This window comes from Amblyomma maculatum, chromosome 1 (genome assembly GCF_055883805.1).
Source record: "Amblyomma maculatum isolate TAMU_Amacu chromosome 1, ASM5588380v1, whole genome shotgun sequence".
In the NCBI taxonomy this organism is placed as follows: domain Eukaryota; kingdom Metazoa; phylum Arthropoda; class Arachnida; order Ixodida; family Ixodidae; genus Amblyomma; species Amblyomma maculatum.
Genome location: NC_139344.1, coordinates 45,912,525 through 45,984,613, shown reverse-complemented (window position 1 = coordinate 45,984,613; position 72,089 = coordinate 45,912,525). Strand labels below are relative to the sequence as shown.

Below are 72,089 nucleotides of genomic sequence, written 5' to 3'. Positions count from 1 at the left end.
GGCAGAGTTGTCGGGCGTCTTACCACTGCACCACACCGGCGGGGTTGTTTTTTGTCTTCACTTTGACATCTTCCGAAACTCGCTCTCTTAATTTATATTAGATGTTCGTAGCGTTGTATTATTTACAGTACTTTACCGATTATAACTTCCACTTTCTAGCCTAAATATCGTATTTACTTCACTTTTGCTTTTTCTCCTGTTCGATGTTTTTTTTTTTATTTTGAACCGCTTTTTGTTTGTTTTTAATAATATTTTAAATTCTAACTTTATATATGAATCTTACCGTCCCGCGTTCAATTGTATTTCTTTATTGTATTTTCCTGTATTTCTAGCCTTTGTTTGAGGTACCGCACACTTGGTGTACATAGAATGGTTGTTAATTTTATGTATATTTTTATATTACTATAGTCAATGACTGTTTTTTTCTTATTTCTCTGTATCTATCGTTCTTTTTTTTTGTGATGTGCTCTACAATTCATACACTGTGTCTGCAAGACATGCTACTCAGTGATTTTATTATCTCAGTGACTCTGTGTCTCAATTTTATTTCATGTGTTATTTGTTTGCTCTTGTGTGTGCCATGTGTGTGCGTAAAACGTGCGTGTCCATTTTGTTTTTGTTATTTGTGCTGCAGCACACCGGCCATATGCTTGTCTCTGAGCACATTAAATAAAGATTGGTTATTATTCTTATTATTTTATTTCTTTTTACCTTTTTATTATTTTTCATTTCTTTTATTTATTTATTTTTTCCAAGATGGCGCCCAGTACGGACGCATGTGCGCTTTGCTCTCGCCCGTTCTTTGGCAAACAGCAGTTTTTAAGATGTGCCGACTGTGCGAAACGTGTTCACACGAAGTGCGTCACTTGAGCGGATGATGAGCTGCAACATTTGAAGTCCGGCTCTTGGCCATTCGTGTGCAACTTGTGTGCGTCGTCGTCGTCTGACGGTGCTAAGCTTAGCGACGGTGGTGCGCCGGCAGCTACGTTCCTTTGTCCCTTCGCCCCGCTCCTGTTCATCCACCCGACCGGATTTCCCTCTTCAACTGCTTCAACCACGACCGGCGAACATGGCGGTAAGTTTGCCACGCTACGGGCTCTCCTACTCGACGCGTTTGAGGGAATCTCTTATCAGAGCTATGCTGTTGCCCAACTACGGGAGGAAGACCAGCGCCTTCGTGGGGAGAACCCGCGGGCCTTCGTACAACAAGCCGAGGTCATTGCCTCTCTACGTGCCGATGTTCGCGGCCAACGCCAGGAGCTTGTACGGCGCGCTGCTTCGCAGTGTCAGCGTCTTCTCGTCGAGCGTCCTCTCGTCGTTTCCCGTGGGCAATCCTACTCGTGATGAGCAGCTGTCTGTGGACTACTACGCCGCTCTTCATCGAGGGATGACTCCCGGCGATGTTACCTGTCCATCTTCTGGCTCTGCTCCTCCCCGTGCGGTTATCCCACCTTGTGCGATGAAAAAGCACCGAAGTCCAGAGATCACTGGCGCATTCAGCGCATCCTTTCTGAACGTTGGCAATTACAAAAGAAGCGTCCGAAGACTATTTTCGTCTCGAAGCTCAGTCCCGAAAAAACATCGGTAGACCTTGCCAACCATCTAAAATCAATTAATATTACCCCTATTTCCTGCCGGTAGCTGAAAACAAGGTACGACTCTTACTCGTCCTTCCATATTGAAGTTTATGAAGAATCCTACAGTAAGCTTGTCGAGCCTTCGATGTGGCCAAAAGGCTGCATTTACAAGGACTTTCGTGGGAAATTAGACATCTGTTATTAAAACGCCCGAGGTCTTCGGACTAAGGGTTCTGAATTGTTTTTTAGAGTTTTGGCCAGTTGTTACACCGCTGTTGTAGTTACCGAAACCTGACTGTCCAGCGATATCCCTTCCGTGATTTCTTAACAGTTACTTCGTTTTTAGGAGCGACCGCCCTGAAGCAGGACCCAAACAAAGAGATGGAGAAGTGCTCATTGCTATTGAGTCAGTTCTCTCCAGTGTGTTCGACGTTTCGATCTGGAAACTGTTGAAGAATGTGTGTGGCTTGAGCTCACTTTAATCGACATGAAAAGCTTTTACTTGCAGCTTTCTACATTCCTCCGAGTCTTCCTCCTCCTGCCCATGATGATGTTCTGCTCTCAATCGAACACGTTATATCTCGTCATAGCAAACACAAACTTTTCATTTTAGGCGATTTTAATACTCCAGGTATCAACTGGAACTCATTTACTTCTTCTCGCAATAATAACTATACATTAAGTAAATGTAGCATGGTACTTGATTTTGTAGCCTTCAACTCTTTGCAGCAATACAATTTCATTGAAAACTGCTGTGGTAACATTCCTGACATCTGTCTATCAAATTTTGAAGGTGTTGAAGTCTCGAGTTCAGACATACCGCTGACTCGCTGTGACAAATTTCCCTATCCATTTCTTGTGTACTTCTGTCTCTGCCTCACCCTCTACTAATTCAGATCCGACGGGGAATATGCCCTGTTTCGTGTATGCACGTGGTGACTATGTCGGTCTCTTCAATTTCTTCTCTTCTGTCGACTGGTCCCTTTTAAGTTACATTAGGGATCCCGACGGACAAGTCAGTCGCTTCACTAAAATAGTTCTTGATGGTATGCATCAGTACATACTTCTGCATACTCCTACTCGTAGGAAGTTTCCTTTCTGGTTTTCCAGAAAACTGAGAACGGCGTACAACTTGAGGAACGGGCCCATCGTAAAGCGAAACGCCCCGGGTTTGACAACTGGGCAGATGAATTTCGCCGCTTGTGTTCTCTTTGCAAACGCTTATACAAGCGGGACTACGACTCTCATCTTGAGTCTTTAGAGAGGAGTGCCACTAATCGTCCTTGTCAGTTCTGACGGTACGTTCGCAAGCGTTCCATTAAATCGCATTCGAGTATCAACTTAGTTGACTCTGAGGGGTCGGAAATTCGGGATGTTGCCGACAGTTTTGCCGAACATTTTTCCTCCGTATACAAACCTCCACACTGCAATTCTGTATGCCTCCCATCTGGTGCACCATATAATTCCTTTCTCTTTGACGAGAAGTTAATAACTGCGAGTCTTAAGCGTCCTTGTCTCCTGGACCTGATGGCATTCCAGCCGCCATAATAAAATCCTTCAGTTGTATCTTTGTACCAGTACTGACTGCACTATTTAACAACTGTTTGAAAAATGTTGCCTTTCCTCGCGTGTGGAAAATAGCACGCGTGTTTCCTGTCTTCAAGTCAGGAAACAAATCTCATGTTTCTAATTATCGTCCGATTTCTCTTCTATGTGCAGCCTCTAAGCTTTTCGAATTAGCTTTGCATAATGTACTTTCCTTCCATCTCAAAAATATCATAGTACCGCATCGACATGGCTTCATATCGGGTCGCTCTACTTCTACCAACCTAGTCACGTGTATGACATATGCCTCTGCAGCAGTCCTTCAGAGAGGTCAGGTTGACACTGTGTACTGTGATTTGAGCAAAGCTTTCGACGTTGTTACTCACCCACTACTTCTTGAAAAACTTCTACTCTCTGTTGTCGAAGCCTCAATCATAGCGCTCCTACGCAACTATCTCCTTGATCGCTCCTGCTTTGTCAGTGACAATGGACAGACATCCTTCGTTTATCCTGCAACCAGTGGAGTTCCTCAAGGTTCTGTATTAGGCCCGTTTCTCTTCTTCGTATTTATTAATGACGTTTCCTCCGACATCAAGAACGCCTCGTTTCTTTATGCTTATGATATAAAAATATTCAAGTTGATGCATTCTTTTCCAGATTGCTTGTTGTTGCAATCGGACATATCTGCTTTTTCTGATTGGTGTTCGAAGAATCCACTTGCTCTCAATTCTTCCAAAACAAGGGTTGCCTCAATTACTCATAAAACACACAGCTTTCACTACCATTATTCTGTGAATTCTGTGCTGTTGGACAGGGTTCACGAATTTATTGACCTTGGTGTACTTTTTGACGGCACCCTCAGCTTCTCTTCTCATACTAAACGCATTGCTCAGCTAAACTAAACTACTAAACGCATTGCGGACACTCGGATTCGTCTGCAGACTTTAGAGAGAATTCCGTACTCCACTTCGATTCCTAAAGCTGTACCTGTCCATATGCTTGCCGCTTTTGGAGTACGCGTCGGTTGTTTGGAGTGGTACTTGTAAATCGAACTGCAACAAGGTTGACAGAGTACAGAAAAAATTTTACGGATATTTCGATATGGCTTTCCTTGCTCAACTTCCTCCTCTCGCTCCACCAAGAGTGCCCCACTGAATCTTCCTTCTCTTAACTGCCGTAGTGTCAGTGTAGATATAATATTTCTTTACAAACTCCTTCCTCGCCTTATTATGTGCCCTCAGTTCTTAGAGTACATTCTTCTGCGCGTTACGCGAAAGAGCATGAGCGAATAAAGACCATTTCAAGTCTCTCCGTTTCTTCATTACCATCCCCTCTTGACAGAATGTAGATGTTGTTTAACTCTTTTTGTCTTCACCTTGACATCTTCCAAAACTCGCTCTCTTCATTTATATTGGACGTTCGTAGTTTTGTATTCCAAACTGTATTTATCACATATAACTTCAACTTTCTAGCTTAAGTATCGTATTTAATTTACTTCACGTTTTGCTTCTTCTCCTGTTCAGTGCTGTTTAAAGTATCTTGTACTGCTTTTTATCCGTTTCTTATTTATATTTTAACTTTAAACCTTATATTCGAATCTTACATGTCCAGCGTTCAATTCTATTTTTTTATTATATTTCCCTGTATTTCTAGCCTTTGTGTTTTAAGTACCACGCACTTGTCGTGCTTGGAATTGTTGTTTATTTTATGTATTTTTTTCATTACTATAATCAATGTCAGGTATTAGTTTTTTTTTTCTCTCTGTCTATTGTTGTTGTTTTTTTTTTAGTGATGAGCTCTACAATTCTCTGACTGTGTATATAAGATATGCTACTCATGATTTCTTTCGTTCCGTGACACATTTCGTCTCAGTTTCATTTCATGTTATTTGTTTCTTCTTTTGTATTCTATCTGTGTGTGTAAAACTTCTGTGTGCATTTTCATTTCTTTTTTGTGCTGTAGCACAAAGACCACATGGTTGTTCCTGTGCACATTAAATAATATTTATTATTATTATTATTATTATTATTATTATTATTATTATTATTATTATTATTATTATTATTATTATTATTATTATTATTATTATTATTATTATTATTATTATTATTATTATTATTATTATTATTTTTATCAGCACTAATTCCCTCATTCCTCGCAATGTTTCTAAAGTGTAAGTTTGCTAACAGGCCATCTCTTGGAAACAGGCTAAGCAAGTGAAATAAAACAATGGAAGAATTCCAAAATGCGCAAGCTGGCTGCTACGAACGCAGCTGCAGTCATTAGATCAACTCAGGGGGATGGCATAATGTTTATAGGTAATAATGCGATTAGTTAATGCTTAAACGGCTTTATATTTGCTACAATGGTAGGACCGCTGTGGGCTCGCGCGGAATAAAATTAAACTAGGGGATTTGATTGTGTTAGCCTAGTTTTTAATTTTGTAGGTCCCAGCAGATAGATCGATAAGCGTACCAGAAAGTAAGCAGCTGCCATATTCCAATATCCGTAAGGGTGGCCAGCAACCATAGCTCCGTGTTCTCACAGGAACCGGTGCTAAAACCAAAGAATAAGTGAAGATGTCTACCAAATGTCAAACGGCATTGTGATGAATGGCCAGAAGAACAGCTAAGGGACAGGCGTCGCAAGGACACTCCTTTCGTCATTGCATTTTCAGATCGTATACGTAGCCCTCACCGGGTTAAGTGACACCACGGTTAATATCAGCGCAGAAGGAACGTGTTAGTCCGCGTCATTATAAAGGGTTCCTGATGTCAAATGCTCAGTCATAAGCTATGCGTAAAAACAATTTAAAGTTGTAATAAAACAACGCCCCCCGTCGTACATTTTAACACGAAAGCCTTAAAGGTCCGCAGTAAAATCGGTGTAGCGCTCGAACGTGAACAAAAAATATCTCGTGAAACAACAAAATTCAAAAACTGCTCCAAAAACTTCGGATTGACGCCAGATCACTGGGGGAGGTCGATGTAACTAAACAACAACCATCGCTGGTTAGAGAATGATGTTAATTAAGGCAAGGGTAGAAATCTTGGCAGCTCGCACAACTACAAAACAAATATTTATTCTCTCTTTCTCTCTGCTCACAAAGCAAGGGTTTCCACCTTTATCCACTCTTATTAGGTTGGAGATGCTAGTGTTCTGAAATATTAATCTTATCGCCCCTTAACCCCATAACAACAAGTAGGGTGTGGTTTCTCAAAATATTGCAATCTAGTGTCTATTTTTATTTTTCGATGACTCTAAGGCAGTCATTCGCTCAAACTTCTTATACTCATTGTATTGATGTGTTTCGCGTAAATAATTTTTTATTCCTGTACTGATGGAATTTGCATTTCGATAATTCTTTATATATAGGTCCACGCAGCCTGTCGATTGCCATGAAGATCTCCAGGTGCACATTGCACTAAAGGGACCGGACACAGTGCATGGGTGGCGCCACCTTACGGCGGTCCCTTCTTTACGGGAATGCGCTTACTCCAGATGGCGGGCTCAAGTGCGCGGTCTTTCGTTGGTCTGTGTGTTTTATTCGATGCTCTTAATGCTTAGGTGGCATTGTGCGAGAGTATGTCGGACGAAATGAATTCCGGGCAAACATGTTGTGTTTTTTGCTGCACTAATAGCTATGCTATCTCGTCAGACGCTTCTAAGCCGATTCATTTCTTACTAGTTTCCACCCCAACGGTTTCCGCACAAACAAGAACGGCGGGCGAGTTGGCTACAGGTAGTTTCAAGAAAGAGGCAAGTATCTGCGGGCTTGATTACTGTGTGGCCGTAGAAAATATGCGGCAGTAATTAATAGCTGATGCCCCCTTAAGCTTTGTGAATTGTGCTCCCCGGCCAAGAATGAAGATGCCGCAACCTGAGAGTCGAAGCCACACACTCGCATCTGTAGTCGCCATTTTATAGGCCGTCAGAAAAATGCAATGGCCTAGTTGCAAACCCAGTGTTTTCTCCCCTGTGGTGCATGAAAATGCCGGCACCGAAAGGGAAAAGGTCGCCACCGTCGTCGTTCGAGCCGTGTTAGGATCTTCAATACGATGCACACTAACAATTCTTGCACACGTATTTATCTCGAGAATAGTTATAGCGTATTTACTTTTGTCTCTTAACAGAATATAGAGACTCTAACATTTGCGGCTCCCATGAGACCTTGCCCTTTTTCCTCTCTTCATTTATCGACCGACGCCACGTTGTGATACCGCGTGAGACTTCGGATTAAGTCAAATTTGTCTGTGACATGCTTTTCTAACGCAATAAAAACATTTACTGAAGAGTTCAGTCAATATCACATGGCCACAAAAAGTTTCTATCAGCGTCGTATAACACGCGAACGATAAAAAAACTAAATTTTATTTAATGAAAAGGAGCATTAAAGCAGTTTATTTTCCCTTCAAAGGCCCACAGACAACCGGTTGGAAAAGTTGACAGGTCCTGCACACATTTCTTCTCGACTAGAAAATATTTCTGTTTCGTATTATCGTTTCACTTGACACCGGTCTACACAATTCTCCGCAGCGCCCATTTAGACGGAACTTCCCATAGGCATTTCAGTGAATGCGAAATTTCATTATTAGAACGTAGTAACACTATGCCCTTTTATCTCTGAGAAGTAGCTATTATGTCTAATGCTGTATACAGATTTAATAGCACTCCTACACAGCTTACTACTCAACCCTCAGTGTTCGAGTGAAGTAATATAGTGAACGGTCAACTCATTTTTGATCGCCAGGGACTCTCAATGTTTTCAATACAAAACTAAATACATAGGCGCGTATTCCATCACCTATATCTCAATGCGGCTACCATTGCCAGGAATGAGAGCAGCAAACTCGGGGTGTGTTGAGAATACAGAACTTTGGCGGCCGAGCCATCATGGCGAGTCCATCAGGCACACAGGACGACCCCTTAATCATTTGGGGGCGTATATCACCCCGCATCACGCTTTTGATTGTTATTTGTTTGTATTTTTTGTATTTGAGATTATATCGGGCCACTGCCTTCAAATACAGTAAGCAAGTACTGTCAATCGCGATGTTGGGTAGTCACAGGGCCAGGTTTACTGAGCCACTTTAGCGTTAATCTGCAGAGAGTGTCGTAAAATTGATTTTTTAGGCTCACTACGAAATCATTTATTTACTTTTGCCTTCTTTGCTTTTATTTTGCATTTTATTTTGCATTTCTAGTCCTCGTTGCAAGGCGGAAGCTAGAAAGCATCCGCTATCGTTTTCATTTCCTCAAAATCAATTGCGTCCATCGCCAAAAGCGGCAGGAAACTGGAAAGAGGAATCTTCCAGTTCATCAAGCACCTGAGATCGTTGCAACCGCGACAACTGAAGCGTCGTCGCTTTGCGGCTTGGTGGCATTCGACCTCCTGGCAATTTTCGACAAAATGAAAAGAAGATCAAGGTGTAGCCCAGCCGTAGGTCGTGTAGTTGAAGCCGTGCTCATAAACGCCTTACGACGGAGTTCCCAGCACACAATACAATCGCACGAACGGCATTTCCGAGCTTATGGGAAATACCACGCACCGGAAGGGTTCCAAGACAAGCACTCCCTGCCGAGGACAACTCCCCCTTTTCAACATTGCGTCCTCGAAAACAAATCCCTGCGGTTACCTCATGGAGGAAGGAAAGCTTAGGAGAGGCCCTGACGTCATTTCTTTGAAGCCGGCGCAGCCGCGCCGCGACCGGACGCTGCAACGTCTCTTCTCCTTCTTTGCCCTTTCTCCGCGACGCTCAGGTACCTAGGGCCCTTAGCAACGCTGTTGCTAGTGGCCCGAGTTTTCATAGCAACAGCGTCGCCGTTGCTAATGGCCTGACTTGGCTAACCCTAAGTTTTGACGTCACCTCCGCCACACTTTTTTCAATGCATTATAAATGGCAAGGGCCTCTCCTAAGTTGTTTCCTTCCTCCATGGGTTACCTTAGCTTTGAATGGCACGCGGACGCCTCGCCGAACACAACCGGCTACTCCGCTCCGCCCCTCGGCATTGCGCTGCCGAGATTTTCGCCTCTAGCGGGACTCTTTCGCTGGGACGAAGGTAACGCTATACAAGTATACAACGGTCGTCCGGTCCCTATACAGGTATCATAGGCAGTAAGTTCATACAATGCTCTTACTGCCTATGATGTTCCAGGAATACTAAAGAAATCAATGGTGCCAATTAGTGGACTCAAACCACTTACTCTGGCGCACATCCGGTCAGAATATCCTAATTATATTCACGTATACACCAATGGATCTGTTTCAGCACAGGCATCTGCTGCAGCTTTGGTCATACCAGCTCAGAAAACGACTCAACATTTCCTTTTGGGACGTACTTCTACATCAACCGCTGCTGAACTTGTAGCCATTCAGGAATCTATTCAATACATTTGTGAGGAACCACCTAAACAATATATGTACATTCACGGACTCTAAGACTGCATTGCAAATTTTGGAAAACTTCTTACGCCACACTGCCTACCAGTCCCTGGCACTAAACACCAATGGAGCTCCTCACATCTGCCCAGCTGCAAGGACCCAGGATATTGTTTCAATGGATCCCTGCACACTGCGGGCTCCATGGGAATGAACAGGCCGATGTTGAAGCTAAAAGCGCACTGGTCAATGGCCTCCAAACAGCTGTGCCTTTTTCAAGAGAGGATACGAGGTGCCTTCTTACGAGTTGTATGAAGAATGCTACAGCAGCTTACTGGACCCAGCCAAACGCCCGACACATTCGTCTAAGAAGGCTCGATCGAACATTGAAATTTTATATTCCGCGTGATATTCCGCGTCATCAGGCATGCTTGCTACATAGACTTCGTTTAAACGTGGCTTTCACGCGCAAGTACGTACATTTATTGGACAGCTGGACTCGCCGGAATGTTCAACTTGTGGCGTCCCAGAGATTGTGGACCATATATTATTGGTGTACCCAGCGTATGCGTGCGAAAGAAGTGTGCTAGCCACTTCCTTGAAGCATTTGGACAAGAGGTCTTTGTCGGAGGAACTGCTGCTGGGCGCTTGGCAGGACAAGGGAAAGGGTGTCCAGGCAGGGCATGCTATTTGACGTTTTTTTTTTGTACTCCAGCGGACTTGATTCGCACTTATAAAGCAAGCTACTGTGCCTGTATATGTATTTCCTATGCCTTCTCCCTCATCACACATCATGATCTTCTTTCTTCTATCCTTCCCCTTCCTCAGTGCAGAGTAGCAGGCCAGATTTGAATTATTCCGGCTAACCTTTCTGCCTTTTCCTTTCAATAAATCCATCTATATATCTATCTTGATACATTGCTGAAGCAATGAGTACAAGAAGGACGAAGTTTGAACCTAATGAATACATTTTCCCTCCTAGGTGCTAGGGGCTTAGGAACGCTAAAACCCCAGTACGTTAGGCGATAATTACACGTGACATATTCAAACATCTCTTGGTTATCGTCTTTCATCTTCATGCCTAACACAACACCTCGCGGGAAGAATGCGTGAAAGCACGCAGAGAACACATTATCGGGAGGAGTGCGAGTTGTACACGTTTTATTTCAGTCCAAGCTTCGGAACAACTCCTTATGCGGGGTGAGGGGGTGTATGCCGCCATTCGTGTGCCAGCCAGCACTAAGCACGTCTCGAAACCTTCTCAAAATCTTCAAACAGCTCTTACAAGTTGTCGTCCTTTTCCAGCTCACAGACAGCCATCTCGGGAAGTATTCGAGTAAATCTGGTGTACTGCGATGTGGCACAGACTTTTCGAGTTCTGGAGATGATGACATCTATTCTGGCTTGTCCTTCAAGTCCGGTGCGAGCTGGCGGAGGAGTATGTCCTCTTCCTGGCGTGTCATCCACTACTACCAGGCTCTCACCTTCGAACAGGTCGTACTGGTCATAAGGACGGTCGAGGTTAGGGTGCATGGCTTCAATAGAGATGCTTCCAACTCTTTCCTCGGTGCTTTCAGTGGCTCCGTCGGGTGGGGCGGAAGCTGGTGCGATGTCCGTGGGCCGGAGCAGATTGGTAACATTGCTGATCTCTGCATCGAGAAGCTTAGCGCCATCACCCGAAATCTCCTCCCTGGGAGATTCTTGATAGTCAGCGTTGCTTCTTTCCTCACCGCGAGCACAGACAGAAGTGGCATTTGTGATGCTGCATAATGCCTGCCGTCTTGTATCGCAGAGGTCTTACTCGCCCTTTACAATTAACACATCATTCCCTGAAGGCGATGTCCTCTCCACTTGGGTGACACTACGATTGCTTGGTTGTGGCACGCTCATTCTGGCTGCAACCTTGGTAGAATCGCCGTCCATGGTGACCGATAGGACACGGCCAGAGATGCTCTGACAGGAAGAAGATGCGCGCGAATTCAAAGCGCGAGATCAAGTGCTCGGCCGAGTCTACTTTAAATGATTGATTTTAGGATTTCAGTACCTCGCGGTGCTTTTCGTGGCGTATTTAGTGCGTGTAGATAACTTTATCAAAACAAAAGTTCTTGCGTTATAGCACATCTTCATGATGCATATTTCAAAATAATTTCTAGTCAGTATTTTTCAAAGTTACGCATAGCCGTCACGCAAGTGCTGAGTCATGGCGTCAGCTCTGCGCGACGATGAAGAAGAGAGCGTGCATCCCCTGGTAAGGTGGCACCTATTCCACTGAAGAAGAAATTAACGCGGTATGAATGCATACACAGGATTCCTACACGGCGCGAAGTTGTTCAGCGCATGCCGTCCTGTGCTGGCTTTTACTTGTGTGCAGAGGATGAGATTTGGACGCATCGCGGGAACGACGACAGCCCGACGCTGCTATGCCAGAACACGAAAGAGTTGAGAAAGCATGCAAAAGCGAGGGCTTCGTCAGCTATAGGCCTTTCTGGTTACAATAAAGCAACAGTTGACAACCATCGACTATTATGTGTCAGAGCCTCGAGAAGATTGGACCAATAGTTTTTTACCTCCTGCGTAAAGACAGTGATACCCAAAAAGACAACACATTTACGATAAGCAGTCTGGTATGGCTAAAAACGAGTTGATGTCAGTTACTACAACACCAGAAGAAATAGGGATGTCCCTTAATACCGTCATATATATTTAGTGAAACGGTAAAATGATATCGAGATGATGACGCGTTTCAGAGCTCCAAACTTGAAGATTAACCGCCACAGGCGCTCTATCCAGCTCTCTCTTCGCTTTCTTTCTTTTACACGTGCACCGGACCTGCGTCATCACTGTACATTCACCCCCCTCCCCCCCCACCCTCCCTCTCAGCAGCGACGTGCAATAGCGGTGAACTTGTTGAAGTAGTTAAACGCTCAGCGTTCCCCCTTTCCTCCCATCATCATTTGTAATCGCATTCACTCCGGGCAGTCGACGGTCGCACGATACTTTATAAAATGTGCCGGCTGTATGTTATACTGCAGCTCAGTTCTTGTCAAATGTACGAAGCGAATTCGGTCAATTATTGAAGATGGATTAACCTTAGCAGTTTTTCTTTAATGAACTATTTCATTAGTACTTTGTCACTTAGAAAGAGAAATAAGACACTGTATATAGGGTAAACCTAAGAGCTTTAGGTATTCTTTTGCCAGAGGGTGGCTAACACCACATCCGTCGTTGAGAAAGAAGAGATGACAGAAATGACCTAACGAACAAAAGTATCACCAAGACTGATATCGTACGTGCAGAACACAAAGCGATAGAAAGGTGCAGTAATTATATTCTATTATTATAAGAATGTTGCCTGCAGGAGATATTTAAAGTCTTGTTTACTGCATGTCCCAAGTTACAGGCTACAAAACACGAACACAAGACAAATATACCCCAAACTTTCAAACTAATTCTCGGAAAGAGCTTTCAAATGTATCTTCTTCTCTTCGCATCTAGTATAATTTCATAATAACAATCAATGTATCCACAGGGCGTACATCGCACACTTATAGTTTCATTGCTAATTTTTTTTTTAAACACTTTGGTCTTCTATAGCGTTCTTGACTCCTCGTTGTGAGCGAGGATAAATTAAAAAAAAAATGTTGTAACGCATGGTAAGCTTAGCACCGTTACATGAATATGTTCATAAACGCACCGGGCAATAAACCACAGTTGATCCACAATTATTTCAAAATCTTGGAGGTCACTTTATCTGCACCTCAAGAATGAAAAGCGATAACGCCTTCTTCTTTGTCTGATTGTTTTCTTTTTTGACGTCAGCCAATTGCCAAATAGAAATCACCACCCCGGTTATACTGCACGGCTTACACCACCATTTACTCACATGATTTATACGCCACTGCAGTACCCGTACATGAATTGCGCTACAAGTCATGCTACGCAGATGCTAGGCCACTGCATTACTGACACACAAATTACACTACATGGCATAGTGCAACACTGCAGTAATGATACGCGTATTGCACCACACGATATACTGCGCCACTACAGCGCTCATACATGAATTATACAAGGCGGTACTACACAACTACTCTAGTCATACACATGCTACTACCATGGCGGAGAGAAAAAAGCATTCCCTATCCCCCGGAAAGGGAATGCTACGGAAAGAGGCAGATGAGGGGGGAGATGGATTAGAAGACGGAGAATTCGGTCAGCTAGAGAAAGCTGATTCGGAAGACACCAAGAAGAAGGAAAGAAGAAAGAAAACAAAAAGTGGGAGAAGAGGGAGGAAAAGAAGAAGCTGGTCAAATAGAGCAAGCAGATTAGGAGGGCGTCAAGATGAAGAAGATAGAAGAACGGAAGAAGAATGAAGACGGAAAGAAAGAGGAAAAGAAGAAGCTGGTCAAATAGAGCAAGCAGATTAGGAGGGCGTCAAGATGAAGAAGATAGAAGAACGGAAGAAGAATGAAGACGGAAAGAAAGAGGAAAAGAAGAAGCTGGTCAAATAGAGCAAGCAGATTAGGAGGGCGTCAAGATGAAGAAGATAGAAGAACGGAAGAATAATGAAGACGGAAAGAAAGAGGAAAAGAAGAAGCTGGTCAAATAGAGCAAGCAGATTAGGAGGGCGTCAAGATGAAGAAGATAGAAGAACGGAAGAAGAATGAAGACGGAAAGAAAGAGGAAAAGAAGAAGCTGGTCAAATAGAGCAAGCAGATTAGGAGGGCGTCAAGATGAAGAAGATAGAAGAACGGAAGAAGAATGAAGACGGAAAGAAAGAGGAAAAGAAGAAGCTGGTCAAATAGAGCAAGCAGATTACGAGGGCGTCAAGATGAAGAAGATAGAAAAACGGAAGAAGAATGAAGACGGAAAGAAAGAGGAAAAGAAGAAGCTGGTCAAATAGAGCAAGCAGATTAGGAGGGCGTCAAGATGAAGGAGACAGAAGAACGGAAGAAGAATGAAGACGGAAAGAAAGAGGAAAAGAAGAAGCTGGTCAAATAGAGCAAGCAGATTAGGAGGGCGTCAAGATGAAGGAGACAGAAGAACGGAAGAAGAATGAAGACGGAAAGAAAGAGGAAAAGAAGAAGCTGGTCAAATAGAGCAAGCAGATTAGGAGGGCGTCAAGATGAAGGAGACAGAAGAACGGAAGAAGAATGAAGACGTAAAGAAAGAGGAAAAGAAGAAGCTGGTCAAATAGAGCAAGCAGATTAGGAGGGCGTCAAGATGAAGAAGACAGAAGAACGGAAGAAGAATGAAGACGGAAATAAAGGGGAAAAGAAGAAGCTGGTCAAATAGAGCAAGCAGATTAGGAGGGCGTCAAGATGAAGGAGACAGAAGAACGGAAGAAGAATGAAGACGGAAAGAAAGAGGAAAAGAAGAAGCTGGTCAAATAGAGCAAGCAGATTAGGAGGGCGTCAAGATGAAGAAGACAGAAGAACGGAAGAAGAATGAAGACGGAAATAATGAGGAAAAGAAGAAGCTGGTCAAATAGAGCAAGCAGATTAGGAGGGCGTCAAGATGAAGGAGACAGAAGAACGGAAGAAGAATGAAGACGGAAAGAAAGAGGAAAAGAAGAAGCTGGTCAAATAGAGCAAGCAGATTAGGAGGGCGTCAAGATGAAGAAGACAGAAGAACGGAAGAAGAATGAAGACGGAAATAAAGAGGAAAAGAAGAAGCTGGTCAAATAGAGCAAGCAGATTAGGAGGGCGTCAAGATGAAGGAGACAGAAGAACGGAAGAAGAATGAAGACGGAAAGAAAGAGGAAAAGAAGAAGCTGGTCAAATAGAGCAAGCAGATTAGGAGGGCGTCAAGATGAAGGAGACAGAAGAACGGAAGAAGAATGAAGACGGAAATAAAGAGGAAAAGAAGAAGCTGGTCAAATAGAGCAAGCAGATTAGGAGGGCGTTAAGAAGAAGGAGACAGAAGAACGGAAGAAGAATGAAGACGGAAAGAAAGAGGAAAAGAAGAAGCTGGTCAAATAGAGCAAGCAGATTAGGAGGGCGTCAAGATGAAGGAGACAGAAGAACGGAAGAAGAATGAAGACGGAAAGAAAGAGGAAAAGAAGAAGCTGGTCAAATAGAGCAAGCAGATTACGAGGGCGTCAAGATGAAGAAGATAGAAGAACGGAAGAAGAATGAAGACGGAAAGAAAGAGGAAAAGAAGAAGCTGGTCAAATAGAGCAAGCAGATTAGGAGGGCGTCAAGATGAAGGAGACAGAAGAACGGAAGAAGAATGAAGACGGAAAGAAAGAGGAAAAGAAGAAGCTGGTCAAATAGAGCAAGCAGATTAGGAGGGCGTCAAGATGAAGGAGACAGAAGAACGGAAGAAGAATGAAGACGGAAATAAAGAGGAAAAGAAGAAGCTGGTCAAATAGAGCAAGCAGATTAGGAGGGCGTCAAGATGAAGGAGACAGAAGAACGGAAGAAGAATGAAGACGGAAATAAAGAGGAAAAGAAGAAGCTGGTCAAATAGAGCAAGCAGATTAGGAGGGCGTTAAGATGAAGGAGACAGAAGAACGGAAGAAGAATGAAGACGGAAAGAAAGAGGAAAAGAAGAAGCTGGTCAAATAGAGCAAGCAGATTAGGAGGGCGTCAAGATGAAGGAGACAGAAGAACGGAAGAAGAATGAAGACGGAAAGAAAGAGGAAAAGAAGAAGCTGGTCAAATAGAGCAAGCAGATTACGAGGGCGTCAAGATGAAGAAGATAGAAGAACGGAAGAAGAATGAAGACGGAAAGAAAGAGGAAAAGAAGAAGCTGGTCAAATAGAGCAAGCAGATTAGGAGGGCGTCAAGATGAAGGAGACAGAAGAACGGAAGAAGAATGAAGACGGAAAGAAAGAGGAAAAGAAGAAGCTGGTCAAATAGAGCAAGCAGATTAGGAGGGCGTCAAGATGAAGAAGACAGAAGAACGGAAGAAGAATGAAGACGGAAATAAAGAGGAAAAGAAGAAGCTGGTCAAATAGAGCAAGCAGATTAGGAGGGCGTCAAGATGAAGGAGACAGAAGAACGGAAGAAGAATGAAGACGGAAAGAAAGAGGAAAAGAAGAAGCTGGTCAAATAGAGCAAGCAGATTAGGAGGGCGTCAAGATGAAGGAGACAGAAGAACGGAAGAAGAATGAAGACGGAAATAAAGAGGAAAAGAAGAAGCTGGTCAAATAGAGCAAGCAGATTAGGAGGGCGTTAAGAAGAAGGAGACAGAAGAACGGAAGAAGAATGAAGACGGAAAGAAAGAGGAAAAGAAGAAGCTGGTCAAATAGAGCAAGCAGATTAGGAGGGCGTCAAGATGAAGGAGACAGAAGAACGGAAGAAGAATGAAGACGGAAAGAAAGAGGAAAAGAAGAAGCTGGTCAAATAGAGCAAGCAGATTACGAGGGCGTCAAGATGAAGAAGATAGAAGAACGGAAGAAGAATGAAGACGGAAAGAAAGAGGAAAAGAAGAAGCTGGTCAAATAGAGCAAGCAGATTAGGAGGGCGTCAAGATGAAGGAGACAGAAGAACGGAAGAAGAATGAAGACGGAAAGAAAGAGGAAAAGAAGAAGCTGGTCAAATAGAGCAAGCAGATTAGGAGGGCGTCAAGATGAAGGAGACAGAAGAACGGAAGAAGAATGAAGACGGAAATAAAGAGGAAAAGAAGAAGCTGGTCAAATAGAGCAAGCAGATTAGGAGGGCGTCAAGATGAAGGAGACAGAAGAACGGAAGAAGAATGAAGACGGAAATAAAGAGGAAAAGAAGAAGCTGGTCAAATAGAGCAAGCAGATTAGGAGGGCGTTAAGATGAAGGAGACAGAAGAACGGAAGAAGAATGAAGACGGAAAGAAAGAGGAAAAGAAGAAGCTGGTCAAATAGAGCAAGCAGATTAGGAGGGCGTCAAGATGAAGGAGACAGAAGAACGGAAGAAGAATGAAGACGGAAAGAAAGAGGAAAAGAAGAAGCTGGTCAAATAGAGCAAGCAGATTACGAGGGCGTCAAGATGAAGAAGATAGAAGAACGGAAGAAGAATGAAGACGGAAAGAAAGAGGAAAAGAAGAAGCTGGTCAAATAGAGCAAGCAGATTAGGAGGGCGTCAAGATGAAGAAGACAGAAGAACGGAAGAAGAATGAAGACGGAAATAAAGAGGAAAAGAAGAAGCTGGTCAAATAGAGCAAGCAGATTAGGAGGGCTTCAAGATGAAGGAGACAGAAGAACGGAAGAAGAATGAAGACGGAAAGAGGGAGGAAAAGAAGAAGCCGGTCAAATACAGTAAGCAAATTCGGAAGATGCCAAGAAGAGGAAAAAAGAAGCGGAGAAGAACGCAGAAGTACAGGAGGAGGAAAAGAAGAAGGAGCCGGTCAAAAAGAGTGAGCAGATTCTTAAGACGCCAAGAAGAGGAACAAAGAAGAAGGAAAAAAGTTGAAGTCGGAAAGAGGGAGAATAGAAAGGAAAACAAGGCGGTCAAATAGAGCTAACAGAGTCAAAATACGCCAAGAAGACAGGAGAAGGAAAAAAGAATGAAGACAGCAAAAGGGAGAAGAGAGAGGAGACGAAAAAGCCGATCAAATAGAGCAAGAAGATTCGGAAGACGCCATAAGACGCGCCGAAGAGTGATTTCTTTCTCTCAACGGTATGATCCTCTGAGCAGCGTAACCTGGCGACAAATATCTGAAAGATTGTTAAAACGAACAAGAGCGCAATTAAAGCCCGGCATTCCCGTCGGTTCTACGGCGCAAGCGAGAGCTCAATGCTGGTGTAACTGTGCACTGACAGGTTGCGGAATGCGACCTGGTTAAAGTGCTCGAAGTACGTCCATGCAATAAAGAAGAAAAAAAAGTTCTATGGCGGAAAGGATTAATGCCACTTATCTCACCCCTCGAAACACCTGTTCGAATCCTCTGAGAGCAATTCTTTCGAATAATTTTTTTTTTTTTTTTACAATTCACAACATTGAAATAAATCACATCTTGCTGAGGTGTGTTTCCCTTTAGCTTGCCTTTTGTGATATTGTTTATTCCTAATAGCCGCAAAACCAGCCGTGAACAGAGCCAGGAGGTGATGGTGCAGCAGCGGTTACACAACAGAATTACCTTCATCGTAATCATATCATGCATTTACTGAGCGTGTTAACTTAATTATGGTTGCGTTCAGAGGCAACTCTCAGCAACCGTCACCGTTTAAATCACTGAGAGACAACTAGTCAGGAGAAAGATGTTGCGGGATCCTACCGTTGAGAGACATAATTACGCCGCACCGTATCGCCAATCACACGAGCGGTTTGCAGCCAGTGCATCGGCGACGAGAACATTCGGGTGGGACTATGTGAGCAATCCATTTAGTAGCTTTCGCTACGCATATCCAGGGTCTACCGAGTTGAGCCGCCATGTTTTTTTTTCTGTCACAAGATAAACTTGACACAATACCAGCATAAATTGCTGACTATATCCTGAAAGTTACTTGAGGTATTCAGGACATAAGTATTGGCCTTATCAACCTGAAAGATTGTTGACGCTCGGCGAAAAAATAAAAGAGAAAAACGTTGTTTGATGAAAACGCTTGTAGAAAAAAGAGCAAAAACAAAGCTACCAGTCCTCACAGCATTATTTCAGGACATTGTCAGGCTGTTAGCGACAAATTCATTGCCATCATGGAGACAGTATTCACTCTGCCGGATTCACCGAAGCAAACATTCTTACGTATTCAAAAAGTCGGATACCAGCGCCATCCTCGACGTTGCTGACTTCCGACCGATCAAGCAGCTGTCGACAGCTTTAAGATACAAACCCAAATCCCTGCCCGCAACCTTAAGGTGGCCCTCAATATTATATGAAGTCTACAAGACCTGCGGTTTCAAAGTCCGTTCTATCATCTCAAATCTCCATAGAATGAGGACCATAATATAATCGGACTTCGAGAATAATTCGATCTCATCGACCGAATGCATCTTTACGGCCTCCACTGTCATTGGTAACGGCCTGGTATCGGCCTGGTAACGGCCCGAGATTGGTAACGATCTGATCAGTGGTACTGTGAATTAAACCCTCAGGCATATTTACCAGTCATTCTGTGTTCGTGCAAACTATTCACTATTCAATCCTTTGTAGAGCGCCTTGTCGTTTCATAAAGATAGCTAAAATGGTTTAGTCTGTGTATTGAGTTTAAAAAAGTACTTTGTCATACACAGAATGACATGTCGTCTATGACTCTCACTTTATAGGGTTCAAATATCCCGCGTTGTATTCCACTCTCTGTAGAGGATGCCTCCCATTTCTACGACACAATTGGAAAACAACCTATGTCCGACTGCCACTCGGCTTCATTTCCGCTCTATATGACATGTGGCGATTATGAATAACACGCTCGACATTGAAAATAATAGTATAGCGAAAGTGATGAAACTGACAAGACCGCAAAGACTGCTGTGAGAAGTTCACCAGTGGTGCGCACGTCTCCGGCAAAAAAAAAAAAAAAAAAAAAAAAAAAGTTAACAATGGTTTAGCTCAATTAAGCATGAATATATATGCAGAGATATGGCTGAAATTGATTCCTTAATTTGTAGATTTATTCTCTCACATACAGTGATAAGCACATAGTGGTGAGCTACACTAGACTAGACGAAGAACATGAATACGAATACATGCGAAGCGCAGCATGAAATAATGGCGCCTTAGCAGATCAAAAAACCGGCTACTGAAACCTGCATGGCCGTTCTTTGCCAGCAAAGCTGTGTGGGCAGAAATAGCTACCGAACTGGCCAATGGACGCAGAGCAGTATTCGCGTTAAAAGCTGGGAAGCGTTTAAGGTCATGTCCTTCGTATGGTTTTCCTCACACTTGCCCGACAGGGGGAAATATTGGCAAATTCGATGTTGGCGTCAAGACGCCGCGGTAGGTCAGCGCTGGTGAGTGCCACTGAGGCTATTTTCGCGCGGTCGTGGTGCCCCATTTGAGCTCCGGGCTGCAACGCCTGGTCTACAGCTGTCTTCTGACGCAATACGACTGCAGAAGCACCGCAGAAATTTCCACGTTGTATTTAAGGCCCCAAACAGTATACGGGCGAATGCCTGTCTGTGAATGCACTACCTCCTGTCAAAAGGTGTCGAGTACTGTACTGAGTACAAGAGGTGGATTGTTTTGACTTACAGCAGTTTATTGTCACTTCAAAGTTATTAGTGACACCCGTTTTCTAAGTCCTCAGTTTGCACTCATATGAACTTGTTTGACTGTACCTCGTTTAAGCTTGTCGTTGGTATGTTGCTCAATCAAAATTAAAAAAAAAAAAAAAGATATGTCTTGTAAACCTGGTGGTGTATGTTTTCGTAAATGAAGTTCCTTTGGTTACAAAAGTAAAACGAGATGGCAAAGTCGTCTAGCGCTGTGTCCAGTAACGCTGACCTCTTTGCCTTGGCTTGTGCGCGCAACCCACTGGCGGCGAGAGTTTTTTTTTTTTTTTTTTTTTCATTTTTCTTCTTTAAGGGGTTGCTCGAAGCATGCTTCAAATTCACCACGGTGAACTCTGAAAACGTGGAAAGTAAGTAATGCGCCTACATTTAAAAGCCAATAGCTGGCGTCGAACTGGAATTTAATTTACCAGGAGAATTCACGCTTCGGCTCCCATGGAACTTAAGCGTGGAAATGGCGTTAATGTGCATTACTCGCCGGTTTCAATCCGAGTGATTCCGTTCATTTTGAGATTTTCTTGCAACTATGGCTGCCACTTAGTCTTTAGATGTTTAACACGGATTGGTGATGTATGCTTGATGCCTTTAATTCAAATTTGAAGCCGATGAAGATTGAAGATGTGGGCGGAAACACACATGCCAAAATATGTTTCAAATTTTATAGAAACTGGGAGACAATAGGAGAAGAACAAAACAGAACGCGAGGTTACGTCGCGGGTTCGGAGAAAATGACGCATTATTTCATTGAGCTGAAAATGAAGTTTTACAGAAAAACAAAGTTCATTTCTTAGAGAAAAGATGCCGTTATCACTTTTATTTTACTACTAAAAGAGTCAGTGCGAAAGTTTTGCGTAGACCAAAATACCCTTAGACATCTCATGTGCGAAAATTGCTAACTAAACATGACCACATTCATGCGCATCCTCGCACCCGGCGCAGCCATATGGAGCTGTTCATATGAAGCTCTTATAGAGTCCGACAACTGAACCTTTTTTGTACACTCTCCTTGGCGTTTGGTAAGGAAAACAGCAGAATATTCAGAGTCGTAGTGACTGTTCATGGGTTACCATTTATACTGCGTCCTCCATATCCCCGGCATACTGTATCCATTGGGGCGCTCCCTCTAGGCTCAATGTAAAAAGAAAATCGCCAATCAGATAGCCTCCATTTTCAGTCGACAGATCGGAATGTTATCCGCTGTTCTGGAAAAATGACAAGGCGCACCTGCTTCTCCTCCGAAAAAAGAAGTGAACTGAGACAGCTAGATGAATCAGGGGAAAGATGCTTTTCGTTTTGTGGCTTCTATTTTTTCTTCGGGTCACTTGACTGCAGAATTCGCATTATTGAGCTGCAGACGCCCATTCTTAATATTTCTCCTAATGAAAAAATATAGAGAGCCCTATCGTATGAAGGCTCTGTTATTAACATGAGTCGCACTTATCCCTGCGCTATCGCATCGGCAAAAGAGAGAAGGTTATTAGCGCAAGGCGGCCCTTCGTGAAACTAGATGGTTTTATAACGCCAGCTTTAATTCTGCGTGTATCATCTAAATACGCCAAGTAAGCTTAATTGCGAATTTGGTTCACTTAAAGGGCAAAACCGGCGTTATTGAACATTCTCGAATTTCACTCAAACTTACAAGGTTCGTTCTTTAGTACCTGGTCATTTTTACCGAATTTCGCCGTGGCCTGACGAATTAGTTTATGCAGAAATGAACTTTGAAAATTTGCATTTCATGGCATGACTCCGGGAAATTTTTATGTGGTAACATTAGATGCGGAACGTCCGTGGATGCATGACAATCTATGATAGCTTTGCATTTTGTATAGAAACACATTTTAAATTGCCCTCGGCCCTTTCAGAGAATAACGCCAGCTCACTGTCAACCAACTTGCACAAGATGTGTAGCGTCGCATTCATGATGATATAGGCTTGGTATGTCGTGGTGTTATACAATTTGGTCAAGGCTACTGTCAGTTTCGATTTCTAGGTTTTGGTTCATTTAAAATACTTGTACTCTGTTTTTTTTTTTTCAATACCGGTTTCTTTCGTAATGGAGAGGAGGGACTTTTACAACAGGAAGGTGAGAAAAGTTGCCTTGAATCCGCTTGCCAACAGCGGATAAAAATATGTTGAATAACACAGGTGCAACCGAAAAACCTATACAAATGCCTCTTTTTTTAATATAGAAATGGCCTTCTGAAATCATAGCTGTTGATGCAAGGCAGAATTCCAACAGGGTTCCCGCGCCGTTTTTGTAGGCTATTTCTCCGCTTTCAGAAATGTAATACAGAGCACCATGAAGGATTCCCGGAATACCTGGTGGTTCATGTCGGCGCTCTCCACTCTCTTCCGCTGCACTTCCAGCTCGTGTTCGAACATGGACGCAAATACAGGATAGCGAGCGGGCGGCAAGAGTAGCTTTGTGGGCGTAGAGCTCCTGCCCATTGACACTCAGGACGACATCGCTGAACTTCTGGCTTTCATACAAGTGACAAAATAATTGACAGCCGGCACTGAGGGACCTTGACCTCTTTTACGTTCTTCTGCCCCGAAATGTACACCAAGTCCGAAACAACGCTCACTTCACAATAGAGCGTGAGCTTTTCGCCAAAGAGGAGTTCGTTCGCCTTCTATAGCAGCACATCTCTCCCAACGATCTTCTTGAAGCCCCAGTATTTATTTGCCTTGGAAAAACCAGTATGCCATTTTACTCGCCAGAACCTTGGTCTCTTCCCGCTTGGCGTTGAGGATGGATAATCTGAACTTGGCATGTATCTTACTTTTATTGCTGGACACCAGTAGCATGTACAGGGATAAGTAATCCTTGATCTTCTCGTCCAGGCCCTTGGGGTTCTTCCTTAGGCACGATTTCAGGCTGTCGTTGGCCGCGGCAGAACATGTGGAGCTTTTGATCATTTCCCCCACTTCCTCTCGGTGGAAACTGAAGTTGTTGATCTTCCACATGAAGGAAACATTGGTGACGTTCACATATGTGAAGCCCCAGTTTCTCGGCCGCGGGCGTGTTGACCTCGCTCAGCGAAGCCGAAGTGGGCAGGTAGGCAATGGCCATGCAGGATCTCACTGCGCGCAACGGCGGTGGCACCGGCTGCGGCAGCCACTACGCTGAGCAGGCAGCCTTGAAAGAGCTCTTTCTCCCAGCCGGTGCCCTGACGTAGTGCACACAGATACCCTTTCCGAAGGATGAAACTCCTTAGCGAAGACGGACGTAGTGACAGTGTAAGCTGGTCCCAAGGCGGTCCCCTGAGCCGCGAACGGAGTGACCTCGGGTATAGCAGCCGCCTAATGTGTTCTTGCCTGGACACAGCCTCATCGCCAAAACGTCTGCCTGGCCTCCTTGAGAGTACCTCGAGGCTCCCTCCTCCCGATGGCGGCCTTCGCGCAGTGCCAGCAGATACTCTTTCCTCAGTATGAAGCTCCTTGGCGAAGAATGGCGTAGTGGTGGCGTAAGCTGGCCCCACGGTGGAGCGAGCCGCGAGCCAAGCAGCATTGGGTATAGCAGCAGCCTGATGGTGGTCATGCTCTGAGAAAGCTGCATGGCTACCAAGTAGGGCAGTCTTCCTGCGGGCCCCTGCGACATTAGTCCTGTATGGTGTGCGCCAGCATTCGTGTCGGCGCATTAGTACCGCCAATATCCTTGTGGCGAGGAAAGTGGGAATCCGTAGTCCGAAGTGAATGACTAATATTTGATAACCGCCTTCTTTTTCACCTAGCGTCTCAAGTGAGTGCCGCGAGACTGCAAAAGGACATTCATTTTCTTTCTTCTCTTGTATTCGTAGCGAAGAGCAATAACGGCTATACGATAAATTCTCAACTGTGATCATCATAATCAGCGTATGCATTGGATCTGATATTTAACGTCGCGTAAACAAACTAGATCATATCTTTAAAATCTCAGAGTAATATTTCATCTGGACATTTGATATCCGCGCACCAAGTACTCCTTCGCCTAAACATACCTCATGAACATTGCCTAATACGTTCATTATCATTATCAGCCGGACAATACCCACGGCAGGGCGAAGGCCTAGCTCCCATATTCCTTCAATTAACCCGGTCCTGTGCTAACTACATCCACTTGACCCGTGCGAACGTCTTAACCTCATTTGCCCACCTAACATTCTGCCTCCCCCCTGCTACGCTTTCCTTCCCTTGGAACCCCGTTTTTTACCCTAAGTGACCGTCGGTTATCCTCTCTTTGCTCAACATGCCCTGCCCATGTCCATTTCTTCTTCTTGATTTCCGCTAGAATGTCAGTGACGAGTTATTTCTCTGACCCACTATGCCTGTTTATTATCCCTAATGTTACCCCTACGATTTTTCTTTCCATGGCCCTCTGCGTTGTTGTCAACTCAATTAGCACCCTATTTGATAGCCTCCACAATTCAGTCCCATATAGGTTAGTACAGGTATAATGCAACTGTTGTATACTTTCCTCTTGAGGGATACCGATAAGCTACTAGTCATAATCTGCGAGTTCTTGCCATATGCGCTCCATCCCAATCTTATTATCCTTGCAATTTCCGTTTCATGGTCCGGATCTGCGATTACTACCTGTCCAAAGTAGTCAAATTCGCTTAACACTTCCAGTGCTTTGCTACCTAACGTAAACTGCTGTTCCTTCCCGAGGCTGTTGAGCATTACCTTAGTCTTCTGCAATTGAATTTCAAGCCTACCTTTCTACCTTTCCTGTCTAAGTCATCAATCATTCTTTGCAGTTCATCCCCTGAGTTACTTAGCAAGGTAATGTCATCAGCAAATCGAAGATTACTGAGGTATTCTCCATCTGCCCTTGTCCCTAACTGCTCCCATTCCAAGTCTCTGAATACTTCCTCTAAGCAAGCTGTGAATGGTACTGGGAAGATCGTGCGTTCTTGCCTAACAACTTGTTTATAGAAATTTTGTTACTTTCTTTATGCAGAACAATGGTTGCTGTGCATCCCCTATATACCGGTTGTCCCTTCTAACTTGAAACAAGGGTTACAATATAATATATATTTAGGTAGGTCAGTGAAACAAGTTGCATACTACTGCCAGCCTCCTTGCGCACTACAGACAATTTTTGTTTTCCATTTATTTAATTAGGTAATTATGTTATATTTTTCTAATTTATTAAATATTCATCTTAGACCAAAAATGTGAATTGGAAAGTTATAGAGCACCTTCAGAAACCTGCCACCGTGCCCATCATCGCGAGTGTGCTCATCATCTTTGTCATGGTGACCATCGTCTTCAGTTTGATCGTCTCCCGGATGAAGCTGGCCAAGCACTCAGACACGAGCAGCGTCAATGGGATGGGAGTGACCACCTCCGATGGCATCGCCTCCGGAAAGGCGGAGACAAACGCTGGCAGAGAGGCCTCGGCCCTTGCTGCCGGAGGTGACGTGGACGGCAAGACCCTTGCCACTAGCGATGGCACTGCGAGTGCTCACATGTCTCACATGTTTTTTTCCAGGATCAAAAGAAAGCCTGCGAAATACAAATAATACCACGTGACTAGCGCTTTTGAGCGCCACGATTGTGGTGCTCTCAGTCGTGGTTTGAACGAACGAAATCAGCTGCGGCCGTGACCCGATCATCCCGTCGCAGCGGCAGGCTGAAATGTTGGCGATGGTTGCAATGAGCTCGAGTTCGCCGGTCGCCACCGCGATCTTCGCAAGGCCTGCGCACCCCAGCAGGCTACGTCACGACATGCGGATGACGATAGAGTACCGGCACATGAATGTGCGAGCAGTGCGAGCGCGAATTTCAGTCGAGTCACATGATCTCATCTCGCCCTTTTAACCAAGCCTCTACGCGTAGATTCAGTGGCTGATACTTTATCGCTCATCCGATTGTTGTGACTTTCGCTGATGGGAGAGAATGTGATACAAAGGCCTTGTTAGAATCTCGGTGGTGTCGGCTCGCCGCGCTCGCTGCTACTTGCACCGTCACGTCGGCCGGCTGTCTGACGCGGACGAAGAAGCCATCGCAGGCATATTGGCCTGCCGCTTTAAAGGGGCCGAGGAGACACGGCCGCAGCTAATTTCGTTCGCTCAAACCTCGACTGAGAGCACCACAATCGCGGCGCTCAAATGCGCTAGTCACGTGGTATTATTTGCATTTCGCGGGCTTTTTTTTTTTTTTTTTTTTGAGCCGGGAAAAAAGATACACGTGAGACTTTCTTTATTTCAATTATTGGAATGCGGATTTCTGGAGATGCTCTACAATTTTCCAATTCACATTTTTGGTCTAAGAACAATAATTAATAAAATAGAAAAATTAACATAGTTTTTTAATTGAGTAATTGCAAAACCATAAAATTGCCTGTAGTGCGCAAGGAGAGTGGCAGTTGTATGCAACTGGTTTCACTGACCTACCTCAAATATATTATTTTCTAATCCTTGGTTCAAGTTAGCTGGGACACCCGGTATATCTTCCAGCACTTTCACGTACGACTCGTCTACACCCTGATTTCGCAATGCCTGGATCCCCACCGAGACCTCTACAGAGTGAAATGCTTTTTCCTAGTCAATGAACGCTATGTTAAGGGAAGGTTGTAATCCGTGTTTATTTCTATCACCTGGTTGAAGGTATGGATATGATCGATAGTAGAGTACCGTTTCCGAAAGCCTGCTTGATCTTTTGCTTAGTTGCAGTCTAAAGTTGTCCCGAGTCTATTAGCGATTACCTTGGTAAATACGTTATACGTAACAGACAGTAGGCTGATTGGTCCGCAATTTTTCGAGTCCTGAGCGTCATCTTTTTTTATGAATTAAGATAATTTTTGCGTTCTTCTATTGTTCCGCTACCGTCGATGACACCAGGCACTGCATATACAAAGTGGCCAGTTTTTTTAGCCCCATATCCCCCCCGTCCTTCAACAAATCTATAGTTACCTGATTCTCTCCAGCAGCTTTCCCCCTTTTCATAGTTTCTAATGCTTTCTTAACTTCGTCCTTTGTCACTGGCGGAACGTCTCACTGCATTTTCCTACCGCTAATGTCATTATTGCCCTGACTTCTTTGGCTAATACAGAGATCAGTATAGAACTCCTCGACTACTTTAACTATCTTGTCCATATTCGTGATGACATTGCCCGCCTTGTCCCTTAGCGGAAACATCTGCTTTTAGCCTACGCCCAATTTCTTCTTCATTGATTTAAGGCTTCCCCCGTTCTTTACAGTATGCTCAATTTTTTCCATGTTATACTTCCTTATATCGGCCACTTTGCGCTTATTAATTAGCTTTGATATCTCTGTCAATTCTTTTCGGTCTGTTGGATTGGAAGCTTTCATACTTTGGCGTTTCTTAATCAACTCTTCCGTCTTCTTAGCTTACCGGTATCCTCTCCAACTATTCTGCCGCCTACTTCTACAGTGCTCTCAGTAATGATATCTGTGGAATTATTGTTCATTGCTTCTAGGCTAATGTCCTCCCATGATTAGTACTACACAACCCCGGCCCTCAGTCACCCCCGGCTGCGGAGCAGCTGACCACGGCGACGGTCAGACTTGCGACTTAGCGGGGGGTGCAAAGAATATCTGGCTCTGCTAGACAGGCCGCCTTTGGAAACTGAACCTGGCAACGTTTAACTCTAGAGCCCTAGCTAGTGAAGTTGGTTTAGCAGTGCTATTGGAGGAACTAGAGGGTATATGAAATGGGATGTCATAGGGCTTAGTGAGGGTAGGAGGCCAGTGGGGGGGGGGGGGGGGGAAGCATATACTGTACTGAAGGACGGGCATGTACTGTATTATCGAAGTTTAAGCGAGGACTAGGATTAGGTTTCTTTGTCAATAACTATACAGATGGTAATATAGATGAATTCTATGGCATTATGAGAGGTGGTAGGCTTCGTAATTAAGCTTGACAAGCGGTATAAACCGAAGGTTGTACAGGCCTACGCGCCTACATGTAGTCATGATGACGAGCCAGTTGAAAGCTGCATGAAGATGTAGAATTGGCAATGCGGAAAGGAAAGACGCAGTATACTGTACTAATGGGCGACTTCAATGGCAAGGTATGGACAATGCAGGCAGGAGACCAGGCAGTGGGTGACTATGGCATTGGTTGTAGGAATCGCTGGGGAGAGTTACTAGTTGAGTTTGCAGAGCGCAATAACTTACGGCTCATGAACACCTTCTTCAGCAAACGGGAGAACCGGTAGTGGACATGCAAAAGTCCGAACGGGAAGACTAAAAATGAAATTGACTACATAATGTGTTCTAATCCCTTCATTATGCAGGCTATAGAGGCAGTCGTAAAGGTGCGATGCAGTGAACACAGGATGGTAAGGACTCGAAGTCGGTTATCCTCTCTTTGTGCGACATGTCCTGGCCATGGCCATTTCGTTTTCTTGACTAATGTTACCCCTACCATTTTGCTTTCCATGGCCCTTTGCGTTGTTCTCAACTTAATTAGGACCCTATTTGATAGCCTCCAGGTTTCAGTCCCGTATAGGTAAGTAGAGGTAAGATGCAACTGTTGTATACTTTCCTCTTGAGGGATACCGGTAAGCTATTAGACATAATCTGGGAATGATTGCCAGATGCTCTCCATCCTAATCTTATTATCCTTGTTATTTCCATTTCATGGTTCAGATCTGCGATCACAACCTGTTCATCAACCTATTAGCGGTGAGGGGGAGGGCAGAAGAGTTCAGGGTCTCGCTACAGAATAGATAATTAGCTGTAACTGAGGATGACGACATTAGCCTATTACGTTAATTCGAATATAATTTGCTCTTGTTTGACACAATGTGCTTTTTTACAATGTACCCAAATCCATCATGACGATTAAAATTTCGTTAGAGACACTAAGACTGCCTACGTGGGAGAATCCAATAGGAATTTCATATTTGTGTGGCCTGAAATTACTTGGAACGGTTCTGAATTTATTAAAATGAAGTTTTATAATGTGCTTGTGTGTTTGTTCCACAGTAAGCCGCCGATATTCACTCCTTATCGCTACAAAGCGAAGAAAGTTTCCATATTTGCACAGTCCGGACGTAGTCAAAATCCATTCAAGGTTTGATCTACATTTAGTCCACGCTTTGCTTCAGTGCGCACAGATCTGTATATATCAATCTCTGCGGCGCAGAGATAGAGGAGGTAAGAACTGGCTTGCGCTATTCATTAGTGGAATTGGTTGGTAGATGGGGGGGGGGGGGGCGAGAAAAAGGGAAGTGCAGGAGGAGACTGATCACACGCGAGATCATGAAAAAGGCAGAAAGAAGCATCACAGGCCATTCAACGGAATCTATATCATATCCAAAAACTTACAATCTTGTTTTTGTTTACGGATCTTGCTGGAAGCCGTGCTAACGCGGGCACTCGCACTCTTGTAGTCCTCTAACAATTCACGCGAGATTGTTTCTTTACTCTTGCGGACATTACTGGTTTCTGAAGCTTGTGTCTTTTTTCTTTCTTCCCGCATTCCTTGTTGTGAAGTGGCCGAATGGAACCAGTTCTATCGTTCAAGTGCAAATTGTGCTCTCTGAAACCTTCACTGATACAATGTCTCGTTTGTCCAACGTACAATTTTCCGCACGTTAGTGGGTTGCTATAAACAACCCCAAAGCACATTCCACAAATGGGTCCGCATATTTGGTTTGAAACACGTTTTTAGCTTTTCCAGAATTTCTAGAACCTTGTTTCTTTTTTCTTCATCTTTCTAAGTAACTCCTTAGTGACAGCTTAAAATCGAAGGAAAGCAACCTGTTCTATATCGCCTCCGAATCTGGCCCTTAAATCTTTCCTGTAGTTTGCGACTGCACGATACAGGGAGAGGATTCTGTATCTATGTCTATATTCTATGTCTTTATCTTATAGCTGGAAGTAGGGTTCAATAGGCCGACCGTTTGCGCTCTTGGCGTGGCCTAGGACTGGTCGTCCGGGTCGGTACTGGCGAGAATAACTTCCCATTTTTCAAGCGAGGATGATTTGATCATATGTGCCGGAAGCAGATCCTCCGCGGAGTCCCAGAATGTATCGTCTGATGTGGCAGGCTCGCCGCACAATTTGCAGAACAGGGTTGCCAGGTCAGGAAAGATATTCGAGTAAGTCCAGGGGGATGGCTGCAAACGCGTTCGGGGGCACCGCCACGAGGTAGATTGTTCTCGGCTGAGCGAAACGTGAGGAGGAGGCCGGGCCTCTCTACGCTTCTTTTAATAGTTGGTAATGGCTTGGTACGTATACAATGCTTCACCAATACGACACCCGCTTCCTAGACCCCCCCCAACCGATTCTGCTGACAAAACATCGAGCATAATGGTGAAAGCATCGTTATCCAGGGCGCCGGAACGAACTGGGACTCATGTCAGATCCACGCCCGCGCTTCTGTCTTTCGGCGAGCTGTATACACATTTAGAGGTTTTGTTCCCCCCTTTTTTCCTGAGAACTTCTACTAGGGGGTAATCTGCCTTGGCTCCATATGCTGCATCGTTGTAATGTTCCAGCAAACTAGCAATGCGGTGATTAAATCATGCTTTTTCGCCACACCTAACTGATGCTTATAGTTGGCTAGTGAAACTAGTCCCCTATTCTATTTTAGTGCTATTATCAGGTTTTGACTCGGCATTTTGGATGTGCAGGTGCAGGTGTCTCTTCATTCTTACGAACCCCAGTTCTACTCCTACGTGCTGATTTGTACGCGGTTATCGTTGCACGCCGTCTTGAACCCCCAATTTCTGGCAAATTAGCTGCGTATGCTCATCGAGCCTGCCGTCCATGTACAGTCTTTGTCAAAAGTATACAGCCCAAGAGGTTGGCTTCTAAGCACTGTAACGTGGCTGCTGGGAGCAACACTGTAATATGAATGTAACCTAGAGGAGAATGACGGCGAGATACGTCATCTATGAGATTTCGAACGCTAGGGTTGCTTTACGAGCCTCGTTACTGGGCCTAGAACAAAAGTCCTATGGCTGTATACTTTTGACAAAGAACGTACCTAATTAACTGCTCCATTTTGGTCTCTGGGGTTTGATCCTGCCCTCCATAGGTTTGGCTTGATTTGGTTTATACACTGTAACGTCCCAAAGCAACTCTCGCTATGAGACACGCCGTATTGCAGGGACTAGAATAATTTCGACTACCTGTGGTTTTTTAACGTGCGCTGAATTTGCGCACTGCTCGGACGCCTTAGGCTTCGCTTCTATCGAAACGCCGCCGCCGCAGCCGGGATGGAACCTGGTTCCCCAGGCTTAGTAATCGAGCGCTCTGAGCCACTGCTGTGTTGTTAATAAAGATACATTTGGAAATAATTCTGTAACCATTTAGAGTTTTGGGCCTTTGAAGCACGGAAGTTAATTTTACTTTGCGAGATTATTCTGCGTCCTTTCCTCTCGCTGAAGCTTTTCAGTGCATTAGCACTAGGGGTCTGAGTCAGACCACGAGCGTTGTTTGTGCGTCCGTCTGAAAACAGCTAGACTTGCCAAAAGGAATAAAAAAATGGCTACACACACTTAAGGCAACTTACGCGCGCATGAATCCGAAAGCATTATATTCTCGCGGGTGAAAATATTTTTTGATGTGAAGTTTGCGACATACATTAAAGTTCATTTCTGCTGGTATGGTATTCGCTTTGCGAGTTCGTTGTTTCGGCGTAGGCTACAATGCATCAAACGCCGTAATCGCAGATACATTGGCTTCAAAGCGTACAATCGGTGGGACAATCTTTCCGAAAACCATACAACCCAGGTAGTAGACTCCGAAGCCATGTAACAAGGCTCGTGGCGGCACTCCTGGAATACCTATGGTGAAGAAGCGTGAGGAAGAGTTTACTCATCAGTAGCAAGTTTCGGAACGCTGGAGATGCCCACGGGCCATGTTAATAAGCTTAGAAGCAAGCCCCTTGTGCTGTATTTGTTTTGTTTTGTGCTTTTGACAAACACTGTACGTGTACCGTCAGTTGAAATTACTGTCCCCACCTAGAAAATTGTAAGACACTCCCCGGAGCAATTTATTACGATAGGTTAAATCCCGGTATTACGTTTGGGTCGCGCGCCTGAGTATCGCACCGCTGCCACCAGTTATCACATGCGGATCGCGGCCCCTCAGTAGCGTTGGCCTGGCGGCTCCGTGGCTCGGCGGACGGCACCAACGGTCCCAGCAAAGACGAGATGTCTTCTACCGAAACAACCATTACTACAACATAATGAGGGAACGGGCAGAGAAGCTCACCCGGAGAGAATACAGACACTCTCAGACAGCTGGTGCCTAGCGCCATCTGTACGGCGCGTCAAACTAGTCTCTGTCTCGGCGAAGTCTGCTTCTGCTTTTTATAGGCTTGAAAGTTCAGAGGGAAAGGGGGAGCCCTACAAGTTCGGACAAGACGAGATGACTCAGTCGCAAGTGGCGCGACCGCATCTCCTCCACCTTCTGCAGACGGGCGAGGGCGACGCATTTTAACTCGAGCGCCGGGCTTGGCCAGCGTTTGCACACACACGCACGCACACACATTTGGCTCGTGGCACGAACACGCCGAGACTTGCCCGCGGGAGGAAGCGTTGGGCGGCCGACTGGACGGCGACGAAATGGCCGAACCGCTCGCTGTTCTCCCTGTTGCTATGCGGTGGCCGCGTCAGCTGTCACACTTGTAGGTGGCGAAACGTAACTGTCAACTAGTGGTAAGTATATACCGAGTGTTTGAGCGAACACTTCAGAAAGTTTATAAAAATAAGAGGTTCAATAAGAGCAAAATAAATGCAGGAACGAGCTCTCAGCCTCGCCGTACACAGTTTTCTGCAAAACTATTTTATTTATACAACAGAATATACTAGTATCTAACTCTTTCATTAACGCACTTCGATAGCATCATTTGAAAATTGTTTGAAACTATGGAGAAGATGATGCCACTTTAGTTTTTGAAACGACAAAGAAAAACAAAAAACAAAGAATGAAAACAGATTTCTAAAGCACCGCAGCGCTATGAAATGCAGCGTGTTTTCTTCCGCACGAAAGCGAAACAGCGCACAGGACTCGCACGATGCTAGAGGCAAACTTGACGGCCGCTGTTGACGTGTTGCATGACAATAGCGCCAAATTTGAACTTCTCCATCTGCCGTGCCGTGTCATGCACTTCATTACGTGTTGTCCCTGTCAAAAATAACGACCACACATTGACGGTGTTTCTTTTTTTTTTTTTTGGAGCATGGGGCCAAGCTTAATGCTATACTTGAGGCGGCACAATACCAATTGCAGCACGAACTTGGCGCTATAGTCCCTGCCTCGCGACGCCAACCGAGGTCGCATTGCAGGGCTTCAGAAAGTTTTTTATTGAAATGTGGGAACCAATATGGCGCGCTGTTTCGGGCCCATGCAAATGGACCGCAAAAACCGTTTTCAGAGCTAGCGCGTGTGGCTTGTATTCTGCCCAGTGCGCATGTACCCTTGCGGAAAGCATCGTCCCTTTCTCTTTCCAGCAGGTATATACGTTTCCATCGAGAGTGGAGTCAGACGCGGGCAAAGCTGAATACAGAGAACATAAAACTCCGAAGACGGCCAGCCCTAAGTGGCTAGAAAACCAAAATTTGAGCTGAGACTGGCGTAAAAATAGCACGTGATGTTTCAAATCTCTCTTCGCGCCATGTGATTGCTCGCTTTTTAAGCTCGTTGAATCGCTTTCTCACCACTAATTTCTTTAAGGCAAGGCGGAGGAAACTGGCTTTAAACAAAAACGCAGAAATTAGAGGCAATCCACTTAACTCGCACTAACAGCTGGTAGTTTATTTCCAGGAACGCAGACTATATATCTGCAGACAGGTGATAAACATGAAAGGTTCACATCATACATATATCGTAAGAATACACGCGCCGTTCGTGCAATGATCCCCAGAAACGATAACTCCTTTGCTGATTACGATACTGATGGGTTGCTTATGCAACATTCGTCCCACTTTGTAATTTCAACTGCTTCAAATATTTCTAGTGTGATTTGATTCTGAGCCCTTTCAATACACAATATTAGTGCTCGTGCGTCTGTCAATTCCACATTTTCTCCTCTGCCCATGTGTGTTGTGTGCAATTTGTCCTTTATCGGCACCAGTACCTCAGTCAGGTTGAACCAACTTTCCAAAAACACACTCTAAATGAAGACGCTATGCCAGATTTCGCGCGATGTTTTGAGAAAAGCTGCATATTTTTTGCACTTTCCTGTTGCTCGTCCGCCAGCTTGCAGGAGCGCCTCAGGATGAGCACTCCTCACAAGGTACTGCTTACTATACCTCCCGAACAATACAGCCGCCCCACAGAGCCAGGCAAGCCTTGTTGACAGCCCTTCCAAGGATGCCCGGCCTGAATACAGCATCTAGAATATATGATCTAGAGCGAACCTAAGGCTATGTTACAACATAATTCTTGCTTTTATTGAAAGTTTGAAATCACCCAGAGTTACCACAGGTTAACTTACGACGTGCCGTCTTCTTCTTTTCAAGAGTACTCGCGGTGAAAAATTTGATATTGACAGAATACTGTGAACCTCACCTACAGTAAACCGCTTCACTAGAAAAAAACTCTTCTCAAAACAAAGAAAATTCTTTTTCAGCACGACTTGATGACAGCTCATCTCTGACTACTGGTTATGCAGGTGTACAGTGTTTGAATAATGGGAGCAACGCGTGCGCTGAATGACGGCTGCGGAGCGTTGAAGCCGGCTGTCCTGTTTGCAACAACTTGTTGCCTTATATCTGAAAAAATTTCATTTAATGCTTCAGCACCGAAAACACCACCACAAATCTATAAACACGATGACCGAACGTCCTCAGACGCATTACAAAGAGGGAGAACGATACGTGATACCAAATCCATCATTACGAGCGCACGGCCACGAAATGACGCCACAATATGTCGCCACAAATACCTGCGGCGTGCGACAGTTATTTATAAGGAAACAGTCGGGGGCGTTGCCATCAATGACTCCTTCGTGGTGCATTTTATAGAAGAATAAGAGTAGGCCACATCATCATCATCAGCCTGATTATACCCACTGCAGGGCGAAGGCCTCTCCCATATTTCTCCACTTAACCCGGTTCTGTGCTAGCTGCATCCACTTGACCCCTGCGAGCTTCTTAATCTCATCCGCCTACCTAACTTTCTGCCGCCCCCTGCTACGCTTTCCTTCCCTTGGAATCCAGTTTGTTACCCTCAGCGACCATCGGTTATCCTCTCTTCGCACTACATGACCTGCCCATGTCCATTTCTTCTTCTTAATTTCCACTAGAATGTCGGTAACTTGAGTTATTTCTCTGACCCACTCTGCACGCTTTCTATCTCTTAATGTTACCCCTACCATTTTTCGTTCCATAGCCCTCTGGGTTGTCCTCAACTTAAGTAGAACTCTCTTGGTTAGCCTCCACGTTCCAGCCCCATAGGTGAGTACAGGCAAGATGCAACTGTTGTATATTTTCCTCTTGAGCGATACCGGTAAGCTGCTAGTCATAATCTGCGAGCGCTTGCCAAATGCGCTCCATCCCAATCTTATTCTTCTTGTTATTTCTTTTTCATGGTCCGGATCTGCGGTTACTACCTGCCCTAAGTAGACATATTCGCCTACTACTTCAAGTAATTCGCTACCTAAGGTAAACTGCTGTTCCTTCCCGAGGCTGTTGAACATTACCTTAGTCTTCTGCATATTGATTTTCAAGCCTACCTTTCTACTTTTTCTGTCTAGATCATCAATCATTATTTGCAGTTCATCCCCCGAGTTGCTTAGCAAGGCAATGTCATCAGCAAATCGCAGATTACTGAGGTATTCTCCATCTACCCTTATCCCTAACTGCTCCCATTCCAAGTCTCTGAATACTTCCTCTAAACAAGCTGTGAATAGTACTGGGGAGATTGTGTCTCCTTGCCTAACACCTTTCTTTATGGGAATTTTGTTGCATTCTTTATGCAGAACTATGGTTGCTGTGCAGCCACTATATATATCTTCCAGCACTTTCACGTACGGCTCGTCTACCCCCTGATTTCGCAATGCCTGCATCACCGCCGGGGTTTCAACTGAGTCAAAGGCTTTTTCGTAATCAATGAATGCTATGTATAGGGGCTGGTTATATTCCGAGCATTTTTCTATTACCTATTAGGCCACATGCTTGAAACTAAAAGCATCAGTTCTTCACTGAAAAGTCCACGGCGCATTTTCGCCATCTCTACGAGGTGGTGGTGGTGGTGGTGGTGAAAAACTGGTGGTGATTTGGGAACCTTAAGGGATTAAATGCTAATGACGGGTCGGCTCTTGGCTCCGTGTTGTGGCCGGAAGCTGGTGCTTTCCAGCGACACCCAAAGCCCAGTCCGTCAGCCGCTTTTGAACGGCCGGGTCAGAGCTGGACACCGCAGCCTCCCATCGCTCTAGGTCGGAGAGTTGCCAAGTGGCTGGAGGGGGGGAATTCCGAGAATGTGATCATAATGTGTTCAAAATCAGCTTTAGGTGCCCCACACAGGGTGCACTGCGGCGAGAACAGTCCAGTCCCGTACATTCCCATCCCCTGCTTCATTAGCTTTGATCTCTACGAGGTGCGACAGGTAGAAGGTGCCCGAGGCTGACGGGATAAGGGAAATAAACTCGCTGATGGCAGTCGTTCTATGAGGAAGCTTGTCCACATGCGCTTACTATTATTGCTTGCCGTCTCCACGCCCTGGTAATGCGCTTACAAGCCTGGAGATCGACGCTCGCGCGATATTTGTTAAAGATCTGGCCCGCAGGAGCGCACTTGGCAAGAACCACAGACATACGCTTTCAGGGCACCATCACTCCACAAATTTTACGCTCGCCACTCCTCGTCCCACTTATCCTTACCCCATTCTGTTCCTCTCGGTAAAACCACGGTTCACACGGACAGGTGCTCTTCTCGCTGTCAGTGCTTTCAGCGGTTTGAAGGTGGGGGAGACCGTGCGACACAAAGACCAGTCGAACTGGCTTTTCTTTACGGTGGAAACGCAGAGGCACGAAAGGAATCGTAGCAGAAGGGCGTGGGTCTGCCTTGGCGTTGAAAGAAGCAAGAGCAGTTTGAGACCCGGCACGATAAGCCAGACAATACGTGTTGTCCTTGTCCACGACATTTTCCCTTTTCGCAGTCGTGCAAAAGCACCCCTTGCTCCATCTTGAAATGTAACTGTCATTGCTCTGTGATTTTCTATTTTCTTTAAAAGCTTACCGATTGCAGGCGTAATTACCATGGTGACCAAGCCCTGCACTACACTGAACACACACAAAAAAAAACAAACTTCTCAAGAAGATAAAGAGCCGTTAGCTCGATCAGGATGAAACCCGGAGAGAGTTCCTCTTCAGAGCTCAGCTGCCGAGCATCCATGACAGACTTGCTCTGCCTCCAATAAACGCTCCGCTCGCCTTAAAAAATGGAACGCTGGAGCTGAGACAGTCCTCTTCACAGCCGACGTGCACTTGTACTTTAACAGTGGCCAGGAGCTGTCGGCCAGCTTCCTGCTGCAAGAGCAGTAATTAATGGAATTCAGACTACTGCATGACCCCTCATTTAAGGCAATAGTGTAGGTGCTCAGGAGCTGAAGCACCATGCATTTTGGTGGAGAGTGCAGGTTATTTGCTTATAGCAACAATAAAAAATAATAGTATTGTTATTATTATTATTCTATCGTTAAATTAATGAGAGAAGGATAAGTTTTTGTGCTGCAGCCCGATTGAGTATACAACATGCACGCACGCACGCACACACACACACAAACAGGCGCGCGCGCGCAACACACGCACGCACACAGATAGATAGAAAACAGAAGAAACAAATAACGAATGAATTGGAATTTAGATAAAATGAGTCACGGAGAAAATAAAATCAATGAGTAACATGCCTTGCAGAGCACATCACACAAAAAAAGCGATAAACCGAGATAAGAACAAAGAATATAGTCGCTGACCATAGTAATACTGAAGTATACAGAAAATAAACAACCATTCAAGTTGTAACATTATGTAGCGCATATCAAACACAAACTTGAAATACACAGAAATACAACAAAAAATACAATTGAACGCGGGTCAGTCAAACTGAAATATAACGTTTTCAAATTATGTTTATATAAGAAACGGATAAAAAACAGTTAAGGATACAAATAAAAATCAACAGGAGAAAAGCAAAAGCAAGTAAATACAATATATAAGCTAGAATGTTTAAGTAATATATGATAAAATACTGTTTCGAATAAAATGCTACGAACACTGAATGTAAACGAATGAGCGAGTGTCGGTAGATGTGAAGAAAAGGACAAAAATTTTAATATTTGCATTCCGTCCAGAGGGGAGTAGGAATGCAGATGCGGAACAACTTGAAATGATGTGAATTCCTTCATTTTCTTTGGCTGAACGCGCAGTGATATGTACTCTATGAGCTGGAGGCACAGAATGTGGCCGTGAAGTAGTTTCTACAGGAAAAGTATGTCTGCTTTGACAAGGCGGCAGCCAAAGATGCAGTGAGGTACTCTGTGTGGAGTAAGCGCGGGAATTTGCGCAATATTGTTACGATGAAATAGCAAAGGGGTGTTTATTTACAGTGATATGGCAGTGGGATAAGGTGAAGCCTACTAGCCCCAGGCACCAACGCTTCGTCTTCTTCTTCTGCCTCACCATCACAATCCCTCATCGTCGTCATTAGCGTGACATTTCCCCCCTACTCAGACGAAGCCCTCTGGGCGTGTTCGTGAGTCGTGCGAGGCTGACACGGCTTCAAGCGGGCAACATGACACAGTTCGGTTTTGGCAGACCGGCGACCCGATGCTGTCAGGCGGGCTATCCCATAAGTTAAATCACTAAGGCGTTTGATAACCACATATGGGCCGTCATAATGGGCCAAGAGTTTTTGATGTAGGCCACGGCGCCGAATTGGACGCCATAGCCAGACTAAATCACCTACAGAGTACGTGACCCGCCGGTGACTGGAATCGTATCGCACTTTGGAACGTTCTTGTGAAGCACCAGACCGTAATCGGGCGATTCTCCGAGCTTCTTCGGCGAGACAGAGGGTCTCAGCCAGGCAGGGGTCTTCACGGCTTGTGAAGGGCAGGATAGTATCCAGAGAGTAGCGTGGCGGTCTGGCGTAAAGCAGAAAAAATGGACTGTATCCAGTCGTCTCATGCGTGGCGGTATTAAACGCATACGTGATGAAGGGCAGTATGGTGTCCCAGTTCTTATGCCCTGCGTCCACATACATGGCTAGCATGTTGATAAGCGTTCTGTTGACGCGCTCAGTCAAGCCATTTGTCTGGGGATGGTATGGCGTCGAGTGTCGGAAAGTTACGGCGCATAAACGCATGAGCTCTTCAACAACATCAGCAGTGAATTGTCGGCCCCGGTCAGTGATGACAATTCGTGGCGGCCCGTGTCGTAAGATGACTGAGTGCAGCAAGAAAAGCGACACCTGATGCGCCGTAGCAGATGGAAGAGCGGCGGTTTCACAGTAACGTGTGAGATAGTCCACGCAGATTACAATCCAGCGATTTCCATCCACGGACTTCGGAAACGGACCTACGAGGTCAATGCCTACTTGATCAAACGGTGCTGTCGGGGTCTTCACAGGGTGCAGCAAGCCAGACGGAGTTGCAGTTGGACGTTTGTGGCGTTGACATTGCTTGCAACTGGCAACGTATTGTTCAACCGTCGAGCGCATTCTGGGCCAGTAAAATCTTTCTTGAGCACGGTGGAGTGTTCTAACCGATCCCAAATGCCCAGAAGTTGGATTATCATGCATAACACGCAATACGTCCGTGCACAACGTCTTGGGAACTACGAGTAGGTATCGCTGGCCGACAGGCGAATAACTCTTTTTCCATAGGAGGCCATCATGCACACAAAAACGGCTTGTAGGTACGTTGGCTTGGGCAAAGAGAGGCTGCAGACTGGTATCATGTTGCTGTTCCGTTTTGAAAACATTCGTGTCGGGGAACGCTGGCTCGAGGGTCGATATATAATTGTCGAAATCGTCGCTTTCAGGTCCAGTCGTGGCCATTGGCATCCTAGAAAGACAATCTGCGTCTGCATGACGCCTCCCGCTTTTGTAAACCACGGCAAAGTCATATTCCTGTAACCGGAGGGCCCAGCGTGCGAGGCGACCACATGGGTCTCGAAGGTTCCGCAACCAACAGAGTGAATGATGGTCAGTTACGATAGTAAACGAACGTCCGTACAAATATGAACGGAAACGCTGCACAGCGAAAACTACAGCTAGGCATTCCTGTTCGGTGACTGTGTAGTTTCGCTCCGGCTTGCTCAGGGTACGACTTGCGTACGCGATAACATGCTCTCGTTCATTGTGCCGTTGGACAAGGACTGCACCAAGACCGATTCCACTAGCGTCCGTGTGTACTTCTGTCATTGCAGTAGGATCGAAGTGACGTAAGATGGGTTTCGATATTAAAAGAAACTTCAGTTGACGGAATGACGCGTCGCAGTCTGGTGTCCAGTTAAAAGTAGAGTTTTTGTGGAGAAGGCACGTCAATGGGTAAGCAACGTCAGCAAAGCGATGTATAAAGCGTCTAAAATACGAGCACAACCCTAGAAAACTGCGCAACTCCTTCACTGTCTGCGGGGGTTTAAAAGACTCAACAGCGGCAGTTTTCTGGGGATCCGGCATTACACCATCACCATTGACAAGGTGTCCTAGCACCAGCGCTTGGCGCTCTCCAAAGCGGCACTTTTTGGAGTTCAGAATTAGGGCGGCGTTGTGCAGGCAATTCAAGACACGTACTAGACGGTCATTGTGTTCTTGGAAGGATTTCCCAAATATCACGACATCGTCCAGATAGCAAAGACAAATGTCCCATTTTAAGCCGCGCAAAACTGTGTCCATAAAGCGTTCGAATGTAGCTGGCGCATTACACAGCCCGAATGGCATAACATTAAACTCATAAAGGCCATCTGGCGTTACGAAGGTTGTTTTTTTCTTATCTGCAGGGTCCATTGGAATTTGCCAGTAGCCAGATCTGAGATCAAGACAAGAAAAATAGGACGCACCAGAGAGGCAGTCGAGGGCATCGTCTATGCGAGGAAGAGGATAGACGTCCTTTTTCGTAACAGAATTTAAACGCCGATAATCGACGCAGAATCGCCACGAACCGTCTTTCTTGCGTACAAGAATAACAGGGGCAGCCCAGGGGCTAGATGACTCCTGTATCACCTTTTTCTGTAGCATGTCCTCCACTTGCTCATGAATGACTTTGCGCTCAGATGGGGACACGCGATATGGCTTTTGACGAATGGGACGAGCCGAACCAGTGTCGATGCTATGATGGGTCCGATGTGCAGGGCGAGAGGTTGGTCCATCTGTTTCAGAAAAGTCAAACATAGGCGAAAAAGGTAGAAGAATATCCACAAGAGTTCGGCGTTGAGGTGAGCTGAGATCGGCGCTGATCATGCGGGAGATTGAAGTTTCATCAGCAGGCAAAGGTACGATGGCACTCGTAGCATCTGTGACCAAAGCAACGACGTGGGGCGCATCGGGTCCACAAGAGGCAAGCTTCAATCCCGTTGGTAAAACTGCGGGCTCGGACGATGGGTTGATGGTCCATAACGAGGCACTACCATGATGCACGGATATCATACAGTGAGGGATAATTACATTTTTCTTCAGGCATGCTGAGTGAACTGGGTGCACCATGGCCTGGAATGAAACCTTCTCAAGAAGTGGAACGGACACGGGGACGAACATGGCAGACAAGGGTGGAACTACTGTGTCTTCGGTAATACTAAAAACTGTTTCTTCATCACGGCCACTTTCAAAAAGTGTCGGCAGATGCGAGCCATCAAAATGAACCTCTTGACTTCGGCAGTCCACGGTAGCGCCACAAAACTTCAAGAAGTCCATTCCTAAAATGATGTCATGCGTAGAGTGGGGTAAGACTACGAATTCGGCTTGAAAAATTGCACCACCCACAGACACTTGCGCACTACACACACCCAGTGGCCGCAACGCCTCTCCACTCACACCACAAAACGTTGAAGCACGGTCATATTCAAACATCACTTTGCGTCCCAACAAGCGCCTAAACTGATTACTCATCACAGACACAGTCGCACCCGTATCCACCAAAGCTAATGTATACACACCATCAATAAACACACGAATTTTGTTTTTGAGCATTATAGTTGGAGGGATGTTGGCACACAGCACATTTCCAGCGGCCTCACCCCCATTGGTCGCGCTGGTTAGTTTTCCTGCTGATGATGCTGAGGCGACATGGGGCGCCGTCGTGGTGATGGAGAACGACGCGCACGGAAGGCGGGTGGTGGAGTAACACTTCTATCAGATGCAGGGGAGTGGTCGCGGATATTCTGGTTATGGATGTTGCGGTAATACCCACGCTGAGTATTTGATTGTTGAAAAACGGGATTGTATTGCCGATTGTTGGGTACTGTTGGAAGCGCCGGACGGTTATAGCGAGGTGGGAACCTACTGCGGCAGTATCTGGCGATGTGACCTTCGACGCCGCAGCGGTAGCATATCGGCGGAGAAGGTAGAAAATGCTGTTGCGAATAAGAGCAGGGAACAGCTGGGTGCGTCGTAGGTCTGTCTGAATGCTCATACTGCTCAGGAATCCTGGTAGATCGAATGGAAGATCTATGGGCACTTGAGGCGACGTCATACCTTGGGGCGTCAGGCACCGACGCATTCCGGTTGGCGAAATGCATAGGAGGATAGTCAATGGAAGCTGCAACTTCAGGAGCTTGTGGGAAAGGCTGAACGGTAATCGCTTGTGGTGGTGAAGCCGGCCGTCTAGATACCCTCTGGACAGAGACCTCAGCAGATTCGTGCAGGGGAAGTGGGTTGAGCCGCAGGAGTTCTTCCCGCACGATTTGCCGGATCGTCGACGGAAGATCTAGTTGGGCGTGGTCATCAAGGCTGGCCACGGTAGGCACGTTGGCCAGCCGCCCAAATTTTGGCACAATACGACGCGTTCTCAGAGCTTGAAAAGCGCGGATGTGTTTAATGACATCGGAGACGGTTTCAAGGCTGTCTTTGGCGATTAAAAAGTTGTATACGTCAGCCGCGATACCCTTCAAAATGTGGCCGACTCTATCTTCTTCGGGCATGTTGGAATTGACACATCTGCACAATCGGAGGATCTCTTCTGTATAAGTGGTACAAGTTTCATCCGGCAACTGAGCTCTTTGGGCAAGGGTCTGCTCAGCCCGTTTTTTGCTCGGTACAGAGTCACCAAAACGCTGTTTGATCTCGGTGGCAAACCGTTCCCAAGTTGTCAAATTGTCCTCGTTATTCTCGAACCATGTCATCGCCGTGTGAGTTAGAAAGAAGACGACATTTGTGAGCATGGTGATAGGGTCCCACCGGTTGTACCGACTAACTCGTTCATAATGAAGTAGCCACTTCTCAACGTCCTCACCTTCCTCTCCTGCAAAAGGTCGTGGTTCCCGGTAAGGCTGGCAGGGAATAGAGCTGGAGGGGGCAGGCCTGTCACCAGCCTGGCTTGCAGCGTCGCGGCCGGCGCGGTTAGAATCGCTGTGGTCCATGATGCTTGGAAGCGGTGGCAGTCCAGCAAGGCGGCGACTACGTCGAAACTCCAGTGGTTCTTGCTGCGCCGTACTTGGGGATCGAACGGAGCACCTTCCACCAAGTTGTTACGATGAAATAGCAAAGGGGTGTTTATTTACAGTGATATGGCAGTGGGATAAGGTGAAGCCTACTAGCCCCAGGCACCAACGCTTCGTCTTCTTCTTCTGCCTCACCATCACAATCCCTCATCGTCGTCATTAGCGTGACAATATAATGCGATATTATAACATCGGTAATAGTAATAATAATAATAAGAAATTTTTATTTGATGTGCGCAGGAACAACCATATGGTCTTCGTGCTGCAGCACAAATAAAAAAAATGTACAACACAAGTTTTACACACACATATAGAACACAAAAGAAGAAACAAATAACACGTGAAATTGAATTCAGACGAAGAGAGTTGCGGAGAGAAAGAAATCAGTGTGTAGTATGTCTTGTATACACGATGTGAGAATTGTAGACCACATTACGAAAAAACAGAAAAACGGTAGATAAAAATATATAATAATAATAATAATAAATAACAATGCTAAAAATAACAGTAATAATAATTATTGTAATGTACTTTTTCGTACATTCACGGCACTCACTATTGCTAATGCATAATTTAATTCTTACAATTATCTTCCTGTTCTTGCGCACAATACTTGAAATACTTTCGAGCCCCAATGCTTGTCATCGGTGCGGAAACGACATACGTTCGGAATTAAAATGTGAACAGCGGCTTTCCATATCGACATACTCGTCGCCACGACAGAACGCGTTTACCGCTGTAATGCAGAGTGACGGGGCGAGAGGCGGAAATTTATGTACAGATTTCATTTACAGGGCTTCTACTTGGGTAAAATAACCTAATGTATATGTGCAAAACGCTTCTGATCGGCCAAGGCTGTCTGTACATTATGGTTCTACTTTGAAGAAAATCTCGCATGGTGGCCCGGAAAATCTTTCTTCAGCGCTTTATGACTTTTACGTTGCCTTAAAGCAACTAAATCAAACTGTTCATTTTCGATGTGAAGCAAACAAAGCGTGTTCGGTTTTTCTTGCTGTTAGCCGCAAGTTCGCTTGTTCTACGCCTTGCTTCGATCACTGGTGGTTGCACACATCAGGAATGTTCTATGTGCTCTTCTGCTACCCTTAGCATTTAACAACGGTTAATTCTTACCAGTTATCAAGATACAGACGAAATTAAAATAACGCATACCAAATTTCCCAAGGACGAATGTTTACACGGCTACCGAAGATGCTTTACCGTATTGTTCTCCATGCAGTTTGAAGCGTTCCTGATTCAGTGCTGGCACAAAAGGTGCGCCAGGCGACCCTCAGCGAAACCACTCCTCTTACTAACACACCTCGACATGTAAGACCTAAGTATGATTGCCTCTTACGAAGTAAGGAAGGACCAGAAAACTACAAACACGATAAGTACAGTAAACGGAAACGTTGTACCCTAAGCCTTACTCGTGAGGGCTGCACTCCAGCCGCTTCACGTGGAAGCGCCGCGTCGGGGGTGTTGGCACTCGTTCAGATCCTGTACGAACGAAGGGGTACATTTCCGGTGCACTGCACGAGCGCTCAAGAGGCGCAGAGGCGGTGGAGAGGCCGATGTCAAACATCTCTGGGAGCAGCTCCGAGTCCACATCAGCAACGCCGTCAGGACACGTGCTCAAGAGCTCCTCCCAGGTGCTCCTGAGAATTGTGTATCATTGTTCAGGCTCCGTCGAGTAATCTTGTGCGCAACCAAATGCGCTCAATGCTCCTCACATGTTTATCATTTCTGCGGGAGTGCTTACGGGGCGCTGCTCACCAATATAACAGATGAAGCTTCGAAGTTATTCAGATATATATAATAAGACTTACAAACGGTATAGAACACAATAGTAAGATATTTTTGTGCGCGTAGTTTTCTGGTGGGATTCTTTTTTTCTCATTTTAGTATGCAGCTCACTGCCAGTTCTGCCAGAGGTTTTGGCAGTTTACGGACGATTCTCACCCTTGGGGCAATAAAAACGAAATCCAAAGATATGACTTCACTTGCTGCATATATATTTATTTTAAGGCTGCAAGTTTGCAGCCTTTTCGCAGTTTATCTGCCATTCTTGAGTACACCAAGTGGCGTAGCCCCGAGCAAAGTTAAGTGGGATAGACAGTTCCTAAAGCCATTTTTTTCCTTTGCTTCTTTGCACGTGCTTCGTAGCTGTGATTAGATGTTGTTGCAAAAAAAAAAAAGAAAAAAGAACAATTTATGAAACTATTGACAATTTTGATGACACCTATGCCATACTCCGGTTGCGCAGGTATCTCTCTGACGGATGACGGAGAACTCGCTCGGCAGATTCGTGCTGTAAGTGCTTTCGGATGTCGTATCCGCAGCGTTGGAAAAAAAGAAAGCTGGGAAGAACTGCTGTGTGGCCTTTTTTATTCCAAAGAGGAGAGAACGTCGAGAGGTATCACTCTATTAGCCCCGAGAAGTTTGAGTGGCGCCCTCTGGCGGTCAGCCCGACGTGACGTCACGGCAAGGACTGCCTGCGCCGATCGCTCTGGCTTCTCCGGGTTGCCGCGTAGCTTCGAGTCTGCGGCCTCAGTTGTTCTCATAACAAAGCGTTATGAACAACGCAGACAGCACCGATCGAGTGTCAGGAAAAAAAAGTATGTAATAATGATTCCTCTTGCTTTCAAAACACGAAACATGGGCTCGTCGCGGTGAGCGCAAGTCTCGCGACTGCCCGAGCGCTCGCCGCGACGGGCGCAGCTGGTGCCATTGCCGCGGCAGAAGCCTTTCGTGCGTCGTCCCTTGAAACTGATGATGTGCGTGGAGTCACTATCTTCATGATTGTATTACGAATGTAATACGACCATGAAGATAGGTCTATATGTCTGCGACGCGATAAATTTGTACCGTTTTGCTGTGGGCGTTGCTTAGAGCACGCATTATGGACTGCGCGCTGTGAAATTTGTGCACGGATATTTATTTAAAAGAGGCTGCTGATTAAAACTTTATTAGAATCATCTTACTTGTCGAGCATTTTTGAGAAGCAACTACGCATGATTTGCCAAGAGCAACGTGCATTTTGATAACATTTCCGTCATTCCGTTCACCTCTGCCTATTGCGCCGCAGCCGTGCGCGCATGGGATGTCTTGGGGGCACTGCTAATTTGCAAATTTCTTTCCAGTCTCCCTTTCACTGAGGAGCATAAATTCCCATGTGGACAAAGCGTGCGAAACAAGTCGCTGCCTTAGTGAAGCAGAAAAATACTTTCATCGATGATTTTTGCAACCGTTATTAGCTGTTTTTGCTTGAAGATGTCATTCGCGCTAAGCTGAATCCCAGCGTCCTTGAAAAGCTTCTGAACCTTCACGGTAACTCCTGAAAAGAGAAAAGCGCAAACTCTGTCAAAAAAAAAAACAGCTGCAGGTGAAACAGGCAAACAGTGTACAAAACTGTATTACATACCTTCAGAACTTCCTGTGCTTTGGTTAGCGCTGTGTGTTGGTCCTTGAGAAAAAAAAAACGACAGAATTATTATGCCATCTAAACCACTCTTTACAGATACAGAGATATCACTAAATTTCCGTCACGCATTGAAAACTTTTCGTTTTGTTAAATACTACAAACAGCTCATTGAATCCATATGTGAAGAGGATGAAAAATGGGTCTTGTTTAAAAAGAATGCCGTTGCAGCCGGTGTCGGAGCGGCAGTTGTACATTCTGCCTTAACCTCACCCACAATTCATTCAATCTTTCCATGATGACCGCCTCTGTTAAAAATGAGGTAAATGTAGTTGGTGGGCTACGCTCAAGACAAGCAAAAAGCTGTTAAACAGGCCAGTCCTTCTCTGTTCTTAGGGTAACATTATGCTTAGAGTGATAAGGTTGAAATGCAGTATTTTCCTGTACATTTGGTGACGTGGCTAGATAAAAGAAAATTCCTGGTGTATCTACGGATGACTTGTGGTTTTATTACTTCATTTTTATGTTGTAACAAGCTCTCCATTCGAATTTACAGCAGTAATATAGAGATTGTTTAAGGTATTAATTGTTTGTTTTGATCAACAGTAGTGCTGAGGAAGCAAAAGCCGAGAATTTATCACGATTCTAGCTCACTCATGTATTTCAGTTTCATGGTCAGAAGTAAAGACAATGCGGGATATATAAACGTTTTTCGTTTTCCTGAATGCTTGATAAAAATCATTCACGTCAATGTGAATCATCATAAAGGAATAGTGGCCGCATAGCGTATCCATAGGTAGACATACCGTCTCAATCTATAACTTCCACCTCCTCTTCTAGTTGTCGTTACGACCGTGCATCCGCATTTGCGCGCTCTATTGTTCGCCTGTGGGCATGGATAAGTGCTGTGGATATGTGCTGTTGGTACAAAGGCTCTAAGTGAGCCTGTTTCCATAAATCCTTTGTGTAAGCCTGTTTGGCCTTGTGAAAACCCTGCAAATGCCAAATTGACCCTGTCAAGAGAACGTCTAGAAAAATACAAAGGAATGTCGTCCTGCGGGAAATAGCCGGAAGTGCTTTCGTTCAATTGTTCACCCTTTCCGTCGAGAAGCGCTATGGTCAAGTAAGGAATGCCTACTGTACAAAAGGAGACGACAGAGTGACAAGTCCGCTGACGTGCAGGACAAGAAAGGAGCATGACGCATACGGCCATTAAATGATTTCCCGGGAATGCAGGAAAGATTTGCAATTGTCGAAAACGGACAATGCTGGGAGCGTATGCGGCGCCCACGTGCACTTGGGTTTCTGAGAAGTAAATCCACTTGCCGGAACCAGCCTATCGATTCTTGGCTGAAGAATAGAAATGTACCTCCTCGCCGTTCCCAAGCTTTTCCCGCCAACAAGTGACCAGGCTCAACGAAACAATGCCGGGCCAGTCAGTGCTTCAGACCATCAGTGCAGTGATGTGTTCGATTGGATGCCGATATCTGAGGGGCGTGCCCTGGATTTGGTTGGTCAGCATCTTCAGAGAGGGGCTGGACATAGGGGGTTTTAAGGACGCTGCAGAGCACGAAATGTCGCTCTGGGCCCTGGGTAAACGGCTCATCCAGTCGCTTCTCGCTATGAACTCTTAACGCTTGCCATTTTGCTGATGTACCCTTCTTTTTCGTGTAAATAATCATGTAAATAAGTTTTCTCAAAGTGCCATTAAACCTGCTTGTATATATTTTACCAACTTCGAAGATTCAGTCCTTCTTCAACCCCGAGTCTCTGCACGCTACCAAGTGAAGGCCGGGTCGACGTAGCCCCAGCGTCACGACATTGTGCAACATCGTCCATTGGAACGGCGCTCGAATTTTCACTACTGTCCCCATTCTTGTGTGTTGTCAAAGCCTCTGCGTGTGCGCAGAACTGGTACGACTTTGCGGGAACGCCTCTTTCACCTGGAATCGGACAGAGTGATTCAGGCTACAACCTCAAAAAACACTGAAACAAGGCCTTAACGAAGTTTGGGCATTACCTCAGAAAAGCGCAGAGCAGCTGCACATCACGTGCACTTTAAAGCCACGCTTGTTGCATAGCACACAAGTCTGAGACGTAGCTAAGGCAGGGCTTCACGGAGCCCGGGAAAAAAAAAAAATTCCTATCACAACCGTTACTGAAGTGCTGTTTTTAGGGACGCGTTGCATTGAATCTGCGCCCCATGTCTTGGAAAATTTGGAACATATCAGCATTCAAACAAAAAGACCAGCACAGCTGTGCGGACTGTGTCAAATTTCGCGGCATGAATGAACACGAGAATACCACTGCCGTGAGACACATTTTAAACAAAAACTTAAGCAGGGTCACAGTTGATTCAGCTTGGACATTCCGCTACTGAGCAAAATGTCTGAGCACTCACTGACACAAAGATCGAGGAAACGAAAGTTTGAGCAATGGCTGATTTACTTACGCCGCCGCTTCGTCGATCCCGGGAGCGATCGCCTTGCATCGCTAGGACGCACGGGAAGGTTGACGGATGGAACAGCGTCTGGCAATAGTTTTGTTCTTGTACACTAATAATTAAAAAAAAAAAGACTAGTTGACAAACAGCCTGTAAAAGCGTCGCTACACGTGCGGCTCACCTAGTATCTTGTACACCGGCTACACAGTCTTCCTTTTTGAAGTGCTTACTGCACACTAGTGGTATAAGGCACTATACTAGTGGCAATGCCGACGGTTGCTTACCCATTCTTAACTTTATCAATCTAATCTCCTTCATTTTGAACAACTTTGGGTAAAGTGGAAGCTTACACCGGCTTTCTTCAGTGATTTTCACTGCGCACTGAGCAATAAGTTACCATCATGATTATTCGTGAGCGAAAACGAACGAAAGGAGCCGGCATCGGCCGGGAGGAGCAGCAGCCCGGCTGGCGGAGTCCTTGCCGTGACGTCAGACTGCGGCGATCGCAGCGGCGCCAGTGTTCGCTCTCGGGGCTAATTGCTTTCTGAGGGACAGCAGCCGGAAGAGAAAGTGGCAAGCTATAGTCAGAACATGTATCCCGCGTGTGCACGGAATTGCCAGAAAGACGGCATCATTCTTTTTTTTTTTTCTAGTAATAAAACTTAGCGCCCATTATAGAATTATCCGCTTTTTATTTTTCTTCTCTTAGTTTTCTTGTTAAGGCGACTGTAGGCGACTGTAGGCGACCAACGCAATGTCCTTTTTTTGTGTGTGCAAGGAAGGTTGTTTGGTTTCCTAGCTTATGAGGTTTGTTGTCCCAGAGGAACTAAGGCTATGACGGCCGATGATTTCGAGGACTACGTGTGTTTAAAGCGCACTAACATCGCCGAGTATACAGGCGCCATGCATTTCGCCTCCATCGAAATGAGGCCGCCGCTGCAGGAATTGAACCAGGACGCCACTACAGATAATGAACAAGGACGGGGCATGACCTTCTCTCCCAGCAGCGAACATCAAGACAGCGGATGGGCGATACGCGGTCAGAAAATGAATCTGCGCGCACGGTCTAGTGCAAAGTTGTGAGAGCACACAATGTGGCTCGATTCAACTGCCGTCGCAGTCGTTACGAATAGGCCCATTCACAGTAGTGACGTAAGCTTCTGGGTTGCGGTGGCCTTGCTATGACCAAGGGGTGACAACCAGGGTCGCTATACTAAGCAATGGAGCGCCCTGAACACTGAACCACTGTTGAGGGGATGGTATCAGAAAGTGCAGCATAACTGTAAACAAATAAGGCCGAAATGTATCTCGCTCTTGTTCGAAACGTGAGGGGTAGTCTCGCAATTTTTTTGGGGGGAAAATTTTCACTATTGGTATACCGGGATTTTTCTCCACTTTATTAATGGTGTCAAGTGTTAGCCAAATGGCCGCTTCACAAAGTGATTAGTGAGCAGCAGAAACGTTTGATCGATTTAAACACCCGCATCATTATCTGGGATATGGTGTTTCATCTACTATTACTCATTTTTCCTAACACCGAGATCCGAATGCCTTGAGTGCATTTGCGAGGAACGCAGCGTTAATCGACATACATAATTTGAATACAGGTGTTTGATTCCACATATCGGCCATCCGCGACAACTAAAAAGACACTCGCGTTATTTTGTGGGCTTCTAACGACAAAGGTATCAATCAACTCGCCGCATCCACGCGTCAAGTAATCCGTGTGACGCTCTGTGTTTTCGCGTGAAATTCACAAAGGAGGGATTTACAAACCATACGCAAAGCTTACATAAGAAGCCGGCCGTCGATGTCAAGGCTCCCCTCGTCATTTACCACGCGACCGGCCCAGTCGTCGCTCAGTTTGTCGAAGGATGACCAGTCACCCTCCTCGTCACTGCGCCAGATGTGCTCACTAAGGACGCTGAAATAAATGAGTGCCAGGAGCTGATGAAGGTGTGGTGCTTTAGGGCTACATAAGTACTGGAAGGCGAGACAGTACGTAGCTTCAGAGCAGGACGACTATGTGCTGTTCGACTGCGATGCGAAATCCTTATACCATTGCAGGAAGCGGAAGCTTGTCTGTTTCGTAGTGCAGAGACGACGCAACCTTGCGGAGATGTCTCACTTCATCAATGCCTGTAAGCACAACTTGGAGTTAAGAAAATATTCGACAACAGCAATATTTGCTGCTGTTTCTCATTGTCTGCCTAAAGGAGGGCGGAGTTCGCAGCATCCCGCTTTCGGATGTGTAACCGCAGATCAATTGTCTTTAAGTCGTAGTAGTGAGCAGTTCTAGCCTTCATGAAAGCTTCTTGATGGCAACGAATGCGTTGTGAGCGCACGTTACGGCATCAAAATCCCTAAAAACCATCTTTCAAGCATTGTAGGTTATCTAAATTTTGAGCCCATAAAATTTCTTCTCGCTTCGTCGAACTACCCACATTTCGCCGTTCCATACCAATGCACTGCCTTCTAAACTGATAACATGGTCCTTTAAAAATTTTCATGGGGCGTGCTGCTTTGGGGTGACAAATGCGCATCGGTTTACGAGAGCAGACTCGTGAGGTTTTCGACAATTGTTAATACTATTGTCCAAGGACTGCGTGGCATTTAAAACACTACGAAAGCGCGAATTCTTCCTGTCGTAATTTTGCTACTTTTCATTTCTATTTTGGTTATTATTGATTAGTATACACTGTAAATCAGCAAAATAAACGCCGACCCGATAAAGAAAGCATGTAGTCGGGCACAGTGCGCCATATTGTGACGTGGAACTCACTAATAAATTGACACGAGGAATCATATTACTTCGATATTTAAGCGATACGACTCTACGCACATGCATATCAATTAAGTTTACAGTTAACTAGACTAGCTATTTAAAGCCAAAAAACAGATTTTCAAGTGGGCCTCGATGAACCAGTATGATTTCAAACAAGAGCGGGATAATGCAAGGCACTTTACTCAAAACTACGCAGCTCAATCAGCCAGAAGTCGTAGTTTTAGTGGAATAGCTATTTATAAGGATTGGTTATTTGAAGAAATATTGGTTATGAAAATTGGTAATAATAAGAATTTGTTTGGAAGCAAGCCACACTTGCGGCAAAATGCTTCTTTTTTACGACCTGACCTGACTGTAGTAAACGTGCTTGTTAAATTTCTTTCTCAAAGGCACTATCCATGCTTCATCACTGGATAGGACATAAGGTAAGATGGAGTCCAAAGTCGGACTCCGCCCGCACCCCTAGTGTATCGCGGGGAGAGAAAGTTCCGCAACTCGAAAAATAAATGAGTAGGTCAATGAGACAAGAGTTTTTGGTTGGAAGTTATTAAATAAAAGGGGGAGGTGCTACTAAAGCGACCCACAGCCGAGGAAGCGGGCCCGGGGAGACCCCACGTATCTCCCCTGGGAAGTAGCGGAAGGGATGGGTTGAAGGGTAATGGGAAATAGGAATTAGGATAGGGTTATGGGAAGTTGGGGGGGAATGTGGGCAGCGTAGGATTTGACTGTCAGACAATTCGAGTCGAGCTCCCATATGGGCCTCTGTAGAGGGCGGGCACTCGCTCTTAGCCGAATATGCGGCCCTCGGCCCTTGGATCATTCCACCACCGCAATGCGTTTGTCGGGTCTACGGCGTCTGAGACAGGCTCCCTACATGAAGCCGCTTTTGAGGTTCCCCGTCCCCCCAGCTCGGTTCCCCCACCCCGACTCTAGTTGAAGCACTGAGAGATAGATTTTGCAACATTCATACCTACTTCAAGGTACTCCGCAAGTGGCCAGACTTTATTCTGGCGCACACTGATGGATACTCTTTCACGGTTTTCGTTGGGCAGTGCATGTTGGAAGGTACATTTCATCGGCGTCCTGGGAACCGCAGGACACGCTTTACTCCCATCCAATGCTTATGTCCGCTCTAGTGCTGGAGGTCCTTGTATCCTACAGAGGATACTTCCCACGTGAGCACTTGGCGATTTGTTCACCAGCTACTAACCGTTTCCGAGGTCGGCTTTCACACCGTTCCTGCACCCTTCAGGGTGTGTATTCAGCCTTTAGGCCTTTCCGTACTAGGTGCTTCCACCTGTGTTCTACCAGTCTTTTCCGAAGTTTCGGCCTTACTAGCTTATAGCTACTCTCCATCTCCTTTCCACTCTTTCAAGCCAAAGGTGAGTTCCCCAGAACCCGAGCTAGGTTCGCCCCAGCCGCCAGGCTTCCGTCGAGGCCCCGTTCTCTTCGACAACGAAAACCAACGCGTTTGCGGCTGGGTAATACCTTTAGGCACGAGGGGAATTTTTGGTCCAACATACAGAGTCAGCTAGCTGTGTTTCCTAACCGTACTCCACAGCTACGCCGCCGTTCCCTAGGCAGCGGGCGGGCGTTCCCTTGGCCTGCCAACCGACTCCAAACTCGACTCTTTCCGAATTACACGCGGCCGCGTATTGACAAACCATATCCCGTAGGAGCACTCGAGCAGACGACGCAAGCACGTGACACAACGTCACTTCCGCGAGTAGCAGCGACGCTGTTTCTCCCTAGCGCCTTGTGACGAGACTACTCATGGTTTCAGTTTCGTTTCATGCAGGGCTCGCATTTACGTTTTTTTCCCGCTGATGTTTGTCAAAGGTACTCATGTTTCGGCGTCGTTTTCGCGCAGCGCCCGTATTTTCGCACGGCTGTCGGCTGAAGTTCACGTAAAAATAACGCGAATTGCCGTCGGCTAAAAGTTCGGTCACGCGATCACGTTAATTTCGGTCCAGTGACCACTGCGCGGGCCTTTTGCTCTGGTGTTTTGTAAACGTCGGTCGGTTGCCGGTAACGTGTTACGTAAATTTCAGTCCAGTGGTCACTTGCGCGGCTGTTCTTGTTCTGGTATTTTCTGGAATCGTCGCTCGGCTCGGCTACACCCCGAAGTTTGCACTTCTCCCCATCCGCATAGCTCCACGCATTTCGTCCGGTGCTTCTGGGTTGTACGCACGTGCACTTGGCTCATCCGTTGCGCGCTGCGCTAACCAGGGTGATTTTGTGCTTGGCGAACTTGTGTGTCAATTGCGGATAACTAGAGATGATGGACGAGCTCCCAGAGCCGCTCGAGCTTGTAAAAGATGAGCTCGCGTCAAAAGGGCTCGGATCAGTGTATCGCGCGAACCTGACAAACCAGGCAGCCGTCAACGAATGGCTGGAAGCCTACAGCGTCGAAACCAACAAGTCTTGGATTGTGCAAAAGGTTCAAAAGGATGGAGAAAGATACGTACTTTGCCGATCAGCCAGTATTGCTCATAGCAGTATATTTCAATCATTGTCAAATAATTTATACTCGGCTAGTGCTATATGTGGGTTGAATTTCAGTCAATTTAACGAAAAGTGGAGCTACATTTCTCGCTTATACACTGGAGTCGAAAGTACACGAGCGCAATATATTAGGCGATAGTTTCCATGCAGACCAATGCAGTTAGCTGGCAAGCGCGAGAGAAGAGGCTTTTGAAGGAAGTCATCACCTCGAAGCTAAATGACTAATTGTAGAAATGATGACACAAAGTGCTAGTCACATTCCGTCAATCTGATAACTTTCCCTTGTAAACGTTCGTAAAATCAGTTTACAGAAAAAAAAAAAATCTTAGCCAAAGAACTTATACTGAGTGAACATCTAGTGAATATCTGCCGCAAATGTTAATAATATATCATTATAGTATACATTATAATGTCCACGTTGAAGAGAGTAGAGAGTGGACATGTACCGAATACCCACATATGCCCACACATCTCTTGATGGGATATTAAATGATATTCTGTAGATATGTAGCCAACATCTTTTTAGGGATCAGAGCAATTGCTGAAAAGTGCCAAAGAAGATAATTGTTTATCCAAGGTAAAAATTTCCTACTGGTTTCTTGCGGGGATCCTACTAGTTCCAGTCGTACTGGTTTATAAACACATTCCCCATAGCCACTGGAATCGGTAGCGGCTGGGTCTCCCTGCAGAAGGTCGGTTGGGTGCATTGGTTCTGGTGGGCCTGTTGACCTATGAAAATCTTGGTGCAGCAGCTGCCTAGGGCCGCACTATCAAAATGAAGACAAGGGCAAAGGTTTCATAAGTATGAATCATACTTTATTATTTTCCATGTCTACAAAAGTTCTGCAATCTGCGTGGACACTTTTGTCTTGCTGTGTGGTACTGCTGCAGGTGTTCCAGCTTCAATCAGATGTTGCAATGAAGTTAGCTGCACAGCAAGATTTTTAGAAAAACATACAGCACCACACTACTTTAGTTTGAATATCAACAATTTGGAAAGCAGCCATTCAAGAACAATGCATTTGGATTACGTTTGTGTACTTGCCTCGCCAAGGGCTTAGATTACTTCCAACCAAAGCCATCATCTCAGCTTTTAGACATTAGTTGATGGCATGGTACCCTGCCAATTTAACAGTCAAACCATTCCATATGTGACACACCACAAATTGTTAGTGCTGTGCTTCGCATGCCTATACAGCTGCTTACAGTGCGATCAATCATGTTTCTGTCTAGTTTGAGCTTATTCAGAATCAGTTCGTGGCGAGCCTGCGTATGCATTTGGACCAGAATATGAGAGTGAAAGTGTGTGCAATGACAACTGGTGCATGTGGAGAATATGCACTTCATGTGTTATATGTAGACTATGCGAGACAAGTGCAATCCACTGTGTGCGTGGTCTTCTCTATAACTCGAACCAATTCACTGCACTACAACATTGTCATCAACCATTTGTATCCTCATTCTCCTTTTATTTCCCTTTTCTCCCTTCTCTAGTGTGGAGCAGCACGCTAGGGTCATATTGCTGCTGGGTGAACTCTCCACCTTTCTTTTCGTTGAATTATTTTCATCGCTATCTTGCTTATTCACTGTGCTTTGGGCCTCCTTGCAAACACAAATGTGGCTATTTGCAATTCAAAGTAGGTTCTTTGATGGCTGCATGGCTGCCCAGTGTCATTTGTAGAACTGCAGTCACATCTGCCACTTTTTCCTGCCAAAAAGTTGAAGGCATTTGCCAGTAAAACAAACTGCTTCTGCATAAATGGTTTACAATGTATTGCTTGTCATGCATTTACTAAACAGCAAAGGCATTGTTTCACCTAAATTTAGAAGCAGTGTATTTCAGTTTTGTTTAGTATAGTGTCCCAAATTGACTTAGGCTTTGCAGGATTCTGTAGTGTAGGTCTCCGGCTCATTTTTGACCAATGATTTTTTTTTAACGTGCACTGACATCACACAGTAAATGGGTGCCTTACATTTTTCTCTATCAAAACATGGTCACTATGGCTGGGATCGAACTCAGGTCCCTCAAATTTAAATGCCTAAAACTGGTTGTTTCATACTATCTTCTAGACGACTTTCATCGGGTAGCCTTGTAGTACCTAATTTACTATAAACACACTTGTGGCACATGATGATGACATTAACAAGCGTTTCTTTGAAATGTTGGATTGCTAGCTGACCAGTGTGCAAACCATAAGGGAGTGATGTCAAAATACTCTGGTTCTCCCCTCTTCAAGTGTTGCTATAATTTGTGAGCTTAATCCTTTAATTTTGTAGCAATGATTCCCTCTTCAAAAAGATTGGTAGGCATAATGGTGCATGTACAACATGTCACCTAATTCAGAAGCTTTTGAAGCGGCTGTAAGATAGTTTGGAATTCAAGTTAGCCAAGGTCACTTTGAGATGTATACAAGGAATAAACAGTTGTTGTGAAAACCAGCACTTATTTACTTGACTCAATATTGAACTGCACCATTCTGCGTAAGCATGTTATGGGGTGCCCACAACTTCAAAAATAAACACTGTTGTTTCTTCTTGCCATGACACTTGAGCAGAATACCAATCAGATACATAAAGAGTCACAAAAAAAAAACAAATTACACAGCATGCTATGCCACTGCCTCTGCTTAACAGGTGCAGTTAAGTTAGCTATTGCGCTCAACAAATGCCTATTCAACGCAGTGCTCTCAAACAAGCGTGAGTACTTTAAGAGGGTGCAAATTCTGGCTGGTTGGTGCATGACCTGTGGCTAAAAACAGCGCTAACACGAGACGAAGCAGACGAAACGGCGTCGTGTCCCCTCTGCTTCGTCTCGTGTCAGCGCTGTTTTTAGCCACAGAAGCGTGAGTACTTGGTTATCGAGTTCACCTAATATCCCACTACTTTCAGAATCAATAGTTTGATTATGGGCTTCAGAAAAGGGCGGTTGCCGCTATGACCAGGGCGCCGTAATCATGCGTGCGAATTCACAAAACGAGAGCATGTTTTCATTTCAAGGATTATTACCGCTAATTTCAGAAAACTGGCTTCGCTGTTCCAGCATGTTGCCATATGAAACATTTCCGTATTTAAATGCCGGAAACTGGAAAAAGAAAGAAAAAAAAAACAATCCTGAGTGAAAACAGCTGCTCACAAGGTACCATAAAATGAGAGACGGCCTTTGAGATGTAATTTATTATCGATAGTAGTCTACATTTGCCCTTGGGTAGGCCAGTAGCTTTAGCATCCTTAGCGAAGACCCCCGAGCAGCGATGCAGCATCACAGCAAATGTTGCACAAATACACCACGTAACCAAGTTTTTTTTTTTATCTCTTTTTTCCCCCTTTTTTACCCCCCCCCCCCCATATTCTAGCGGTGCTTATCTAAATATTGCAGTGCTACTAACCAAGGCACTTTCAACGATTAGTGGCTCCAAGGCGAGCTCCAACGGCGCTGCGCAGCTTTCTTGGAATCGACACACTTGCACATCCAGCACCAGCACAGTCGGCATCCAACATGTTTAGGCAGCAAAAGTTCAGCAGTCGTGGCTTCACAAAATCGCTTGCTGCACAGAGTCAAACACCAGACTTCGAGATGACGGCCAAGACACTTGTTTCGAACTGCAAACATCACAGTATCCAGCATCCAAATGGCACGGCTTGGGCCACTGCATTTATAAAGCCTCAAAACTGCGGCCGCAGCACCCCTTAAGCCACAGGCACTACCACTAAGCCATGGTAGAAGGATACGCGTTTGTCTGGTTAACCAACGCCCCAACGCCAGCGTCGGCGAAGCAACGGCGCGAGCGTGTGCGCCGCAATCTCTTTTTGGCATAAAAAAAAATAAAAACAAGCAAAAAACAACTTAAAGGAAGTGACGTCGTGTCACGTGCTTGTGCGTCAGAGCGTCGTCTGCTCGAGTGCTCCTACGGGATATGGTTTGTCAATACGGCACGCGGCCCGCCCGCGTATTGCCAAACCATATCCCGCAGGCGCACTGGAGCAGAAAACGCTTTCAGCGAGTTAAACGGCGATCGCTGCTCAAAGGTCTCTCTGAACGCAACCTAAAGGTAAAATACACTCACTGTAAACGGAGATTTTTGCTGAAAGATGCCTCTGAACGCAACCTAAAGGTAAGATACACTCACTGTAAACGGAGATTTTTGCTTAAAGATGCCTCTGAACGCAACCTAAAGGTAACATACACTCACTGTAAACGGCGCTTTTTGCTTAAAGATACCTCTGAACGCAACCTAAAGGTAACATACACTCACTGTAAACGGAGATTTTTGCTTAAAGATGCCCCTGAACGCAACCTAAAGGTAACATACACTCACAGTAAACGGCGATTGTTGCTCAAAGGTTTCTCTGAACGCAACCTAAAGGTAACATACACTGACTGTAAACGGAGATTTTTGCTTAAAGATGCCTCTGAACGCAACCTAAAGGTAGCATACACTCACTGTAAACGGAGATTTTTGCTTAAAGATGCCTCTGAACGCAACCTAAAGGTAACATACACTCACTGTAAACGGCGATTGTTGCTCAAAGGTTTCTCTGAACGCAACCTAAAGGTAACATACACTCACTGTAAACGGAGATTTGTGCTCAAAGGATTCTCTGAACGCAACCTAAAGGTAACATAAACTCACTGTAAACGGAGATTTTTGCTTAAAGATGCCTCTGAACGCAACCTAAAGGTAACATACACTCACTGTAAACGGAGATTTTTGCTTAAAGATGCCCCTGAACGCAACCTAAAGGTAACATACACTCACTGTAAACGGAGATTTTTGCTTAAAGATGCCTCTGACCGCAACCTAAAGGTAACATACACTCACTGTAAACGGCGATGTTTGCTTAAAGATGCCTCTGAACGCAACCTTAAGGTAACATACGCTCACTGTAAACGGCGATTTTTGCTTAAAAATGCCTCTGAACGCAACCTAAAGGTAACATACACTCACTGTAAACGGAGATTTTTGCTTAAAGATGCCTCTGAACGCAACCTAAAGGTAACATACACTCACTGTAAACGGCGATTTTTGCTTAAAGATGCCTCTGAACGCAACCTAAAGGTAACATACACTCACTAAGGCCGGAAATGATTATGGGGAAGGCAATTGCTTAGTGTAACCGTTGTCATGCCGATTGTTACTGAAATGTGTCAGTGAAGGCAACCTAAAGGTAACATACACTCACTGAAGGCAGGATATTGTTACGGGGAAGGCAATTGCAAAAAAAAAAAAATAATCAGAAAAAAAATCACAACAGACGAGTCGAACAGATGTTTAAGTAGCATTAGTGCTGAGATGGGTGGTGTTAATCCATTGCGCCACAAAACAACGGCAACAACGGCCTTCAAATGATTTCTTATTCGTTTAGACAATATATCCACTATTTGTCGCCAGGTGGCGCTGCTCAGAGTTGGTTGAGGTAAACAGGGAGGTACATAAAGCAGGTTTTGGTAGGGCTTTTCAGCGAGATGGCATTCATTTTCATCGGATTTTCAGAACCGGGTTAAGTGGAGAAATATGGGAGAGGCCTTCGCCCTGCAGTGGGTATAATCAGGCTGATGATGATGATGATGATGATGGCATTCATTTTAACAGAAGGGTCGGAGCAGAGATCGGCTGGCGCTTGGCAGGCAGGGCTGTAGCTTTTTTAGGGGGTCCGCGAGGACTCTGTGCACAGAGGTAGTTAGAAGTGAAGCAGAAGAAAGTGTAATAATGGAGGCTGAGCCCCCAAAAATGGCAAAGAGTAGGTCGAGAAAGAAAAGTACAAAAAAGAAATTTAACACTAGGATCAGCTACATAAACATGCAAGGAGGTAGAAAAAGAGCGAAATGGCTAGAGATAGAACAGCAGTTGAAGGATGACAAAATCGGTGTGTACGCTCTTTGCGAGACTCATCTCAGGGATCTAGAAGATCCGCCGTTTATAGAAGGCTACGTCTGGGAAGGGTGCAACAGAACGAGAACGGAAAGAAAGGGTGGAGGGGTAGGTATGTTGATACACCAGGGAACAAATTGGCAAAGAATTAAATCATCTTGTAAAGAACATATCTGGGTTTCAGGAACCATTGCCGGCATAAGGACATGGCTAGGGGTAGTTTATTTAGGAACAGGACATCAATGCAGGCAAGAAAACAGGGATCGTGTTGAATGTCTCAGTGACGATATAAGCCAGTTTGGAAACGGGGCAGATATCATTCTGCTGGGGGACATGAACGGCCACATCGACGATCTGGATGGATACACGGATTGTAACGGGAAGCTAATGCTAGATTTCTGCGAGCGACACGATCTAGTTATAGTAAATAGAGAAACAAAATGTGAAGGCCAAATCACGTGGGAATTCCGCAACAAGCAGACAACCATTGACTATTGTCTAATGTCGCAGAAAATTTATAGCAAGGTCACAAAAATGGAAATAGACGAAGAAGGGGAGTGTAGTCTGGGAAGTGATCATAAACGTATTAGTCTGCAGATGGGGCCCTTGATGAAAAGAGCAATGGAACTTAGACAAAACGTAAGCGCAAAATTAAACGACGATCAAATAGCACAGATAGCAGCAGACATAGAGGAAGCAATAGAGAAAAGCCCCATGGAAGACTGGGATTATGAACAGGTAGAACTACTCATAAGGAGTAAAATTCAGGAGGTTAAAGTAGCAAACCGCTGGAATGGAAAGAGGAAGCCACGGAGCTGGTGGAATAAGGAAATCAGGGAAGCTATTAAACAACGACGGGCTGCTTCAAGGGAACACCGAATGGCAAAGAAAGCACAGGCTTCTCAGCAGGAAATCGACCAAAAATGGGAATCATATCGACAAAAGAAACTTCAAGTGCAGGCCCTCGTCCAAAGTAAAATAAGACAGTCCACCGATCGCGGGATGGCTGATATACACGATGCCTCTAGAGGCGGTGCAAAAAAATTCTGGAACCATGTAGGCTGGCTAGGGAAGAAGAATCAAAGAAAGCTAGATCGGATTCAAGATAAGAAGGGAAATTGTTTAAAGGGAGACAACGCAGTGAACTACATTACATCAGTTATAGCCGAGTCATTTAAGAACGACGATAGGGTAATCTCCGCAAATCAGGAAGCAACACAAGGTAGCAGAATACAAAGCACCTTAGAACTGACCAATCTAAACTGGAAAAAGGCAGAAAAAAATATTCCTAAAAAACATCTACAGGAATAGATGGAATTCCGATCAAACTGATTAATGAACTCGGTCCAAAAAGTAAGGAAACGTTGTTAAAAGCTTTGGAAACAGTCATGGCGAATAAGCAAATTCCGGACAGCTGGCGGCAGAGTAAAATAAATTTGATTTATAAAGGGAAAGGAGAAAGGATGCACATAAAATCCTACAGGCCGATTACCATAACATCTATAATGTACAGGTTAGCCATGCAAGCGGTGAAATTAAAGGTGCAAGCATGGGTTGAAAGTAACAAGATACTCGGAGAACTTCAGAACGGCTTTAGAAATGGTAGGCGCTTAGATGATTGCCTGTTCGTGCTTACCCAATGCATCGAAATATCTAGAGTGGAAAATAGACCTTTGTATTTGGCCTTCCTGGACATAAACTGGGCGTACGACAACGTAAGCAGGGAACTCCTGCGGAACATATTAAAAGAAGAAGGTAGCGGTTATGAGATAATAGAGTTCCTACAGGAAATATACCGGGATAACAAAGTAGAAATTACGTGGGAAGGGATAAGAAGTACGGAGGATGTCAAAGTATGTAAAGGATTAAGACAAGGCTGTCCTCTATCACCGGTGCTGTTCATGCTTTATATGATAAACCTGGAACGGAGGATACAAGACAGTAACCTAGGTTTTAACCTGTCATACAGATTAGGTGGAAAGGCGGTAGAGCAGCGCCTCCCCGGTTTTATGTATGCAGACGATATTGTGCTGCTTGCTGAGAGTCTGGAAGAATTGCAAACTCTAGTTAAGTATTGCGGAGACGAAGGGGACGCTCTAGGCTTCAGTTTCAGCGCAGTTAAGTCGGGTCTGATGATTTTCAACGGCTCAACTGATCAGGGTCTTAAAATTCAAGGCCTTGAAATACCTAGAGTAGCAGAATATAAATATTTGGGGGTATGGGTAAACGAACGATTGGCATACATTGGAAAGCATGAGCAATCACTTAAGGCCAAAGGGCGAAGGAATGCCGGGATAATGAAGCATAAGGCATTGTGGGGATACAATAGGTATGAGGTATTGAGGGGTATTTGGAAAGGAATTATGGTGCCCGGACTTACTTTCGGAAATGCGGTTTTGTGCCTAAAATCAGAGGTACAGTCGACATTAGAAACAAATCAGAGATCCGTTGGACGATTAGCACTAGGTGCCCACGGCAAAACTACAAATGAGGCGGTACAGGGAGATATGGGCTGGGCATCTTTCGAAGTACGGGAAGCTCAGAGTAAAATATTATATGAGGAATGCCTGAGGAAAGTGGACAGTAACAGATGGGCAGCTAAGGTATTTAAATACCTGTACCTAAAAAGCGTTGACTCACAGTGGAGGAAAAGAACTAGGAAACTAACTAGTAAGTATGTTAGTAACAAGGACGGAGAAATAAAGAGCATTAAGCAACAGGTGAAAAACACAGAAGGTAAAAATTGGATAAATTCGATGGAAAAAAAAACAGAGTGTGGAATTATACCGAAAGTGGAAAATGCAGATCAGGAAGGAAGATTTCTTTGATAACTCAAGAGGCAGTGCCCTACTTTTTGAAGCTAGATCAGGGTGCCTTAGAACACGCAGCTACAAAAAGAAGTTTAACAATGGAGATGACGCATGTGCTGTATGTGGAAACTCCAGTGAAACAATTGACCATATTATACTCGACTGCAATGGTATCCATCCGGAAGTTGATGCAGGCGCAATCACTGTTCCTGAAGCTCTGGGGTTTAGAGATAACAGTGGCCGGGTGAATAAACCGGCGGTGGAAACTAGCAAAAAACGGCTGGAAGATTGGTGGCTTAAAAGCAGAGAAGTGACATAATGTTAGTAATGTAGGAGCAAAATTTATTAAATAGAATGATGGTTTAGTTAACCATTTTAAATCAATAATTAAGATATATGGAGAAAAATGAGCATGATAGCTGCTGCTACCACCCCGTTTCAAAGGGGACGCTCCTATATTCCATCCATCCATCCACGAATCCATGCATCCAGCAGCCAAACGGAACAATTTTACCATCTGCCAACTGAGGCAGGACGCAGCCAGATTTCCTGCGTACCTGCCAGCGTTATGTCCCAATGGAGTTCTTATGTATAGCATTATAGAAATAACCCATAAAAATACTCAACATACCCTGCATTGGAGTCACTCCCTGGTGTAAGTACCAGGGACCCGAACTAATCGTTCTAAGAAGCGACGCAGTTTTCCGCCTCATACTTTAGCAAGATATTATTCCCACTACTGCCAAAGAAAAGCTCAAAGTCACCAAGGAGCTGAAATCACTGGAGATAACGCGAGCGTGCAGTACAGCTATTTAATTGCCACGGTGCTCCAAGTACGCGGAAAAGCGGCTGGAATACAAAGAAAAAGGAAACGCAGGCAGCTGGTCCCCTTCGTTTTTACTTCCTAGTCTTCGGGCACCGGACTGGAAAAAAAAATAATATTGATTTACTGCTCCTGAATGCAAAGGGAAGCTAGAGAAAATTGCATGACAAAAATATACAAAGAGCAGGCGCAACAGTATAAAACACCCCCTAAAATGGTACAGACAGGTAATGTGTCTGTGTTGTGTTGACACCTCTGTGTTAATTAATCTGGGCAATATTAGCAATCAATGTCTGCATTGCAGTCGCACTCCTCCCCACCGTGAGCAAATCATGTCTGATCGCGGTGCTCCAAGCTACCTTATCATTGGTATCTTTCAGCGACGATGTCAGAGATAAGCTAATGTAGAAGGTCAAGTAGTCTCACGTTTCCCAGGCATTCTTCTGCGCACACCTTCATAAGCACTGCCTTAAAAGGAAGACTCTTGGTTACGGCGAAGAGGTAGAAGTATGGGACCACATCCCATCGTTTAAGTAGAGTCCTGGTTTTGAAATCAGAGCCCTAGTCGTCCATAGCGGTTTTCAATAGCAGCGGACGCTCGAGTCCAGTTTTCTTTCTGGTTGTCGTTCTGCCGTTTTTTGTTTCTTTTCCTGTTTTTCTTCTTTTGCAGCGGTGAATGCAACCTTCCAACTAGCGCTCGCAAACGAAGTGAAAGACGTGTGCACGTCCTAGACTGAGCACGCGCTCTTCATCCCTGTACGTGTCGTTACCTATAGGGACAACAGCATTATAACTGATGTCATGAGCTGGTTGTCGACTTCGAGCCCTCTCCGTGGAGCCTCCTGTCCTCTTTTTGCGGACTCGAGATCGCCGCCACAAAGCACTCTTGAAGCAGCACCCAGCGCTTCCTCTTTGCGCTTCCGGTCCCGGTCGTTGCCTGAAGGTTCCAACTCATCGGGCACTGACGTCACAGAGCCCGAGACACCGTGACTCCGGGACACAAGCTCGAGCCCGGGCTGCGAGCCCAGAACTCCGGAACTTTTCTGGTATGGCTTCATATTCTACAGGATAGTTAAGCGGGCGACTTGGTGATACATCATCCAAAAAAAGAGCGCAAACAAACGGGGACGACAGGAAGAAACAACAGAAACAGGCGCTCATATTCTAGATTTGAGGCTGGCCATTTATTTCAACCGAGGTGATCGCTTTACGATAAAGCATTTGCTTCGCAGCGGAGATCTGTTCTGTTCGATTCCTTGCGCTTCCAGAGACCCGTCTGTTTTTTAAAGGAATCAAGTTCTCCCCGGCGTGGTGCCCTATTCTTCTAGCAGAAACTCTTTAAATGACGTTGGTCGCCTCACTATCCTTGAATGTAAAATATGTTTGCGATAATTGAAATTTACTTTTTGGTGAGCGTAAAAGACTTTATTTCCAAGCAGTTCAGCACAGATGAACCGAACACCATGCCAGAGGAAATCTTGCACACCTTGTGTCATAATATAACCGGCAGAAAACTGCACTAAAGACTCGGGATAGCAAACAAGTGTGTAACAGAGCCGTGTGCAGATTCTCCCAATGTCCCTATGCTGACGCTATTCTCAAGCTAAAGCAAGGGCGCCCTAAGGAGTATATTTTGGATCGACTTAGCATTTTTGGACGAATCCAGCTCTGATAAGCATGCATCTTTTTACTGAATATGTGCTGTGTCGGCCACCTGAGACATGACGTAGAAGAAAGTAAATGCACAAGGGGGGGGGGGGGATGGGGTAAAGGAAGGGGGTAAAAAGCGACAGACGGTCAGGATATGGACAAATGCATAGACATAGACATAGCGCGGGACGTCGACATAGACAGGACAAATGTTTTTAAATTGTTGCGCGCCTTCCCTGTAGATTGGATGCGTACCAACGTCTCCAAATGCAGCTTGGGCCAGTTTGAAAATTGACACCATTATTTTTATTCATGCCTGTAGAAACACGTCGCACCATTTAGGCATCACGCCCACGAAATATCAAAATGCTACGTCAATGGGAACTGAATAATGTCGCACCAAATTTAAAACTTCAAACTGCGGCTTCATAAACCCCACTAAAGGGGCAAATTGAGAGACCCTTCTAGACTAAACGTACGGCAGGTGCTTGCATTGAACACACGACTTGTAAGCTTTATGGATATCTATAAAAGATGTTTCAGCTTAATCGAATAACGTACGCTGTACTCCTATCACGTCCAGCAGTGTTTTCCTCCATGCCACATTGCAGTCTCCGCGGTTCTGGCGCCGGGATCTCCGTCTAGCCTTGATTCTGAAGATTATGCCTTATTTCCAACTTTTTTAATTTAGTGTCACGGTTTTTGCACTTTCTTTCGCTAAGCCGTGTTGGATGGACACATGGTTGAATTCTATCAGTATCACGGAAACACGAGGTTTCGAATGTTATTCATCGCCAGAAATAACAGACCTTCTGCCATCGCAAGAATTAATCATCTGATAGCTTTTCAGAACCACCGCACATAGTGTGATGCTGATGTTCGGGAGTTTTTTTTTTTTTATATCCTCCTATTTCGTTTACTTTTTTAGTGGTGGGCGCCTTTATTGAGGCGGAGACGCTCGATGGCAGTGGCACGTTTGCGTGTCTTCAGAGATTCTTGACATTTACCGTACACTAGTTGGCATTCCATCTTTTGCTTTTGTAAGTTCAGACTATCCTGTGGACTGATGAAGCACGAGTAGTTCTCTAAAACAAACATAAAAAATGCGTCTAAGGCGGAAAACAAGTAAGACATAAGACAAACACAGCTAAGTACACACTTCCGAATCTGAAAACGCAGAGCTTTGCCACAGGTGTGGCCTGTTGCCAAAATAGCTCTTTTAATTGCCAATCCTTAAAACGACTATGTACCATGTAGAATATTTTTGCCTACGTTCTCGTTCCAGGTCGCTATATCGTGCGTAGGCCAGTTCCATGTCCTTGCTTTGAGCCGCCCCGACGTCGTGGTCTACTTTCCTGGCATCGTCCCCTTTCCTGACCCCACTTATTCCAACGCCCTATGACAACTCTTCCTCACCTCCATGGAGTGGTCGGCAGAGAGAATTAAGCCCCTGCGAATGAAGAGGGAGAGAGGTGTGTGTTTAAACTCTGGGCATCAGGCTGGCCGTTCACCTCAACCGAGGCGATATCGTAATGCATCCGCTTGGCTTTGGGGATGCTATATTCTATTCCTGGAGCTGCCGAATACCCGCATGTTTTCCAGTGGAGGCAAGGTTTTCCCCGGTCTGATACTTGACTTTTCTGGAATGAAATTCTCATTATTGAACTTAATTTGACCACCTCGCCCCTCCATCGATGCGAAGTATATCCACTATGCACTGAAATCCGGTTTGGGGTGGACGTCAAAGACCGAGTTCCAGTGAGGTTCACTCTCTATGAACCGAGCACCGGGCCGAGGGAAAAATTGTGCACATTGTATCACTGCTCGGTATAACCGTCACCAAACCGCACAAAAGACACGGAACCGTGAACAAGCGCGTGACAGTGCCTTATGCAGTGTGGCTCGTGTGCTGATGTTATCGCTATGCTCTAGCACAAAGCTATAGGCTAACTAACGAGTATACCTATTTTATATGTCGTTGTATTTGCATATTTGGAAAAGGACCTCTGCTGACTGCTATGTCTTATTCATAGGGCCTTCATAAACTACCTAAGAGATGACGTAAGGGAGGGATAAAGATTGGGCTGGGGAGTGTGTGCATGTGCGTGTGTATGGGGGGGGGGGGGGGGCTACACGTGACAGAAATTTGCAATCAATGTAGGGGAAGAGCCTAACAACGGCGGAGAATAGACAAGACAAGCGCTGAGAAGCTGTTATTGTACTGCTTTCGTTCACTGATGGATACTAACTCGTCCAAATTTTAGCTTTGCGCAAATGAATTTGTAAGTCGTCGCCATTGTATTTCTTTCATACGTATATAAATGGGCCACTTTCATAATTACGCTGAACAAAATCAGATACATATAATGACCACTGAGTAAAGCGTAATGAAATGCAAAGCTTACAACTGCATTTTTAGCCCCACAGTCTCCGCAGTTCTGGAGTCGGTCCAGTCTGTAGCTTGGCGGCACGGTGTTTTTGAATTTTATGAGTTTTCCGCAACTTGTCGTGTTTTAGTGCCATTGATTTTGCTTTTTGCTGAGATGTATTGAATTGTCGTGAGTGTCTCTACGAGCGGTGGGCGTGAACGACTAGGTTTCGAATGGTATATTAGGTCAGAACTAAGTGTTTTTCCTCCATCGCCGGAGTAGCTATCTGTTTGCGCAAACAGATAGCTACTCCGGCGATGGAGGAAAAACACTTAGTTCTGACCTAATATACCATTAGAAACCCAGTCTTCCACGCCCACGCTGCACAAACCTTTTACCGAGCACAGGTGTCGTCCTATTTCGGGTGGTTGTAAACTGCGCAGTTTACAACCACCCGAAATAGGACGACACCTGTGCTCGGTAAAAGTTTTGTGCAGCGTTTACTTTCCATATCCGCTCACCTTCTCAGCCTTTCCTGCGTTGGACTCATTTAGGTACGCGGAAAACTCGATGGCAGCGCGCTGCTTACGCATCTCCCGAGATTTTTTCAAGTTCCTGGTCGCTCTTCAGCATTGATTATTTTTCTTTTTGTTTTTGTCCTGGTTAGACTGTCCTATCCCGTGGGGGGGAGGGGGGGGGGGGTAAATCCGATCTGGCGACCTGCTCGTGGTCCCCCCTGAACGTTGAGTGGGCCAAGGTGGTTTCGGCTGCCTGGCTTTGCTCAATGACTGACAGCCAGCGGTCGGTATGGGTACATCCGGGGCCCATACTGAGGGATGGCAAATCCCCAGTGTGTTCCCAGCGTACTCCCTTGGATTTGTGAGCGTGCCATGCACACGTTAGCCCGTTGCCGGAGCGGCGGCATGTTCAGAGTAGGGCTGGGCGGGGCGCTCATTACCAAACCACATCCCGTAGGAGCACTCGAGCAGACGACGCTCTGGCGCGTGGTTTCTCTGAGCAACGCCACCTGGCGACAAATTGTGGATATATTGTCTAAACGAATGTTTTTAAAAGCCGCTGTTCCTGTCGCTTCTGTGGCGCAATTCACAAAACAGGCAATAAAGAAAAAAAAAGCTTCTGTGGCGCAATGGAATAACACCACCCACCTGTGCACTGATGCTAATGAAACATCTGTTCGACTCCTGTGTAGGAATGTTTTTTTTTTTTATTTGTTTTTCACTTGCCTTCACCGTAATGATTTCCTGCCTTCATGGAGTGTATGTTACCTTTAAGTTGCCTTCACTGACACATTTCAGTAACAATCGGCATGGCAATGCTTCCTTCATCATATTTATTTCATGACTTCATTGAGTGCATGTTACTTTTAAGTTGCGTTCAGAGACATCTTTCAGCAACAATCGTCGTTTACAGTGAGTGTATGTTACCTTTAGGTTGCGTTCAGAGAGACCTTTCAGCAACAATCGCCGTTTAGCTCGCTGAAAGTGTCGTCTGCTCCAGTGCACCTACGGGATATGGTTTGGCAATACGCAGCCGGGTGGCAGTTGTATATAAAACTGGTTTTCCTGGCCTGCCTCGTATCTTTTATTTTTTAACCCTTGGTTCAAGTTAGCTGGGACACCCGGTATGTGCAACCTCTAAGCTTTTTAAATTAGCTTCGCACAAGGTACTTTCCTTCCATCCCAAACATGTCCTCATACCGAATCAACATTGGTTCATATCGGGTCTCTCTACTTCAACGAGCCTAGTCCCGTTTATGACATATGCCTCTGCAGCAGTCCTTCGGAGAGGCCAGGTTGACAATGTGTACTGTGATTTGAGCAAAGCTTTCGACGTTGTCACTCACTCATTACTTCTTGAAAAGGTGCTACTCTCTGGCGTCGAAGTCTGAATGGTAGTCATGCTAAGTAACTATCTTCTAGATCGCCCCTGCTTTGTCAGTGCCAATAGACAGACCTCCTTCGTTTACCCTGCAACCAGTGGAGTTCCTCAAGGGTCTGTACTAGGCCCGCTACTCTTCTCCGTTTTTATTAATGATGTTTCCTGAGCGATAAAGAACTCCTCGTTTCTTCTTTATGCTGATTATATAAAAAATATTCATGGTCATACATTCTTTTCACGATTGCTTGTCGTTGCAATCGGACATATCTGCTTTTTCTAATTGGTGTGCGAAGAATGGACTTACCCTGAATTCTTCCAAAAGTAGGGTTGTCTCATTTACTCGTAAAACGCACAGCTTTCTCTACCATTATTCTGTGAATTCCGTGCTCTTGAACGGGGTTGGTGAAATTAATCACCTTGGTGTCCTTTTTGACCGCACCCTCAGCTTCTCCTCTCACACTAAACGCATTGCTCAGCGGGCTATGCGCACACTCGGATTCATCTGTGACTTTCGAGAGAGTTCCGCCCTCCACTTTCGTTCTTAAAGCTGAACTTGTCTATATGCTTGCTGCTTTTGGAGTACGCATTGGTTGTTTAACATGGCACTTGCAAATCGAACTGTGACAAGGTTGACAGAGTATAACAAAAATGTTTACGTATATTTCGATATCCCTTTCCTTGCGCAACTTCCTTCTCTCGCTCCCCACTGCATCTTCCCTCTTTTAAATGCCGTTGTGTCAAAGTAGATATAATTTTCCTGCACAAACTCCTTCATGACCACATTATGTGCCTTCTGCGCCTAGAGTACATCAGACTGCGCGTTTCGCGAAAGAGCATGAAGGAATTCAGACCGTTTCAACTTCCTCCGTTTCTGCATTCCCATTCCCCACTGGACAGAATGCTGAGGTTGTTTAAGTCTTTTTGTCTTCAACTTTACAACTTCCAAAACTCGCTCTCTTCATTTATATTAGATATTCGTAGCGTTGTATTCTAAATAGTACTTTATCACATATAACTTTCACTTTCTAGCCAAAATATATGTATTCACTTAACTTTTGCTTTTTCTCCTGTTCGAGGCTGTTTTTATCTTTAACTGCTTTTTGTCCACTTGTCATTTATATTTTAACTTTAAACTTTATATATGAATCTTACTGTCCTGTGTTCAATTGTATTCCTTTATTGTATTTCCCTGTATTTCTAGCCTGTGTTTTAGGTACCACCCACTTGTTGCACTGGAATGGTTTATATTACGTTTATTTCTATATTACTATGGTTTGGTTTGGGGGGTTTAACGTCCCGA

The 72,089-nt window shown here is 45.2% G+C and overlaps 1 long non-coding RNA gene and 1 pseudogene across 1 annotated transcript; both read right to left on the bottom strand.

Annotated features, from left to right (window-relative positions):
- Positions 1-22,911: 22,911 nt before the first annotated feature.
- Positions 22,912-23,722, bottom strand: LOC146202266 (protein roadkill pseudogene; annotated as a pseudogene).
- A 32,440-nt stretch (positions 23,723-56,162) lies between these two features.
- On the bottom strand, positions 56,163-59,242 carry LOC146202265 (uncharacterized). The gene is made up of 2 exons (XR_014702074.1): positions 58,755-59,242; positions 56,163-56,296 (listed from the first exon to the last, which is right to left on the bottom strand). It is a non-coding gene; the product is annotated as an uncharacterized LOC146202265 (long non-coding RNA).
- Positions 59,243-72,089: the final 12,847 nt, after the last annotated feature.